At 44.7% G+C, this 71359-nt stretch overlaps 1 protein-coding gene across 3 annotated transcripts; it reads right to left on the bottom strand.

Annotated features, from left to right (window-relative positions):
* Nucleotides 1-33237: 33237 nt before the first annotated feature.
* On the bottom strand, nt 33238-53874 carry LOC101610117 (guanylate-binding protein 6-like). Of its 3 annotated transcripts, XM_045138247.1 has the most exons (12): nt 53710-53874; nt 53108-53288; nt 48572-48785; nt 46768-46895; nt 42929-43038; nt 42226-42422; nt 39754-39999; nt 38356-38636; nt 36934-37146; nt 35145-35247; nt 34634-34827; nt 33238-33799 (listed from the first exon to the last, which is right to left on the bottom strand). In XM_045138247.1, exons 3-12 carry the CDS (start codon nt 48759-48761, stop codon nt 33593-33595), a joined length of 1869 nt encoding a protein of 622 aa, XP_044994182.1. In that variant the 5' UTR covers nt 48762-48785; nt 53108-53288; nt 53710-53874; the 3' UTR covers nt 33238-33592. The 3 variants fall into 3 exon arrangements, with proteins under 3 accessions (XP_044994182.1, XP_044994181.1, XP_044994183.1); XM_045138246.1 differs by lacking the exon at nt 53108-53288 and having other exon boundaries at nt 53710-53873; XM_045138248.1 differs by lacking the exon at nt 53710-53874 and having other exon boundaries at nt 53108-53335.
* Between the last annotated feature and the right edge of the window lie 17485 nt (nt 53875-71359).

Genomic DNA, 71359 nt, shown 5'->3' on the forward strand with positions numbered 1-71359 from the left:
AGAGAATGGGCGCGCCAGGGCTTCCAGCCTCTGCAAACGAACTCCAGACACGTGCGCCCCCTTGTGCATCTGGCTAACGTGGGACCTGGGGAACCGAGCCTCGAACCGGGGTCCTTAGGCTTCACAGGCAAGCGCTTAACCACTAAGCCATCTCTCCAGCCCTGGTCTCACATTTTTAAATGGAACCCACATAAAGCTGTAACCAGCAGTGTCTGTATTGTCATTTCTTCCATGGCAAGGTGGAAGAGGGAGACCAGAGAGTCCCAGGAAGCTCATGAGTCAGTCAACTAGCCTGGCCTGGGCAGGGGTGAATAGCAGGAGTTCCTACTCCACCAAGGTGGAAGGCAGGGGGAACACCCAGAGCTGTTCTCTGATCTTCACGTGCACACCATGACACTCACACCATGGTGACACTCCCTAGCACATTTGTACCCACACTCACACACATGAATACATACACATATCACATGCTCACAAACACAGATTTATAAAGTGTACTCAGAAAGAAACTTGAGAACAATTTTATTGGAGTTTGGGAAAAAATCAACAGGACAGACAGGCTACACATCAAGGAGGAGCATGGGTAAGACAAAGAGGAAGTTTAGCTTTCTCAGAAAGTGAGCAGGTTGAGCAGTGATGGTTTCTAAGCAACTGCATTAGGGGAGGGGCTTCTGAAGTAGATAAGCTCATATCTCATTAAGGGGACAGCTATCCCTCCCAGCTTCATTTTTTTTAAAAAACACTTTTATTTATTTATTGACTGATTTTTTATTTATGTATTAGAAAGTGAGGGAGAGAGGGAAGGAGGAAGAGAGAGAGAGAGAGTATGGGTATGCCAGGGCTTCTAGCCACTACAAATGATCACTAGATGCATCTGCCACCATGGGGAATTGAACCTGGGCCCTTAAACTTCACAGGCAAGTGCCTTAACTGCTAAGCCATCTCCCCAGCCCTGAATTTTTTTTTCTGTTTGCCCCATGTTTTAATTATATTTTCTTGTTTATAAACTTTTAAAATATTTTTATTTATATTCATTTATTTATTTGAGAGAGAGAGAGAGAGAAAGGCAGATAGAGAGAAAGAATGGACGTGCCAGGGCCTCTATCCACTGCAAATGAACTCTAGACACATGTACTACTTCGTGCATTTGGCTTACATAGGTCCTGGGGATTTGAACCTGGGTCCTTTGGCTTTGCAGGCAAGTGCCTTAACTGCTAAGCCATCTCTCCAGCCCCTGGCTGTTTTATTTTTATTTAGGAAAATTTTTTTAGAAAGAGAGAGAGCAAGAGAGTTGGTGCACCAGGGTCTCAGCCACTGCAGTCAAACTCCAGATGCTTGTGCCACCTAGTGGGCATGTACAGCCTTATGCTTAGCTCACTTTGTATGTCTGGCTTGCAAGGGATCTGGACAGTTAAGCATGGGTCCTTAGGCTTCACAAGCAAGTGCGTTAACTGCTAAGCCACCTCTCCAGTTCCCTGAATTTTTGTTTTGTTTTGTTTTTTGTTTTCTGAGGTAGGGTCTCACTCTAGCTCAGGCTGACCTGGAATTCACTAGGTAGTCTCAGGGTGGACTTGAACTCACGGTGATTCTCCTACCTCTGCCTCCCAAGTGCTGGGATTAAAGGCTTGTGCCACCACACTGGCTCAGTTCCCTGAATTTTTTAAGAGTATGCTTCTGGTCAGCCCATCTGTGTTTTCCTAAACTCCTGTACAGACCCTTAAATCCATCACTACATATGTCTTCAGGTGTTTCATATTGTTTAAAAAAAAATTTTAAATGTTTAAAATATTTTTATTTATTTATTTGAGAGAGACAGGCAGAGAAAGAGAATGGACACACCAGGGCCTCTTGCCACTGCAAACAAACTCCAGATGCATGTGGCATATTGAGCTTTATGTAGGAACTGCCTATGTCTCTATCCCCATATTTTTAAACTAAGAAATTTTTGAAGGGTACATTCCTGTCCAGGTAATTGGCAGGCTTATTTAGACTAACCCTTAAGAGTCAATAGTAAACTGGGCATAATGGTACACTTGTTTAATCCCAGCACTTGGGAGGCAGAGGTAGGAGGATCACCATGTGTTCAAGGCTGCTCTGAGACGACATAGTGAATTCTACGTCATCCTAGACTAGAGTGAAACCCTACCTCAAAAAGCCAAAATAAATAAATAAATAATCAATAGTATGTGTCTGTATTGTTATAAAATTCGGGGCACTTTAGGATGTTATGTTTCCACCCAGAGCCAGAGGTGCCTGGCTCCAGTCCCATTTTTTTTTTTTTTTTTTTTTTTTTTTTTTGGTTTTTTGAGGTAGGGTCTCACTCTGGTCCAGGCTGAACTGGAATTAACTCTGTAGTTTCAGGGTGGCCTTGAACTCATGGCGATCCTCCTACCTCTGCCTCCTGAGTGCTGGGATTAAAGGCATGCACCACCACGGCCGGCTCCAGTCCCATTCTTTACACACACACACACACACACACACACACACACACACACTCAAACAATGTACCAGAATAAATTGAGTAGAAAATTTTTAGAGGAAAGAAGTCTACTCTCTAGCTCTTTTTCTCTATAGCTCCTCTCTCCGTCTCTCTGCTTGCAAATAAATAAAGCATTTTTTAAAAGTATTCAAAATGGACTGGAGAGATGACTTAGCAATTAAGGTACTTGCCGGCAAAACCTAAGGACCCATGTTCGACTCTCCAGATCCCACATAAGCCAGATGCACAATGATGCAAGCGTGCAATGTCGCACATGCACACAAGGGGCCACATGTGTCTGGAGTTTAATTGCAGTGGCTGGAGGCCCTGGTGCACCTGTTCTCTCTCTCTCTTGCATTAAAAAAAGGCCAGTCTATTGGGCTTGCCTCAAAAAAAGTCTATAAAATAGCTATATTAGAAATGCCTCTTTTTGAAGAAAAGATCTGTTTAGTGTCTAAATTTTCTTTCCTGCTGATATGCTTTGAATATTTTTTGTTTTGTTTTTTTATAAATATTTTAAGCTAAAATGAAAAGCAATGGGTTTCACTGTAGCGTTTTCACACATAGGTGTTGTTGAACTTTGTTTTAACTCAGCTTCCCTGGCATCCAGGTAAAAGGCTCCCGTGAAGGCTTGGTCCCCTGCTGGTGGCGCTGTTGAGAGGTGTCAGCTTCTTTAGGAAGTGGGGGCCTAATGGAAGTTAGTTGATTGTGGAGCCCAAGATGGAAGCAGATGTTGGGGCTCCAGCCGCTCCCCTTTCTCCTCCTGCTTCCTGGCTGTGACGAGGTGAGCTGCTTTCCTGCCCCTGGCTTCTGCCATGTGTCATCACAGGTTCAAAGCTGCATGGCCAGGTGACTGTTATGCCCAGTTCTCAGTGCCCCCAGTGACCACCAAAGAGAACCAAACACTCATGCAAAGGAGAGCTTTATTTCGGGCTTAAGCTAGGACTCTTGACTTAACCGGCAAAGTGAATCCATGCAAGAGCCTCCAGTATTGGGAGGTTAGGGTTTTTATAGAGATTTGAACAAAGAAGAAGGGGTTTACATGATTGGCTGGTTTGAACAGTAACTGTACTTGTATTTTTCTGATTGGTCTTAAGATGTTGGCCAGCAAGGGCTGGAGAGATGGCTTAGTGGTTAAGCGCTTGCCTGTGAAGCCTAAGGACCCCGGTTCGAGGCTCGGTTCCTCAGGTCCCACGTTAGCCAGATGCACAAGGGGGCGCACGTGTCTGGAGTTCGTTTGCAGTGGCTGGAAGCCCTGGCATGCCCATTCTCTCTCTCTCCCTCTATCTGTCTTTCTCTCTGTGTCTGTCACTCTCAAATAAATTTAAAAAAAAAAAAAAAGATGTTGGCCAGAGAAGTTGGTGAGCAGAGGCTTGGGGAATTCCAGGCAGCATTGTGATAGGCTAAGCAAGCAGCAGAACATTTGTATGCTTTTGATTGGCTGGGGCAGAGGGGTAGAGGTGCAGAAGGGACAAATCTTGGGAAAGTCTCAGGCATGTCCTGGACATGTCTCAGGGCTGCTCAGGCCCTTGGGCAGGTATCTTTCCTGACCATATATCAGGGCAGTTAAGTGGGAACTTGAAACTTAGGCCTTGCCAGGGCAGCGCCCTGCTGAAGTCTGTGATGGCGTCACTTTGGTTCCTGGGTCCTTCGATGACCACGGACTGAAACCTGTGAAATGATAAGCCAAAAGAAATCTACAAATCATTCTTCCATAAGTTGTCCATTTTAAGTTTTAAGTTTGTAAAAAACATAAGGAAACGATGAGGCAAAGTTCCCATCTATGGAAAGATGTCTAGCGTACGGAGGTCTCTGAGAAGTTTTGCTCTGCAGGCTTGCAGTGCGCCCTTCCACAACCTTGTTGTGTCAAGACCCCTGACCAGGAGCCAAGTCCCCCTGTCACCAGGAGTCACCCAGAGAACCACCACAGACGCCGAGACACTCGAATGTAAAAGCAGCAGGTTTCTTTATTGCAAGCCTAGGCCTGGGCTCCGTCCCCACAGTCAGGCACAGCGGTAGTGAGGGAGAGAGCCCCTTTCTTTTGGGGGAAGGGGTTCATACAGGAATTGGAACAAAGAAGTAGGGATAGATACATGATTGGTTGATTTAAACAGTTCTCATTGGCTTGGGGTTTCAGCGGGCAAAGTTGGGGGCAGGAGCTAGGGGCACTCCAGGCAGATGAAGTCATCTCCATTGTCCTTGAAGCAGAGATTCCTCAGTTCTTATCTCAGCAGGTTGTCCGAGGCCGGAGGTGCCCCCCCCCCCCACACAGTGGAGTGTTTCTGCAATGCCCTTGAAGTGGAGAGTCCTCAGAAACTTTAGGGGGAAAGGCAGCAATTAAGCAAGCAAAGTTTACAGTAGCAAAAGGTCAGCACATTGGCCAGCTAGTTCTCTATCTAAGTCAGGCCTGGGCCTTTTTTTTTTTTAATGGTTATATTTGGTCTCTCAACCTAAACTTCATTTATCTGGGTCACTGAGCCTGCACGTGCATGCCCAAGCCCACTACGAGTTCTCAGAGTCTTCCATGGCTTGATGAAAATAATAATAAACACTTCAGCCTGTGAAGGCCAACACATTGTATTGTTATGAGAGCCAACCTCATTTGTGAGGGCCTATAATCTCTGGAGTCCAAATCTATGACTGGTGTCTGGGTCCTCTGTCTCTGGGTTCATGTGCTGATAATTGCTCAACATCTCACCACCTGTCATCCTGCACGGTGTCCTTCTTCAAAATAACCTACCTTCATGAGCCTTTGGTTGTGTATTCTAACCTGAATTCAGTGTCTTGATCATCACACACACATAGCATGTGTGGACACATATACATCATCATCATTCACAGTCACATGGTTACCTTGATTCTTTGTCATTGTAATGGGACAGTCTACTCTCGAGTTCCCTGTTTGCTTGCAAAATATACTATTTCTACTACTATAATCCCTTGACCTGTTCATTAAGCAAAACCAATGAATTATGCAAGCTCTTTTCTTTTATCCAGATCTAGTAGTTATTGGAGCTTGATCCACCATAAAATAGCTAGCCTTTAATATACTAGTCACTATTCTCTGTAAATAGTAGATATTTTTAGTAAATGTTGTGCCACGACCCCTGACCAGGAGCCAAGACCCCCGGTCACCCAGGAGTCACCTAGAGGACTGCCACAGAAGCCGAGACACTCGAATGTAAAAGCAACATGTTTCTTTTAATGTCAAGCTTAAGCAGGGACTCAATCCACACAGACCAATGCAGCGGGAGTGGGAGAGAGCCCCGACCTTCTAAAAGTAGGGGTTTAAAAGGAAAAGAGTGGGAAGGGGAAAAAAGGGTTACATCACATAGCATCTTTTAAAATGATTGGTTCCAAGAAGGAGCGCGCGGGAACATTTCTAGTTGCTTATCTCTGGTCAGCAGACTGCTTGCAGATCCTATCTTTTGCAAGGGGCCGGAGGCCCCCAGAGCTAAGTATTTCTGGAATGTCCTGTTTAGCAAGCGAGCATGAGTTTCAGAAGCAAAGGTCGGCACTTTAATCAGTTAGTTCCTTATCTGAGCCGAGCCCAGGATCCTCCTTTGTTCACAGTGGTTTGTCCTACAATGGCAGTGTCATTGTTTAATTAGTTACGTGTTATTTCTTTCTGGTCTCTCAGTAAATATCCACTAATCAAGTGAATAATTGAATTACAGTGCTGGGGATATTTAGTGTCTCAGCAGATTGATTGCTAAATGAGGTATATTTTTTCAAATAGAAATGATTTTATTTTTTATTGTAAAGTGAACACATTCTCACTGCTAAAATATGCAAATAACCTAGAAAAACAAGTAACATCTAATCCTATTATTCAATAAGTAGAATAGCAGACACAGCATTGTAACCATATTTTTCTTCTTCTATTGTATATTTTTTTTTTGAGAGGGAGGAAGAGGCAGAGGGAGAGACAGACTGGGTGCACCAGGGTCTCTAGGCACTGCAAACAAACTCCAGATAGATGCATGTGCCACCCTGTGCATCTGGCTTACATAGTAAGTATTAGGGAATTGGACTTGGGTCCTTAGGCTTCTCAGGAAAGCACCTTAACCACTAAGTCATCTCTCTAGCCCTTTTGTCATATATATTTTTAGATAGGTGTTATTCACACAGAAGAACATATGAGTGTCCAGCAGCAGCTCTTAGTTTGTCCCTTTCCACCCTCTCTTAGCTCGTGGTACCGTGTCACAATGGGGATCTTAGTATATTCATGCTCTATCCCAAGACCTAAGTTTGTTTGATATTTCTCTATCAAGATTAAGCTTGTGGGCTGGAGGGATGGCTTAGCAATTAAGGCGTTTGCCTGCAAAGCCAAAGGATCCTGGTTCGAGTCTCCAGGACCCATGTAAGCCAGATGCACAAGGGGGCGCATGCATCTGGAGTTCATTTGCAGTGGCTGGAGGCCCTGGCATGCCCATTCTCTCTCTCTCTTCTTCTTCTTTCTTGCTCAAATAAATAAATAAATTTTTTAAAAAAATTTTTATTAACATTTTCCATGATTATAAAATATATCCCATGGTAATTCCCTCCCTCCCCACCCCCACACTTTCCCATTTGAAATTCCATTCTCCATCATATTACCTCCCCATTACAATCATTGTAATTACATATATACAATATCAACCTATTAAGTATCCTCCTCCCTTCCTTTCTCTACCCTTTATGTCTCCTTTTTACCTTACTGGCCTCTGCTACTAAGTATTTTCATTCTCATGCAGAAGCCCAGTCATCTGTAGCTAGGATCCACATATGAGAGAGAACATGTGGCGCTTGGCTTTCTGGGCCTGGGTTACCTCACTTAGTATAATACTTTCCAGGTCCATCCATTTTTCTGCAAATTTCATAACTTCATTTTTCTTTACCGCTGAGTAGAACTCCATTGTATAAATGCGCCACATCTTCATTATTCACTCATCTGTTGAGGGACATCTAGGCTGGTTCCATTTCCCAGCTATTATAAATTGAGCAGCAATAAACATGGTTGAGCATGTACTTCTAAGGAAATGAGATGAGTATTTTGGAAATATGCCTAGGAGTGCTATAGCTAGGTCATATGGTAGATCAATCTTTAGCTGTTTTAGAAACCTCCACACTGTTTTCCACAATGGCTGGACCAGATTGCATTCCCACCAGCAGTGCAGAAGGGTTCCTCTTTTTCCACATCCCCGCCAACATGTATGATCATTCGTTTTCATGATGGTGGCCAATCTGACAGGAGTGAGATGGAATCTCAATGTAGTTTTAATCGCATTTCCCTGATGACTAGTGACGTAGAACATTTTTTTAGATGCTTATATGACATTCATATTTCTTCCTTTGAGAACTCTCTATTTAGCTCCATAGCCCATTTTTTGATTGGCTTGTTTGATTCCTTATTATTTAACTTTTTGAGTTCTTTGCATATCCTAGATATTAATCCTCTATCAGATATATAGCTGGCGAAGATTTTTTCCCATTCTGTAGGTTGCCTCTTTGCTTTTTTCACTGTGTCCTTTGCAGTGCCATTTGCTTGAAACACCGTCTTCCAACCTTTCACCCTAAGGTAATGTCTATCCTTTGTAGAAAGGTGAGTTTCTTGGAGACAACAAATTGTAGGATCCTGCTTTTTAATCCAGTCTGCATATCTATGTCTTTTCGTTGGGGCATTGAGGCCGTTGATATTAAGAGATATTATTGAAAGGTGTGTATTTATGTTTGCCTTTTTTTTTTTTTTGTGGTTCTGGTTCTACCTGTGCTCTCTTCTATTAACTAATATTTGAGTATTGCTTGTTTTTTCTAGGTTCCTTATATGTGTGCTTTTCCTTTTGTTCAGCATGGAGGATTCTATCAAGTATTTTCTGTAGAGCTGGTTTTGTCTTCAAATACTCCTTTAACCTGCTTTTGTCATGGAATGTCCTTATTTCTCCGTCTATTTGAATGGATAACTTTGCAGGATAAAGTAACCTTGGTTGACAGTTGTTATCTTTCAGAACTTGGAATATATCACCCCAAGCCCTTCTGGCTTTAAAAGTTTGTGTTGAATAATCTGCTGTATTCCTGATGGGCTTACTTTTGTAGGTAACTTGATTTTTCTCTCTAACTGCTTTCAATATTTTTTCTTTGGTGTGTGTGTTTGGAAGTTTGATTATAATATGGCGAGGAGAGGTTCTTTCTGGGTTTTGTCTGGCTGGGGTTCTAAAGGCTTCCTGTATCTGCATTGGCACCTCTTTCCCAATTTGGGGGAAATTTTCTTCTATGATTTTGTTGAAGATGCCTACTATGCCTCTGGAGTGGAGTTCTTCTCCTTCTACTATGCCCTGAATTCTTATATTGGATCTTTTCATAGTGTCCCAATATCTTGAAATTCCCACTCATACTTTTCTATAAGTTTGTCTTTCTCTTTGTTGGCCTGTATTAGATCTGCTACCTGGTCTTCTAGCATAGATATTCTGTCCTCTCCTTCATCCATTCTACTGGTGAGATTTTCTACAGAGTTTTTTATTTCATTAACTGTGTTCTTCATTGCTAGTAATTCTGACTGGTTTTTCTTTATTATTTCTATTTCCTTAGTTATGTCTTGTATTGCCTTCTTTATTTCATGAAATTGGTGTCCTGCATCTTCTTTGATTCCTTTGATTTCCTCTTTAAGTTCCTCTTTGACTCCTTTGATTTGTTCTCTGACTTCTTTGAACATATTTGCAATCATTCTTTTGAAATCTTTTTCAGGCATTTCCTCTAACTCGTTCTCACTGGAGGTCATTTCTGATGCATTAATATTTTTACATGGATCTATATCGTCTTGCTTTTTAGTGTTTCTTGTGTTATAATGTATATATTTTTGCATCTTGGATTAAGTTAATGGTTGTATTTTCTAGCTAGCTGGGTATTCTTAGCTGTATCAATTGATTTGATGTTATATATTTTCAGGGTAGGAGCTTAAGGTGTTAGATGTGGCTCTTAAGACTCTGAGAGTATCTACAGAGGTGCTCCTAGGGGTTGAGTTTCCCTGCTATGGGAGTATTCAAGTAGGCTGAGTGGAATAAAACACAGGTAGATTATAAAAGTTAACTAAGCACTGTACACATTCAGTCAAAAACAGCCCCAAGTATGTATGCCAGAGTAGTTATTATAACAACCAGATCCTCTATCAATACAGAGGTTAAGATTTCTGGTCTGTTGAGGGATTCCAGTAAGCTTGTGATCAAGTGAGACCCTTCCCTGGTGCAAACCCAGTTACCTTGGGTGATTTTGGTCTCAGTCAAGTTGCTGCCTGGGCTGTCAGGCTGCTGTTGTGATTTCTGGAGCTGGGCACTGGCTTTTCCTGTGGGGCAAACCAAGCCTGGCAACTGTGGCCCTGCAGATCAGCACCCCCACTGCTGGAACTGCTGCTGCTTCTGGGTCTGCTGTTGTTGCCGCTCCTGGGTCTGCTGCTGCTGGGGCCACTGGTACCGGTTCCGGAGCTGCTGATGTTGCTGCCGAACTCTGCTCCTGCTTGGGTCCCGCTGTCAGCCCAAGTTGGCGTGGCCGGGTCCCCGGCCGCTGCTCTGTTCGCTGGAGCTGGGCTCAAGCGGTGGGGGAGGGGAGGGAGCCGCAGCTGCTCTGGTTCTCTCGCTGCTCCACGTGTGCTTCTACCTCGCGGTCTGCTCCTCCGCTGCTCGCTGCCGCTCTCCCCTCACGTTTCCCGAGTTGCAGAGAGCGCGGTGTGAGGGAAGCGCCCGCACCTGGCTTTTCCTGCGGCTGGATCCGAGTCTGGCGGCTTTCTGGTGCCCCGCTGCCGCCGCGGTTGGCGGAGCTGCCGGGACTGCTTTTCCTGCCTGTGCGGGCTCTGGATGCTCTGGAACTCTCCTACTTCTCTGCTGCCACTTCTGTTTCCTATACACCTCACTTTTTATAAAAGTGTGTATTTTGCTGAGGATTTTTGGTCTTTTTTCCCCCAGGCTGCTTTGGTGTGGTACCTATGCCGCCATCTTAACCGGAAGTCAAATAAAATATTTTTTTAAAATATCTTGTGTCTAACATGGCCCCAGACACAAAATGACCTGGATATCCATGATCTCACAGTGCCTGGTACTACCTACACAAGACTATCATAATAGGAGGAAAAGATCATGATATCAAAATAAGAGAGAGACTGAATGAGAGGGGATGGGGATATGATGGAGAGTGGAGGTTCAAAGCGGAAGGTAGGGGAAGGGCGGGCATTACCATGGGATATTCTTTACGGTCATGGAAGTTGTTAATAAAAAAATTGAAAAGAGGGCTGTAGAGATGGCTTAGCGGTTAAGCGCTTGCCTGTGAAGCCTAAGGACCCCGGTTCGAGGCTTGGTTCCCCAGGTCCCACGTTAGCCAGATGCACAAGGGGGCGCACGCGTCTGGAGTTCGTTTGCAGAGGCTGGAAGCCCTGGCGCGCCCATTCTCTCTTTCTCCCTCTGTCTTTCTCTCTGTGTCTGTCATTCTCAAATAAATAAATAAATAAAAAATTAATAAAAAAATTGAAAAGAAAAAAAATATTTTGGGTCTAGTTAAGTTTAGACAAAAAGACTAAAACCATTAAAAATGTATACAAGCGCCAGGTGTGGTGGTGCACGCCTTTAATCCCAGCACTTGGGAGGCAGAGGTAGGAGGATCGCCGTGAGTTCAAGGCCACCCTGAGACTACAGAGTTAATTCCAGGTCACCCTGGACCAAGTGAGACCCTACCTCAAAAAACAAACAAACAAACAAAAATGTATACAAGCACATAGATATATTTAAAGGTGATGCTAACTTACTAAAGACAGCCTTATAGGCTTTCAACTTTAAAACCAAAAGTGCTTGGTTATACCTGCTACAACAGTAGTCAGATATTTTTAAGTATAAAACTCAAGTTTCAAAATTCAACTACATTTTTAGATTGCCTTACAGATTCAATTAAAAGGTCAAAATTTAGATGGGCTTAATGCTTATCATAATAACATAATTATATGTGTAGCTATAATTATAATTAAATTAATTAAAATTAATTATAACAATTTCTTAGCTTGAACAATGTAAAATGGTGATAGAAATTAAGTTGATAAAAGTTTATCATTAGTGACAAAAGCCATTGTTATTTGTTCCATATTTAAGTTCAGATCCTCCTATGTGAGAGTAACATCTTTCTCTGTGCCTCTGTAGAAGAGGTCTCATAAGGGAGACATGAATTTATGTTAGGGACCCATTGGGGACCCACTCTCTCCTACATGAGATTGAACTTCACCCTGGTTTTCCTTATACCAGGCAACAGACCCTCTAGGAATTTAAAAAACAAAACAAAGCAAACAAACAAACAACAACAAAAAAAAACTGGTGTCCCATGTGGGAACGATACTATTTTAAGCTAGGCCTGTTGTACAAAAAGGGAAAGGAGTAGACTGAGTTGTTCTATGTCCAACCTTTCTAATTTCTTATCCAAAAATGCCCCAGAACTATCTGTTAGACACTCAGGCTTCTCAATTTCCTGGCAGGTAGAGCTGTAAGACCTTAAATTCTAGGCCAGCTATAACTCATCCCAGCAGATGGCATCAATTCTGAGAGCCATAAAGCCCTTTTCAGGTCCCTAAAAGTCTCTCCAAAAGAGCCACAACCGACCTTCAAAATTACAACATAAAATTGAACTTTGGCTTACTTGATCTTAAGCACTCAACAGAAAAATCTAGCCATAAAGTAAGGAATATCTTAAAGAATTTAATCATAACAGCCTAGACTAACCTTATAGAGAGAATAAAGGCCAGAGGAAAAGAAAGTGAGTCCTACTGAAGAAGTACCTGGAACACTTGGGGCCCCTGGCCAGCCCCTCTAGCATGGACCTGGTCATGGTCCTCCTAGCCCTCCTGTTTGGGTCTTGCCTGATAAATCTGCTCACTAGATTCATCTAAAACTGGATAGAGGCCATCAAACTCCAGGTAATTCGTCAGAAAATTATATACATATATTAAATTAGAATTATCAGAAAATACTTCTGGAACAGGACATAAGGGATTATGTATTTGCTTATTTTTATTTATTTATTTGCGAGTGACAGACAGAGGGAGAAAGAGAGAGAAAGAGGCAGATAGATATACAGAATGGGCATGCCAGGGCCTCCAGCCACTGCAAACAAACTCCTGATGCATGTGCCCCCTTGTGCATCTGGCTTACGTGGGTCCTGGGGAACTGAGCTTCAAATCAGGGTCCTTAGGCTTCACAGGAAAGTGCTTAACTGCTAAGCCATCTCTCCAGCCCCAGGATTATGTATTTGAAGAGAAGGGAATGTAGTGGCTGTAGAAATATGCCAAAATGCTTGAACAGTGAAAAGCCCACAAAATGAGGTAAGAAAAGAATGAGAATGAGGAAGGATAAACAGGGAGTCTGTCCTTGCTCCTCTTGTGGTTTATTGCAGACTTAACTTCCAACTACCATGTACACCCTATTGTAATCTTTGCTTGCCAAACTGTTATATTCTTGTAATCTTTTCCAACCCACTTGCTTGACTGCCACACATACACTTTTGTAATCCATTCTTGCTTTGTCTCCATAGTCTATACAATCCCTAACAAACTTGAGCTTGAGGTAGATGCCATTATGGAGATATCCGGGCATCAGTCCACCAGTGTAAACAAACTTCCTCTCCTTCACCTGAGTCAGCTGTTGATCTCTCGACACCCAGAAATTCTCATAACATCTGGAAGGCAGAAACAAACTTTGTACACAGTGGTACTCAGGGAAGAAAGAAAGAAAGAAAGAAAGAAAGAAAGAAAGAAAGAAAGAAAGAAAGAAAGAAGGAAGGAAGGAAGGAAGGAAGGAAGGAAGGAAGGAAGGAAGGAAGGAAGGAAAGAAAGAAAGAAAGAAAGAAAGAAAGAAAGAAAGAAAGAAAGAAAGAAAGACAGGAGGGAGGGAGGGAGGGAAGGGGGAAAAGGAAAGAAAGATGGAAAGAAAGAAATGAAGAGATAAAGAAAGATGAAAGGAAGAAGGAAGGAAGGGAGGAAAAAAGAAAGAAAGCAAGCTCTCTTTCCTCCTCCCACTTCTCTGCTGCTGCCCTACAGAAGTGAAAGCGGGGACTTACACTGTCATCTTCACAAAGGAAATGCAACTTGAGTGAGCCTGAAATCCAAGGAATTTATGTGGTTGGGAGTTTGGTCTGGTCGTTTGGACGACACATTTAGGCACTAGGCAGGGTAAACAGGCAGAGACCACGTGGACAGCTGATTAGAAAGGCTAAGTGAATATTTCATGTAAAGCCAACTTTGCAGAACCTTAGAAACATTCCGTGTGGTGAACAGAGGGAACAAGCTTCTAGGGTGGGTGTGTTATATCTGCCCCCACCCCACACACATCATCTTTTCTTGCTGCCTTTCTGATGCCCACAGGGAAACCCTTGAGAAGCACGGGAAGTTGGGAGAACAGAGAAGAAAGCAGTTCCCCCCACAGCCTATGCCAGGGCTAGATATGGGTACCTCCCAGTGACAAGAAGCTTCCTCTGGCTTCTGTGCAGATGGCAGAGCTGCTGCCTGGGTCTGTGCAGTGTGCTGAAGCCATCCCCAGCGCTCCTCCTCTCCTTGCTTCTGGCTCCTTCAGAAACCCAAGGCTTTTTTTTTTTTTTTAATTTTTATTGTATTGACAACTTCCATAATTGAAAACAATATCCCATGGTAATTCCCTCCCTCCCCCTTTTTTCCCCTTTGAAACTCTGTTCTCCTTCATATCCCCTCCTCCTCTCAATCAGTCTCTCTTTTATTTTGACGTCATCATCTTTTCCTCCTGTTATGATGGTCTTGTGTAGGTAGTTTAGTTTCAGGCACTGTGAAGTCATGGATATCCAGGCCATTTGGTGTCTGGAGGTGCACGTTGTAAGGAGTCCTACCCTTCCTTCGGCTCTTACATTCTTTCTGCTACCTCTTTCACAATGGACCCTGAGCCTAGGAAGGTGTGATAGAGATATTTCAATCACTTCTCAGCACCGTCTTGTCTTCTGAGTCATCCCAAGGTCACTTCCATCTGAAAAGAGAAGCTTCTCTAACCAGCAGTGAAAATAGCATTAATATATGGATATGAACATTAAGAGAAATGTTTACTGGGAAGTTTGGTGAGCATAGTATATGCATTTAGCCAGACACCAGCAGACGTTACACCCCTAGGGCTCATGACTACCCCTGATGTAGGTTTTCAGTATCAGGGATGTATTGTCTCCCATGGAGCGGGCCTCCTGTCCAATTAGAGAGTGGTTGTTTTCCCCCATAACAGACCTGCCACTATTGCACCCATTGGCTCATTCGGCCTGGCTGGCCAAATTTTAGCCTTGCAGTGTCCACTATTGAATATCTCCACTGGTGATTTCTCTCTCTCTCTCCCACTGAGTTGCATGCAGTGTGGCTTTTTCCAACTCTCTGTCAGCTGGTCTACATGGAGGAGATTTTCAGCTCAGCTCCAGCAGGATTTCTCAGTGGCCTTGCAGCCCAGTATGTGGAGTCTTCAGTAGTAGGAAACCCAAGACTCTTTAAAGACGTAAAAACAAACCTTAACCTACAGCCTTGTAGTGCAATAGCTGTCATCCTTTGAGGAAGAGTACCCACCTTTAAGAACTGACCTGAAGATGGAGAGAGAAGCTGAGACCAGGTGGACAGTCTTGTCCTGGGTTCCTTCTGAAGCCCAGGCTCACAGCAAAGCCTCCTCCCTCACAGTTAGCATAGGTGTCCTGGGCCCCTGTCAGAGATCAAGCCTGGCTGGCAGGAATGCAAACAGTTAGGGTAGGCTGAGAGCCTTTCTACATGCTGTCTCTCTCCCTGCACTGAGGGCAGAGGGCTTTGGGCTTGCTTGCTGGCTCTCTCCTTGTGAATCTCTTCCTCTCCCTTCCTCTCTTTCCCTCGCTCCTTGTCTGTCCTAAGGTACTTTCATTTAATATCATTTTCATTAAAACAAAATTAAATCCTCTCATGTTATATTTCTGATATAATTTCCATTTCAAGCATATTCTTCTAATTTTTTTTTTTTCACTAGATTGGATCTATATCCTGGAGACCAATGAAACAACGCCTGGTGAGCAGACCTAAGAAAAACCATCTTAGGCCCCTCAGCCATCTTGACATTCTCAAGGAGCCAGAAGAGATTAAAGATGAGCACAGAGCATTAATTACAAGAATGAGGATGGGTCCCAGTACGGCATCTGGTGTCTGCTCTCACCCTGAGGTCAAGATGTCCTGATATTTGGTATCTGCTTTGTACCTGGTGCTAACTGCAAAAGTTCTGCTTTTGTAATCATGCTTGCTGGTTCTTGCTGAAGACAATTGTGGGGAAGGGAGCAGTGGCTGGGGTTTTTCAGATCATCATAAAGGAATGTGGTTTTTGCCTTTAAAAACTCACTGTGGAAGTAGGATGGGGCTTTTCTCCTCCTTGCCGTGAAGGGACAGAGATGCCAACTGGTTTAATAAAGACTCACCTTTCACATTTTTACTCGGTGGTCTTCTGTTCATTTTTGGTCTGGGACTCTCTACACCTAGACTTTATATGTTTCATGTGTTTGCTGTAAGTAAAATAATACAAAAATGAACCAGCGATTCCTAAACTGGTGGTGTAGCTTAGTAATACACTCATGACCAACTGATCAGTCACGTTAGACTTTTCATCTCTGTAACAGATGCCTGGCAGGCACAATTTAAGAGAGGAAAGACTGAGCTTGGCGCCTGGCTTCAGTTTTTAGTCCATGGTCAGCTGGCTCCATTGACTTAGGATGGTGGGGAGGGGAATGGCAGGGGTGGCGGGAGCTCGTGGAAGAGGTGGCTTCTCCCCTCAGGACAGCTAGGAAGCAGAGAGAGGCTAGAAGGGCTGGGGACAGGGATACTGAGCCGAGGCATGCCCGTCCAACTAGGGCGCACCCTCTGATTCCAATAATCTTCCAGGAGTGCAGTCAATCCGTCAAGACCATGATGCAGGACTGGAGCTCTGTGAGGCATTAGATTTCCATAAAATGCCAGAGACACCAGCGCCCACCCAAGGCTCATGAATCCCAAGGACCCCAGGTCCTTATCCAAGTTATCACAGAACTGAAAACTGTGGATACACAGAGAAGGGTAAGTCTGAGAATTTATTAAGGATAGGGTGAAAACGGGGGAGCAGGAAAGCAGAAGTACTCCCCTCCCAACAATGAAAGGGCTTCTTCCTTCACATAGAGAATAGTTTTGCATGTCTCTGGGAAGGGGGTTATAAGAATCAGGCATCCAACTAGAATGAGCCTCATCACCAGGTTCCGGGGTGTAGGCAGGAACCTGATTGGGCCCAAGAAGCACATTGACTCAGGAAGGGCCCAACCACCAGCTAAGCCTGTGATGTTGAGAAAGAAAGGAAGAACCAGAAGCTGTTGCTGAGGAGTTAAGGGCTTGCTGCTTGCAGCCATTTTGGATGAGACTGAATCAGACATGAGTTCTGCCTGCCAGGGCGGGTAAGGTACCGTTCATGGTTCTGTGGGCCAGTCCCTAACTACCTCCCTATCGGAGAAAGCCGCCTTGCTCCTAACCAGTATGTGCCTAGTCCATTGACGTGTCCAGCCTCTTGGGATCCAATTACAGTTTTTCGTACTAATGCCCTTTCCCATCCTATTTATAAAGTGTTCCAAGAAGGTATTCTAGGCTGACAGGTATCAGAGAGTTCACGAATCCTAAGTCATCAGACTTTAAGAGGGGAGTTCATCATCGAGAGCTATTCCAGAGGAGAAAGTGGAGTGTTAACCTGAACATCAATATGCCATAAGCTGGTGGGATTGGGTGTATGCATTTGTTTTATTAGACAGAAATACAAAATTAACATGTTGTCCAGTGATACAGAGATTCCAGTGGTCATAGTGAATCTCATCTTTGTGAATCCCGTCTATAAAAAGCTTTCCAGAAAAGTGAACAACAGCCCTAGACCCCAACAGACCCATAAGTCTACAGACTAGGCATTTGTTTTCCTTAACGTTTTAGTTTAATACACATTTGTATTATTACTTAGAATATGAAAATGTGGGGCTGGAGAGATGACTTAGCAGTTAAGGGGATTGCCTGCAAAGCCAAAGGACCCAGGTTCAATTCCTCAGGAGTTTGTTCACCACAGCTGCAGGCCCTGGCACACCCATTCTCTCTCTACCTACCTATCTATCTCTACCCATCTATCTTCCTCTTTCTCTCAAAGAAATAAATAAAAATAAAAAGAATGTGAGTATGTGAACTTCATACTCATTTAATTTTTTTTACTTGAATAGAAAACCAAAAAATAAATCCAGAATTTATAGAACTCCTTAATAGCTTCAATATTTCCTTCTCCAAAGCAGCTACTGAGTTTAAAGGCAACACAAACCTTTCTCACAACACAGCTATCAGGGTGCCTCTTCTTATCAGAAAGGCTTCTTTGATTGTGGAATTGTGAGCATTTCAGACTTGAAAACAAGGGGAAAACGAATTAGAAATATTTCTTTGAACCCACATTTCTTTTTATAATTGCTATAAGAAGCATGTTTTCAATATGAAGCTTAGTGAGTATAATTACAGAGGATTAAATTACCATTTTGATATTAGAATGAGGATAAGGGAAGAATTATAATCAGGATTCGTTTTTTCTTTAAGCTGACAGAGGTTGACATGTGTTATGCTAATATGGAATGCTGATCTCTTGTGCCCTGAGAAATTAATGAATCCTCAATCCTAAAATATGGCTGATGAACTGGGAGCTAGCTAGCTTTTCATAGTGCAGTAAGGTGCTATGCAGGCTGCTGGGGAAGAAAAGCCACGAATAGTCTTACCCAGCTGTGAACCCCGTGGGCTCCAGGGCATCCAGGTAGGATGGGCCCACTGGGGCAATAGTGGCATGACTGTTACCGAAGTGTTGTAGTCAGTTCCACATTGCCGGGATGAATATCCAAAGCAGACACAGTTTATGGGAGAAGCTGGCTCCCTTTCATAAATTCAGAGAGAGAGAGAGACCACTATTGCCAGCAAACACCAAAAGCAGCAGCAGGGACCCAGGCAGAGCCTAGACTGATCTCGACACCTCTGGGCTGGAATCAGATCTGCCCCCCAAACACACCTTGGGGTTGGACCCCAGGACCCACCCTCAGTGACACCTCCTCCAGCCAGGTGGCTGGAGTCCTAAGTTACAAGCTTTAATAAAACACCCACGTCTATGGTGTTTTCTTACCTACATTCAAACTATCATAGGAAGTAACTGAAGGACCCGGAAACCAGACTGGCGCTATGACAGGCTTCAGTAAGGCGATGCCCAGGCTTGGCCTAAGTTTCAAACTCCCGCTTAGGCAGAGGACCTGAGTCAGCCCTAGACAGGTCCAGGCGTGCCCAAGACCTGTCCCTTCTGCCTCTCTGCCGCAGCCAATCAGAAAGTGCAGTTACTGTTTAAACCAGCCAATCATGTAACCGCCCCCTGCTTCTTTGTTCAAATCCCTATAAAAGCCCCGCCTCCCGCTACTCGGGGCTCTTGCATGGACCCACTGTGCTGGGGAAGTCAAGAGTCGGAGCTTAAGCCCGAAATAAAGCTCCTTGCCTTTGCAGGCGTGTTTGGTTCTCCTTGGTGGTCACTGGGGGCGCCGAGAACTGGGCATAACAGTAACCAAGAACTTTCTGATTGGATTTGAAGCCGGCTCCAGGGGAGGGAATTCATGCCTGCTAAGGTAAACTTGGTCAAACGGCCCTGACTAGGCAGGACATAGGCTCAGGGCGGAACCTACTGCTGCTGTTATGCTAAATGGACAGCTCATCAAACTGCCTTCTAAATATTTGCGTTTATACCCAAAGTTGAGTGCTGCTTTCAGCCCTGACCACAGATGTTTCTTTCTGAGGTGGGCAGAGGGGCCAGCTGATGAAAGGGCTGAGAACGTGTGATCATTACGTGCTCAGGTCTAAAAGAGGCATCAGGCCCACTCCCTCCACAGCTCGCTAAACACCCAGGAAGAGGGGATGGAAAAAAAATGGGAGTCAGAGGGTGCGGCAGAACGCTGGGTAGGGGTGTCTTCAGAACACAGCCTAGCCACTACTGTCCTGGACTCCAGCACCTGTGGCTTCCTGCTCAAGACCGAGCTGTCAAAATCCCCGCATGGGTGGGAGAGGGACTTACAAGACCCCACTCCTTCAAGGGGAGCTATTGGCAGTGGTGGGTGCTGGGGAGGGGTCTTCTTCTCCAGCAGTGTACCGCCACCAGTAAATTGCTCCTGCTCCAGTAAATAACCCTCCACCCGGGCTCATCAAGCCACTCTAATTCAACTCAGTGAGTTCCAAAAAAAAAAAAAAAAAAAAAAAAAGACACAAATTTGAAGAGGATTAGCTGGGAAGAAAAGGATTTTAAGAGTGGAAGGGGCAATAAGATAAGGGGTGAACACAATCAGCAAACATTCATACATGTATTAAATTGTCAGAAGCATTTTCCCGTGGTTGAGCACTTTCCCTAGAAACAAGCTTGTTATTGGCTCACTCCTGGGGGCCTCAGCTTTGGAAGCCTCCCAGGCTTCCCAGCAGAGTCTCATCCTAACCCCTTGCAATGTCAACAAGTAGAGAAATAAACCCCGAGGTTCCTAGAAATGCAAGTTCTACACACTGAAGTTAGGAAGCTAGCGAGTTTCCTGAGCTGAGACAAATCTTGAAATCAAGAAAGAAATGCTATTTAGAAGCAAGATTTATAAATACTAAGAACACCTGAACAGGAGAGTAGCCACTGTGATATACAAAACAATGGGATAAACACTTCAAAAGTTGCAGATTGGGGCTGGAGAGATGGCTTAGCGGTTAAACGCTTGCCTGTGAAGCCTAAGGACCTCGGTTCGAGGCTCGGTTCCCCAGGTCCCACGTTAGCCAGATGCACAAGGGGGCACACGTGTCTGGAGTTCGTTTGCAGAGGCTGGAAGCCCTGGTGCACCCATTCTCTCTCTCCCTCTATCTGTCTTTCTCTCTGTGTCTGTCGCTCTTAAATAAATAAATAAAAGTTGCAGATTGGGACGGGGATGGAGAATGCTAAGGAAAGCAATAGAATAGATATTTGATACTGTACAAAATGTGTGATAATGAAATATCCTGGTAAACTGGGCATGGTGGCGCACGTCTTTAATCCCAGCACTTGGGAGTCAGAGGTAGGTGGATGGCCGTGAGTTCGAGGCCACCCTGAGATTATATAGTGAGTTCCAGGTCAGCCTGGGCTAGAGTGAGACCCTACCTTGAAGAAAAAAAAAAGAAAGAAAGAAACATCCTGGTGAGTTGTCTGTAACAAATCTGTTTCGGCGATCAAAATCTGAGAATGGGGCTGGAGAGATGGCTTAGCGGTTAAGTGCTTGCCTGTGAAGCCTAAGGACCCGGGTATCTGTCTTTCTCCCTGTGTCTGTTGCTCTCAAATAAATAAATAAAAAATGAACAAAAAATATTTTTTTAAAAAAATCTGAGAATGCAGCAACTGTAGAGGAAACTTTCTCTGGCATCAATTGTCACTGCTCAGCAGAAGGCTTTAGGACAGGCGATATGGAAGTGAGGAAAGCGTCATGTCTTCTGAATGTACATACTTGTGGGAAGAAAGATGTTGCCCTGGGGGCTGGAGAGATGGCCTAGCTGTTAAGGTGCTTGCCTGCAAAGCCTAAGGACCTGGGTTCAATTCTCCCTGCCCTCATCAGGACCCGTGTAAGCCAGATGCAAAAGGTGACACATGCATCTGGAGTTCCTTTGCAGTGGCTGGAGGCCCTGGCATGCTCATTCTCTCTCACTACTTGCCCCTCTCTGTCTTTCTGTCTCTCTAATAAGTAAATAATATATTTTTTAAAATTTTTTTAAAAAGAAAAAAGGAAGCTGCCCCTTAAAACTGTATGCTAGATGCTAGCATTCAATATTTGAGAACTCAATGAAGTGGAAGTATCTTAGACAGTAGAGATGGGGTCAGAGGTTGAGGTGATTGCAAAGTCTGATGGTCTGGGTTAATTTCCCCAGTACCCACATAAAGCCAGATGTGCAAAGTAGAACATACATCTGGAGTTAATTTGCAGTGGCAGGAGGCCCTGAAGTACCATACTTTGCCTCTCTCTGACTGTATCTCTCTCTCTCAAATAATTTTTTTAAATGTGCCTCCAGAAGTATTAATTTCATGCTTGACACAGTATTTCATAAACTTTGTCATTTTATAACTCTGATTTACAACAGGCTGATTTTGTTGGATGATAAACTCTCAAAGTGCAGAAATTTTAAAATGGCAAGAAGATTTCTTTTGTTAAATATAGCAAAGAAATCCCAGCTCTGGGGAGGCAGAGGTAGGGGGATCACCTTGAATTCAAGGCCACCCTGAGACTAGATAGTGAATTCCAGGTCAACCTGACCTGAGCTAGAGTGATACTCAACCTAGGGAAAAAAAAAGAAAAAAAATATAATATATTTATATATATAATATATTATATATATATGTATATATATAATATATATATATATATATGTATATATTATATATATATATATATTATATATATATATTAGCTCCCTGAAGTGAGTTCATTTTCCCAATGAGAGTACAACTGTAATAAGTCTATATTCACTTGGAATAATAAAATATAAATTAAATAAAAGTAGTGTGCTCTTAATTTTAAAAAAAAGTACTCACGATACGCCCTGAGAGACACCAGTAACCCCTGGAGCCCTGCTCCTTATCTCTGACTCATGTAGCTGTGTCTTCTGTCCTCTTCCAGCCTGAGTGATGTTTGCTGGAGTCCCCACACTAGCCACAGGTTTGGGCTGGACCGTTGGTCACGCCGAAGCTTCTCGGACACCCTTCCCCAGAAACAGATCCTGTGGTTTACTAGGGTGGCCCAATAGAAGCAGCCCTTCCAACTTGGTCCCCATTTCTCAACTCTAAAATACAAAGAACTCTGCCAAGTGGCATGTCTTATGCCAGTGTAAAACATAATCCGTGATGATAAAAAGTATTTACTGTAGCTCATTGTTAATTCTACTACTGGCAATGTTCCTGAATACACACACATGTCCAGGTTTTTTCAGAGACAGTTCATTCTAAGTTAAATAATTTGTAATTTTCTGACTGTGGCCTCAGATCACTTAGACACTGGGAGTAAAAACTACAGGTTTACATTTGACCTATTTGTCATTATTTTACCTCCCAAGCCTTCAAAGCCAGCATTTTATGTTAACTGTAAAAATGTCTTCATGCAGGGTGTGGTGGCCTATGCCTTTAATCCCAGCACTTGGGAAGCAGAGGTAGGAGGATTGCCGTGAGTTCGAGGTCAACCTGAACTAGAAACCTCAAAACACCAAAAACAATAAAAACAAAAACTTTAATTAAAAATGTCTTTGCATATATAGCACAATCCAAGAAGGAAAAAAAGCTCATGCCAAAAAATATCCAAGATGCTGAATCCATCAAGTATTTCTGACAGGTGCAAGGTTCGAGGCAGTCCTGAGTGTTGTGTTGGATGGGATCCATGCACCGCCCTCCATCCCCAAACCTGAACTTCAGAGCTGGGTCCCAACTAGTGAGGAAAATTCCAGAACCAAAGAACAACTTCTTGTGTTCAGCACCTTGTGTCTGAAGAGAGAGTTCATTGCCCTCCAAAAATTCACACTTCTGGCTGAGATAACATTCTCATCATATTTCACTAAAAACTGGCAAAATCCACATCTGTCAGTGATCTCTTTTTTTGTTTGTTTGTTTGTTTTGTTTTGTTTTTGGTTTTACAAGGTAGGGTCTCACTCTGTTCCAGGCTGACCTGTAAGTCACTATGGAGTCTCAGGATAACCTCGAACTCACAGCAATCCTCCCACCTCTGCCTCCCCAGTGCTGGGATTAACGGCTGCACCACCACGCCCGGCCCTGTCAGTGACCTTTACCAATCTCATTCTTTCTAAGAAGAGTTTACAGTGCTTTTTCAGCATACTGCTTTGATTGTCTGGAAACTTTTACACAACCCACTGGGGACCTTCGTTGTTGTTTTCCAAGATTGGCTCTTATTTTGAAAGAACTAAGAAGCAAGTAGCTGGTTTCCTAGAAGAAAGCAGCATCTCACTGCTTCGGCTTCCTGTCTGAACTATGCTGCCTTGCAAAATCACTTGACCTCAGAGATTGGTGATTTGTCTAGCCGGAAAACCTTTACACGAGGTGCTAGTTTTTAGATGTGTGCAATTTGGAAGGATGAACAGGAGAAACATTATACTTCACAGCTTTACTCCTTTTCATTTGTTTACCAAGGAAAAGCAAGTAGCATTTGGCTTTTCAACACTTCTCCTCCCAGCTGACTGCTTCGGGAAGCTGCACATGAGTTCTGTTTAGGTGCATGAGCGCCTAAAAATTGAACTCATGGGCTGGAGAGATGGCTTAGCGGTTAAGCGCTTGCCTGTGAAGCCTAAGGACCCCGGTTCAAGGCTCGGTTCCCCAGGTCCCACGTTAGCCAGATGCACAAGGGGGCGCACGCGTCTGGAGTTCGTTTGCAGAGGCTGGAAGCCCTGGCGCGCCCATTCTCTCTCTCTCCCTCTATCTGTCTTTCTTTCTGTCTGTCACTCTCAAATAAATAAACAAATAAAATTTAAAAAAATATATTTAAAAAAAAAAATCGAACTCATTCTTCCTGAGATAGCCACAGTGGGTTTTACAAAAACGCAAATCAAACTACTTTGGTCCTCTAAACTATTTATTTAGGGTTCCTAATACAATTAGGGTGAAATCCATGTCCAGTTCCAGCCAACCCATCTTCTCATCTCATTGTATCTCACTTTTACCGTTGGGATTTTACTCAACATACAAACAAAAACGCTGCAGAAAAACTCCCCTTGTAATTGGAACTCGCTTTCTTTATCTCTTGGGAAAATTTTATCTTAATTTTCATTCACTCAAGAAGAATCCCTGACTGACTAAACCATTCTTATAACTCCTTTCTACATTACTTGTGGCAGCCTGTGTTTTTTTTTTCTATGCTGATGAGAAATTCAAATATTACAATTGTTGGTAAGACTCATTGAATACTATTTCTTAGTTTTGGTGTGGGTGTGTCCCTAAGTGTGAGTGTGGCACTCATGTGCCAGGGTGCGTGTGTGGAGGTCACAGGACGACGTCTGGGTGTTAACATTGCCTTCCCCTTTGTTTGAGGCAGGATCTCTTGTTCTCATTGGTGTTCCTTGCTGCATTTGTCCACTGAGATGCTCTGCGAGCTTCTGGAAACTTCCCGTCTCTGCCTCCCATCCATCCATGTGCTGAGGTTACAGCGGCCCACCACACCTTCAGGCTTTTATGTGGAGTCTGGGGATACAAACTCAGGCGCCCATATTGGCACAGAATCGCTTTAGCCACTAAGCCACCTCCCCCAATTTATTTTTTTAAACATTTTAATTAATTAATTTATTTATTTGAGAGAGAAAATGGATGAACTCCGGGCACATGTGCCACTTTGTGTGCCAGGCTTCACATGGGTACCAGAAAATTGAACCTGGGCAGGCAGGCTTTGCAATGAAACACTTTTTCTGTTTTGTTTTTGTTTTGGGGGGGTTGAGGTAGGGTTTCACTGTAGTCCAGGCTCACCTGGAATTCACTCTGTATTCTCAGGGTGGCCTTGAACCCATGGTGATCCTGCTACCTCCGCCTCCCGAGTAATGGGATTAAAGGCGTGTGCCACCACATCTGGCTAAGAAACACTTTTAACCACCGAATCTCCTCCCTAGTGTCCATGTCTCATTTCTGAACTAGGAAATGCATAAGCTCAGGACCTGTAACTGTGACGTGTGGAGAGGCCCCCAGGGAAGACACACACGCACCAAGGAGTAGGAGAGGAATCCTCGTTCACCGGCCGGTGACCACGCCCAGGACTCGGGAGCCGGAACGCAGCACCAGGATGCGCTTCAGGACTCCTTTTATAGAAGAAACCTATAGGATTTCACATCTTAGTTTTACAGCTCAGAAGTCCAGTAATCATAATCTTACAAAACCAAGAGTTAATTTCAGTTGATTTCAGAAACAAACAAACAAAAAAAAACCCAAAAAAACAGGAACTTTTCTGGAATCTCCCCTCTCTGCATTTTCCTCTCCTGCAACTGCAAGCAAGCAGCAGTTAATACAGAAGCTAAAAATTGCGTTTAGCAACAGCGAGAAAAACATCTTGTCTTGTGGTGACCCATTGTGTTAAAGCAAGCCAAGCATCAAGTTCAAGTGTAGGTGAGACCACATCCTGAGGTGCCAGCTAAGCTGAGCCTCCTTGTGTAAGTTCACACCACGGAGTCACTTGTGTCCTTAGGCCCGTGTCACACTCATGCAGTCCTCGGGACCTTCCCAGTGCTTTCCCATCACCAGCAGCACATGGCCAATGGTCAATGCATCTTTACTAAATGACCGCATGCAAGTATTTTCAAAGTACACTTAGGTCTGCATGTAAGTTTTTTTATTTATTTTTTATTTTATTTATTTTTAAATTTTATTTATTTATTTGAGAGCGATAGAGAGAAAGAGGCAGAGAGAGAATGGGTGCGCCAGGGCCTCCAGGCACTGCATACGAACTCCAGATGCATGCGCCACCTTGCACGTCTGGTTTACGTGGGTCCTGGGGAATCGAGCCTCGAACTAGGGTCTTTAGGATTCACAGGTAAGTGCTTAACCGCTAAGCCATCTCTCCAGCCCTGCATGTATGTTTTGCTTTCTGTGCTGACAAAAGATATAGAGAAAAAACCACCCACAATGTTCAGAACAGGAATTCATGAAACATCCATGCTCAGGCATGCATAATCCCTGAGACATGATGTTTGAGTCGCAGTGAAAGAGAGCTCAGCTGTGATTTCCCTAAAGAACCCGTGTAGCACAAGGCTTTATTACTTGGGCCTCCAAGGACACTTTGTCTTTTAGCTCCTTCTCTGCTCCACAAGCACGTCTCCTGTGATTCAAGATCTTAGGGAGCTAGGGAGATGGCTCAGTGCTTGTCAAGCCTGAAGGCCCAGATTCAGTTCCCCAGTACCCAAGTAAATGTAAACACAGAAAGTGGCACATGGATTTGGAGTCCATTTGCATAAGCAGGAGGCCCTGGCATGCCCACCCTCCCCCTCAAATATATATATATATTTGGTTTTTCAAGGTAGGGTCTCACGCTAGCCCAGGCTGACCTGGAATTCACTATGTAGTCTCAGGGTGGCCTCGAACTCACGGCGATCCTCCTACCTCTGCCTCCCAAGTGCTTGGATTCAAGGCGTGCGTCACCATGCCCAGCTCAAAAAAAATATATTTTTAATAAAGAATTTAAGCCAGACATGGTGGCACACACCTTTAATCCCAGCACTTGGGAGGCACAGGTAGGAGGATTACTGTTGAGTTCGAGGCTACCCTGAGATTACATAGTGAATTCCAGCTCAGCCTGAGATAGAGTGAAACCCTACCTCTAAAAACCAAAAATCAATCAATCAATAAATAAATAAACAAAAAAACTTTAGAAGTCAGGATATTGAATAGCAAAACATTTTTAAACCTACTTATGTTATGCCAACATCTGTCCAACTACACGATGGAAAGAAATACTGCATGTGAGAATTTAGAGAGAGCCCAGACATCTTTTCTCTGGAAACTCTATGGCAAAATGTACCACAGGAGGTTAAAAACCATGTGGCCAAAATTGAATTGCACATTTTGAAAGGTCTCGGGCTCTGATGAATTTCTCAACCAAACAAGTGCATGTGCCATGAACTCTTTATGCCCATGAAGTAGAGTGAGAGAATGTGATGTTTAGAAAGCCTGAGCCGGGTGTGGTGGTGCACACCTTGAATTCCAGCACTCGGGAGGTAGAGGTAGGCGGATTGCCGTGAGTTCGAGACCATCCTGAGACTCCATAGTGAATTCCAGGTCAGCCTGGGCTAGAGTGAGACCCTACCTCAAAAAAACAACAACAACAACAAAAAAGAAAGTCTGAAGAAATAATGTTGGGACATTGCTGTAGTTGCCAGAAAAGTTTTACACAATCTGTTATAGATTTGGATTTTAAAGACTGGGCTCTGTTACTTTGCTGTATTATTTTTAAGTTATGAACTTTACCATAAGGACATTTCGCATATTGGTCGTGTTCCCATCGGTCATACTCTTATGTCCCTTTCTCCTCCTCCCATGCCACTGAGGATCCTCCTCAGTGGAGTTGTCAGTAATCACTGTGGGGTCATGAGTGTACAAGTCAGTCTCTGTGGAAAGTACAATACCTTGAAATACCCCTTCCTGTCCTGTGGCTCTTACATTCTTTCTGCTCTCTCTTCCACACTGATCCCTGAGCCTTGGAGGGCATGTTTTCTCCCTTTTGGTGTTGAGCTCTTGACAACCTCTGATTTTCTGCTTTGTTGAGTTTTGAGTCTCCTCAACGCCTCCTTCCATCTCCCTTGAGGAGGTTGTCAAGCTAGTAGTGAGAGCAGCACTCATGTTTAATGCACCACTTCCTCTGCTATGTTTTCTAGGCCCCGGCAGATGTGATTGAAGTGACTCATCTTGTGCTAGACAGATGACTTTCTTTTCTTGTCATACTGATGTGTCTTGGATCTCCCTATATTAGCCACCATCTAAGACTGAGCTCTTGAGTTGGTAGAAAAGGAAGCCTCAAACAACCTAAGTATTATGGTTTGGATATAAAACAAGGGCTGGAGAGATGGCTTAGTGGTTAAACGCTTGTCTGTGAAGCCTAAGAACCCTGGTTGGAGGCTCGATTCCCCAGGACCCACATTAGCCAGATGCACAAGGTAGCACACGTGTCTGGAGTTTGTTTGCAGTGGCTGGAAGCCCTGGCATGCCCATTCTCTTTCTCTCTCTGCCTTTTTCTCTCTCTGTCACTCAAAATTTTTTTTTAAATAAACAAAAAAAATTTAAACAACAAGCATAGCCTCGGGTATTTGAACATTTGGTTCTCAGCTAGAGACCTGGTTTGGGAGTTGTGGAGCCTTTTGGAGACAGGGCTTAGCTAGAGGAAATGGATCACTGGGGAACAGGCTTTGGGATTTATAGCTGGCCCTACTTCCTGTCCTGTTTGTGCTTCCTGTACCTCTGAGATGTGAGGAGGTGAGGAATCCTACCCACAGCCTTCCACAGCCACAGAGCCACCTGCCACCATGCTTTCCTTGGATGGACAGTGTCCCCTCAAACCATGTTCTCTCAAAACATGAGACATGGTCCTTCCCCTGGGCAGTGCCTCCTGCGAGTTACTCAGTTACAGGAGCAAGTAACCAATAAGGAAGTTAGTAGTGAAAACCGAACTTGCTGTTTTTCTATGTCAAAAAAAAAAAAAAAAAAAAGTCCCTGAGGGTTAAACCTGAATCTGGTCCTGTGGCTAGTTAACTCAGTCCCCGAAACCTGGTCTCAGGGCTGCTCAGCCCCCATCAGAACCTGTAAATGACCCCATCGGGTCTGTAAGTGGGCTTGGCCTTTTCTCATGAGCGTGAGTGAGCATTCTCCCCTGGGAGCTTTAGCCCTCTCCTGCCTCTCGTGGGCCAAGGTTCTTTATACTCTCTCCTCTTTCCTTCTCTTAATCTACTAAAATCTTTACACTTTACCCTCTGGTCTATGAATTTCAGTTCCTTGGATTGAGAGACATTCCAGAATGATTGATGTGCTACAAGATATTGGCAGAGGAGCTTCAATTCCTGCTTCACATTGGTGCATCGGCAGAAAATCCCCAAATTTCTGTTTCACAACCACTGCCTTGTCCTTGAACTATTTACACCATTGAAGTTCACATGGTTTCCAGTGGAAATATGTGATGTTTCGGAAGGTCTGCAGAAGTCATGTAGGGGCCTTGCTCGAGTTCTATCAAAAGTTTTACATAATCTGCTATGGGTTTATATTTGACCGATTAGCGCCAAATTTTGGAAGAGAGAAAACCATCTGGTTTCCTACGAATTGGCCCATTACAGAAGCAGCTCTTCGTTGTTTTTGGTTACGGACTGCCCTATCTGCAGACAGTGCCATGTCCACCATCCTCAGACGACCTAAGGGTCTGTTCTTCCAGCTTGGAATATTCAGTGCTAAGTGCTTTTAGAACCAAGTGACTGAAAGTGGGTGCAGTGCTGAGGAAGTAAACAGAAAAGACATTTAAGAGTTACAGCGCTTCTGCGCTCAAGCACGTGTACGTGACATTATTTTGTAATGTTCGTCAACAGGCTGATCTTTAAGAAGCTGAACTCGTGGGCTTACTTTTGTGACTGGTGACATAGGTGGGAAACATGCGTCACTGTCACAGGTACTTGTTAAAAACACAAATGGAGGGCTGGAGAGATGGCTTAGCGGTTAAGGCGCTTGCCTGTGAAGCCTAAGGACCCAGGTTGCAGTCTCCAGGTCCCATGTAAGCCAGATGCACATGGTGGTGCATGCATCTGGAGTTCATTTGTAGTGGCTGGAGGCCCTGGCGTACCCGTTCTCACTCTGTCTCTCTCTGTCTCTCTCCCCCCAACCTCTCTTTCTGTCTCTAATAAATGAATAAATAAAAATAAATCTTAAAAAAAAATTAAAAAACACAAATTAAGCCTCATCAATATTCTAAATGAAATTCTTTTTTTTTTTTTTTTCCGGGCGTGGTGGCGCACGCCTTTAATCTCAGCACTTGGGAGGCAGAGGTAGGATGATCGCAGTGAATTTAAGGCCACCTTGAGACTACATAGTGAGTTTCAGGTCAGCCTGGCCTAGAGTGAGACCCTACCTCAAAAAAGATTGAAAAACTAATGAAACAACACGTTTTCTTATTTGCTAAGAATGGAGTACAAAGATCATAGACAAGAGGTGTACAGCATAAGCCAGTGGGTTGGATCACGTCGTCACGTAGGTAAGTAAGAATATTTCTGCTCCACAATGCACGACCCATTTTCAATAACAAGGAGGGTCTAATGGGAGGGGGTAGATCACAGATGAGCCTAAATAATGGTACCAAACTGCCTGTATTTACTGAAAAGAAAACTAATAAATTAAATTTTAAAAAAAAAGAATATTTCTGCCCAGGAATTATTTATAATATATCTCCAGAAGCTTATTTTCGTTGTCCCATGGATTGGTTAAAACAACAGTCACTACTGAGATCTGTTAGATGTCACAGATGTTGCTAAATGTCAACAATGCACAGAGCAAACCACACAGCAAAGATTTAGGCAGCCTAGCATGATAATCATGTCAAAGTTAATATTTGGTAGAAAAATTGAAGAGAGAATTGTTACAGCATGGAGCAAGAATGACTCCCAAAAACCCAACATCCAGTCAAATAAAACAGTTAGAAACCAGTATATGAAGTTCAGAAAAGTAAAAAACATTGCTAAATGAGGTAACCCAGGCTTAGGAAATAAAGCCAAACACCACATGTTCTCTATCATATGTGGATCCTAGATTCAGAGGTTTACATTTGCATGTGAGTTGGAATAAAAATCAACAGTAGAGACCAAGAAGCTAGAAAGAGGCTATGAAGAAGAGAGGAGAGGGAGGGACTTAAGGGGAGGGTCCAGTGTATGTATAAATAGAGGTGCAGCCTGACTTTTAAAAACGTCTGGTATCATGTATCCTGTACACAACACAGAGGTAGGAGAGACTGTTGATAGTGGCTTCCCCCTCTGCTCACTTGTGTGCGCATGATTTCAAGAGATCTGTGACCACATAGTTTCACATTTGCCTCTCTCATTGCTCGGCACACATCCTGTGAAGTCTGTCTCCAATACCTCCTGGGACATGTGGACTTACATCCTTGCCCCATCCGAGGATTTTTTTCCTATAATCAGGAAGAGTCCACACGTATTTGGACAGTGGGGTTGAATCAAGTGCATCTCATAAACTCACGTGTCTTGAATACTTGGCCCCAGCAGGTGGCAATTTGGACAGGTTGTAGGCTCTTTGGAAGGTGGAGCCTTACTGCAGGAGACGTGTCATTGGGGCTGGGCTTTGGAAGGATCTAGAGCCATCTCCAAACCTGGTCGTTTGACTACTTCCTTCCTGTTGGTATGAATATGTGACCCAGGCTGCCTGCTCATGGCTGTGGTGCTCATCACACCGAGCTGAAACCTGTGCTCAAAACCATGAGCCGAGGTAAACCCTTTCCTCCCATAGCAGATTCTTGCCGGAAGCGGTGGTGCACGCCTTTAATCTCAGCACTTGGAAGGCAGAGGTAGGAGGATTGCCGTGAGTTCGAGGCCACCTGTGACTACATAGTGAATTCCAGGTCAGCCTCGGCTAGAGCAAGACCCTACCTTGAAAACAAAAACAAAAACAAAACAAAACAAAAAAAACAAAAGAAAAGAAAACAAAACAAAACAAAGAAAAAGCTTATTCTTGTTGGGGGTATTGTTTCAGTAATAAAAGGCAACTGCCACAGAAACGACCTGACAGGTGGGGTCCTGGGGGACCATGTGATCTAGAATCTTTGGGCTTGTCTGTGAGGAAGTTACTAGATTGGGCTGATTACCGTGAAGCAGAGGCTGCTCTAGCTAAGATTTCAAAAGTCACAGGAAAGTTTGCACTTCAGTTCTGAAACATGTGCAGGAACTAAAAACAAGGCCACAAGGAAAACCAAATTCAGGTGGGAAATTTAGTTTTGTCAGTTTCTTGGATGTCAGTGTTAGTGACCTCGTGGAGCCAGCTTCTGCCATTTCTGAGAAACAATGAGAAATTTCATCATGTTATGGTAAATTTTGCCTTAATTATTATGACTATCAATGTTGAGCAAGGGCTGGAGAGGTTACTCATTGGTTAAAGGGCTTTCCTGCAAAGCCTAACAACCTGGGTTCAATTCCCCAGTTTCCATGCAAAACTAGATGCAAAAAGTGGTGCATGCATCTGGAGTTTGTTTGTACTGACTGGAGATCCTGGTGTGCCCATTCTCTCTCTGTCAGTCTCTCTCTGCTTACAGATAAATAAATTAATATTTGAAAAAATTAAACTATTAATATTATTATTATTATTAACTTTTTTTGTTTTTTCAAAGTAGGGTTTCATACCAGCCTCAGGATAGCCTTGAACTCATGGTGAGCCTCCTACCTCTGCCTCCCGAGTGCTGGAATTAAAGGCGTGTGCCACCACGCCTGGCTATAAGTATTATTTTTATTTTATTTTATTTTATTTTGTTTTTTCGAGGTAGGGTCTCACTCTAGCCCAGGCTGACCTGGAATTCACTATGGAGTCTCAGGGTGGCCTTGAACTCATGGCGATCCTCCTACCTCTGCCTCTCGAGTTCTGGGATTAAAGGTGTGCGCCACCACGCCTGGCTTATAAGTATTATTTTTATAAGCATTCCTTATAAAATTTAAAAGGCTGAGTATGTAATGAAAGGTATGTGACACCACAACCTCTGATTACAGTTTGTTTTCCTAGCAGAGAGCCAAGTCATCTGCCCATATGTATATTTCTATACAATGTTGTATTTTTGAAAATGCATTTGTGTGTATGTATGTGTATAAATGTGCATGGTGTGTGTGTACATGGATGCACATGTGTGGAGGCCAGAGAACAATCTCAGGGTGTTTCTCCTCTCCTTCCACTTTCTTTTAGGATGAAGTATCTCATTGGCTTTGTTGTTTGTCGTTTGTTTGTTTTTGTTTGTTTGTTTGCCACTGCTGTTTGCAAGCTACAGATTCTAGCTGTCCCTCCTATTGCCACAGGTACATAGGGATTTACATGGCAGTGGAGGAGGATCAAGCTTGGGTTAGCAGACTTGTTAAAAAGCATCTTTAACCACAAAGCCATCCCCTCCCAAGCTCCAGTAGTTGCGATTGTTAGTAATGACCATATCATGTATGGTATTTAGACTTCTTTTTCACTTTACATCTTTAAATTCACTTTACGCTAGTCTATTGAAAGCTCCAGGACATTTTATTTCCTCATCACATAATACTCCAGCATTAGCACATAGTAAAATTTATATCACCAATCTTACAATGACATTTGAGTAGCTTCCATTTTTTACCATGACAAATAATAATACACAGTCTCTCTTCCACATGAATCGTGTTGCAAAAGTGAACATTGTCTGTGAAAACATACAGGCATTTGTCCTATCTGATGTGGGCCAGGTCCTGAAAGCCTCCAGTCAGAGCTTTCTAAGCTTATAACTTTGCTGAATGAAAATTAAAGATGTACATCTGGAAATCAGGCCAAAGCAATAGATCCATGATCTACATTTCTTCTTAAAAGTAGAGCAGATCCTTCAGAACAGTGAGGCGATGCCCTTTACAGCCTCCACAGCCAGTACCACAGGAGCACAAACAGCCGTAGCAAGGGTTCTCAAGGCCTTGTCAAAGAAGTTACCACTGTCTTTTTGCATAGCCTCTATATTGTTTTTCAGATGGTTTATCTCTTCCTTTATTTTGTCAGACTTCTTCTTAAATCCTTCCTCAAGCAAAGCCCTTTGCTCCTAAAAAGAGCAAAAAAAAAGAGAGAGAGAGAGAGAGAGAGAAAGGGAGGTGAACATGTTAAGTACTCAATTGTTTTACAAGTTAAGCTTTGTTTAAATTTTTTATCAGACAAGATAAAACGTGGGCTGGAGAGATGGCTTAGCGGTTAAGCACTTGCCTGTGAAGCCTAAGGACCCCAGTTCGAGGCTCGGTTCCCGAGGTCCCACGTTAGCCAGATGCACAAGGGGGCGGACGTGTCTGGAGTTCGTTTGCAGAGGCTGGAAGCCCTGACGCGCCCATTCTCTCTCTCTCCCTCTATCTGTCTTTCTCTCTGTGTCTGTCGCTCTCAAATAAATAAATAAATAAATAATTTTAAAAAAAGGAAAAAGAAAACGTGCACTGGGCATGGTGGCATATGCCTTTAATCCCTGCACTTGGGAAATAGAGGTAGGAGGATCATCGTGAGTTCAAGGCCACCCTGAGACTACATAGTGAATTCCAGGTCATCCTGGGCCAGAGTGAGACCTTACCTTGAAAAACTAACTTTATTCATTTGAGAGAAAGAGAGAGAATGGGTGTGTCAGGGCCTCCAGCCACTGCAAATGAACACTAGACACCTGTGCCCCCTTGTGCATCTGGCTAACGTGGGTCCTGGGGAATTGAACCTTGGTCCTTTGACTTTGCAGGCAAACACCTTAACCACTAAGCCATCCCTCCAGCCCAAAAGTTTTAATATTGAAAAAAAAAAAATTGAAGTCGCCATGAGAAAGAGGGAGACTCCGGAATTTGAGTAGACCCAAAGCAATAATAATATGGCAAGAGTGTTTCCTCCCGTGATGTGTCTGGAGACCCACCGCCATTTTATGGTCCATCATCTTCGCCTGGTCTCTCAAGAGCTCCTCTCTCTCCCGGATCAGCTTCGCTTTCAGCTGCTCTATGTTCTCCCGGTGACTCCGCTCCCTGTCCTCCATCAGCTGCTGCTGCTCCTTCTGCTTCTGCCTTAACAGCTCCTGTTCCTGCTCAGCCGCCTCCTTCTGGGCCCGCTCCGCTGCCCGGGGAAGAGAGAAGAAAGCAATGACTCAGGACGCATTTCCACCTTCCTAAACCCACGCTGCAAACCAAGTGCAAGGGCGGCTCATCAGAGCATCCGTGGAGGTCCACTCCAGCCCGAGCATGTCCTGGAGCAGACGGAAAAGGCTCTGCCCATCTGGCTGAAATGCAGCCACCACTGCTTGTCCTTTTGAGACCGAGCAGTCCACAGAAGGACAGAAAGCTCCCAGCTGAGGGAGGCCTCGGCTCGGTTGACCACGGAGAAGGCACTGCGGGAGTCTAAGCGCTGCTGGCAGCCCAGACTTGCTCCCGTACCTGCTAGAGCTTTCTCGCCATCGGTGAGGGCCGTGTCTGCCTGCAGGATGGAGCTCTCCACCGCCGCCTGGGACTGCAGGAACCTCTGTAACGCTTCCTTTGCCTGTAGAACCAGGGAGCAGAGCCCGTGATGGACACGGGGAAGATCAGAGGCGGAAAAGCGCAATGTCCTGATGGCTTACCGGTTAGGGTGCTTGCCTGCGAAGCCCGAGGACCCACGTTCCACTCCTATGCATGTGCACACCAGCTGGCGCATGCATCTGGAGTTCGATGGCAGTGGCTGGGGGCCCTGGTGCGCCTATTCACTCTCTTTCTCTTTCCCTCTCTCTTGCTCTCTCTCATAAAAAAAAAAAAAAAAATCAACTCTGAACTGGGTAGAAAAATATACATTTTTAAAAGTATACATACCTACAGCAATTTTACTTGATGATTCAAATCTACGGTGACTACCTACGCAATAACAAAGCACCTCTGTGGCATCAGAGACCCTTCATGCGCCCAGGTTCCTGGCTTCCTCTAGTCCCTCTCTTAGTACTGTTTCCCTTCTCCTGCCCTCAGGCTCAGACTGTTGAAATTATGCATTGCTACGGGGCGTGGTGGCGCACGCCTTTAATCCCAGCACTCAGGAGGCAGAGGTAGGTGGATCCCCATGAGTTGGAGGCCACCCTGAGACTCCATAGTGAGTTCCAGGTCAGTCTGGACTAGAGTGAGACCCTACCTTGGAAAACCAAAAAAAAATTAAGAAATAAATTATGCATTGCTGTGCCCACTAAAACCTCAGATGCCTCGACTCAACAAAACGTGCTGTCTCAATGGGAGTTCTGGGAGGAAGGACTGCTTCCTTCCACTTTAACCAGACGTAATCTAGTGGAGCCTTGTGGTTCCAATGTGTAAATTGTCCACCATCATGATAGGCATTGCTTAAAGTGATTTAGAGGATGGAACTGAAAGGGCTACAGATAGTACCCATCACTGTTTCTAGCACTAATTGAATGCATTACTTGTATCACTATATGTAAAACCACCATCTGGGCATCCCATTTTGACAGGCTCATCAAATTGTCACCCAGAATGCAATTTAGGTCTAGTCAGCTGACTCTCACTTTAGTCAGTCTTGAGAACTAAGACTCACTTTCCCTTGTAAATTTCTGGCCACATTGCAAGTGATGCTGTTGGATGAAGATGTTGATAATTGTCTGTCTCTTGGATTTCTGCAGCCCCTCATCTTTGTTTGGAAAAGAACATCTCCAGGAATAGATACTAAGAGCAACCATTAAGAGCTAAAAGGAGGGCTGGAGAGATGGCTTACCGGTTAAGTGCTTGCCTGTGTAGCCTAAGGACCCCTGTTCAAGACTCTATTCCCCAGGACCCACGTTAGCCAGATGCACAAGGGGGCACACGCGTCTGGAGTTCATCTGCAGTGGGTGGAGGCCCTGGCGCACCCATTCTCCCTAGCTCTCTGCCCCCCCTCTAATAAATAAATAAACAACAACAAAAAAGAGCTAAAAGGAGTTCTGGGGATGGGGCTTGGGGACCCTCAACTTGTATTGCAAGGTCCTGGCATCATGCCATCCAGACACATGCACCACTTTGAGCATCTGGCTTTACATGAGCACTGGGGAATCAAACCCAGGTCATTAGGCATTGCAAGCAAGCACCTTAACCACTGAGCCATCTCTCCAGCTCTCTCCCGGTTGTTTTCTCTTTCCTCTCGGTGATTCTGTGTGGACAGATGTTAAAACGTGCTTATGCTCTGCTCTGAGCAACCCCGTGCCCTCTCGTTCCTCACCTTTACTCCTTTCCTGGGCACTTGCCAGTAGTCCTGCTCAAGCTTCTCCCTTGTTGCCAGGTAGAGTTTGTGTCCCCCGGGCATGGAGAATCTCCCTGTGGAGATGCCCTCCGTGAGGGACTTGGCAAGTCGAGTCAGTTCTTGCTGGCAGTACTTATTGGATGCCTCTTCATTCCTCACCATGACATCTGCCTTCCTCCTCTCGATTAATTCCTGCAAGGGCAATTTAGAGATGTGACCGCAGAGGTGCCAAAGAATCCTGTGGGAGGGTCAGCTATTTTTCATAAAGACTTGGGAGGAATGAGCAATCTCAGAACTTAGGCATGACCCTAAAAACTCTGCAAAACAGTGGAAAACTCTCCTAGCCTTCCTAGTCCCCAAGACTGCCATCTGCGTGCTGTACCCCACAGTCTCTCGGGGTCCTGGCAGCTGTTACTCCTGTGAATATTTCTAATGGCACAGTGATACAGCGAGAGGGAGGAAGGACAATGGCCGAGAATATGACTCTGGAAGGGAAGCTCTGCTTCCTAGGAACAAGAGAGCCTGCTCAGAAAGAATAAGCAGTTTGGGATGGTCTGGGGGTGTCTGGGGCAGGCTTGCAATTCGTAGACATGTTACTAGAACCCACAGATGTGTTACTATGTCTGACAGGCTCATGAGCTTGAGCCAATAGGCTGCATTAGCTAGAATCCACAGAAACATTAGCTAGAACACATAGGCAGGTTAGCTAGAACCCGTAGATACATTATCTAGAATCCGTAGACATGTTAGCTGGACCCCATAGACATGTTAACCAATCAGAAGAAAATAAGGCTGTAGAGATGGCTCAGCAGTTAAGGTGCTTGCCTGCCAAGCATTAGGACCCTAGTTTGATTTGGCAGTACCCACATAATGCCAGATGTAGAAGCTGGCAACTGCATCTGGAGTTTGCTTGCAGTAGCTAGAGGTCCTGGCATGCCCATTCTCTGTCTGGCTCTGTCTGCCTCTTTCTCTCTCTCTCCCAAAAAAAGAAAATTAAATAAATATTTTTTAAAATGCCAGAAATTTGGGAACTGGGACAAGCAGTCTTTTGTTGTTGTTGTTGTTGAAAGAGATACAGAAATAGGCAGAGAGAGAGAGAGAGAATGGACGTGCCAGGGCCTCCAGCCACTGCAAACGAACTCCAGATGTGTGCGCCCCCTTGTGCATCTGGCTAACATGGGTCCTGGAGAACTGAACCGGGGTCCTTTGGCTTTGCAGGCAAATGCCTTAACTGCTAAGCCATCTCTTCAGCCCAAGTAGTCTTCTGAAAATATTTTCATTATGATAATCTGAAGCACTTTATCCTTAACTGAGACATGCACCCTGGGGCTCATGAAGGCATCTCAAAGCGGCATTCTTCAAGGAGGAAGGTCACGATCATTATTGACCTAACCAAGTTACCATGAGTGTCTTCTGGAATTCCCGGTTTTCATCCTTGAAGGAGCGCTCCATGAAGATGGCAATGGCCTCCTTCTCGCAGGCCGTGTGCACGTCCAGCAGCTCCTGCAGCGTGTCCGTGGGGAGCTCCAGGCGCTGGGCCATCTGCTCGCTGTAGTGATCGGCTGCCTTCTGCACCGCCACCGAGTTCTCCCGCTGGGCCAGGGTGGTCACCGCGTTCTCCAAGCAAGGCACCGTCCCACTGTTGATGGCATCCACGTAGGTTGTCACTAGAGTCCCTAGACCTCCATGAACCAGGAATTTAGGGAGAGAAATACGAAGTTATAAGTCAATATGATCTAAGATTCAGAGACTATATTTCTAATATCTCTCACACACATGCACACACATAATTCCTTTAGATACTAACAGTTTCTTTCTCTTATTGCCCCTTCATTTTCATAGTCTTCCAGCCTATTTAAATATTGACCTTGGAGCTGGGTATGTGGTTCACACCTTTAATCCTAGCACTCAGAAGGCAGAGGTAGGAGGATCGCCAGGAGTTCGAGGCCACCCTGAGACTACATAGTGAATTCCAGGCCAGCCTGGGCTAGAGTGAGACCCTACCTTGAAAAAAAAGAAGAAGAAAGAGAGAAAAAAAAGACCTTGGAGCTAGAGAGGTGGCTCAGCAGATAAAGGTGTTTGCTTTCAAAGCTGGATGGCCTGAGTTCAATTCCCCAGTGCCCGCATAAAGCCAGATGTACAGAGTGGTATATGTATCTGGAGTTCATTTGCAGTGATAAGAGGCCCTGGTTCACCCATTTTCTCTCTTTCTCTTTCTCCTTTCAAATGTCTAAAATAAGTATCAACCTTGGTCTAATAAAATCAGCTGCCTATAAAAAATATAATTTCCAAATGAAAACTTTAAAAGAAAAAAAAAGACTGTAGGTAGATTAATTGATGGGGCAGGGTATATCAAATTATATTTGTTTCTAAATCTAAAGTGTGAATTTCCAAAGGCTTACCCAGTAGTCTTTATGTTGGAGCTGCTTTTAAAAAATTATTTATTTTGAGAGAGTGAGAGGTAGATGGAGAGAAAGAATGGGTTTTCCAGGGCTCCTAGCCATTGCAAATGAACTCCAAAAGCATGTGCCACCTTGTACATCTGGCTTATGTGGGTACTGGGGACTCGAACCTTAGTCCTTAGGCTTTGCAGGTAAACGCCTTACCTGCTGAGCCATCTCTCCAGCCCCCAATAGTGAATTTTGATTCCAAGCTCAGAACAAACTTTGAGGAACCTTAACCATGGGTATTACCATTGTTCACAGAATCAATAAAAATAAGCATACATATTCTAATATAATCAAAATATATTAGTCTATTCAGAAATATATATATAAAGAGAGAGAGAGAGGGACTTACGACTTCCAGTGACCACAATCCTTTCTCTGAGGGTCTTGGTCTTTGCACAGGTAAAGATATAAGAAAGGAAAATACTTGTTTGTTCCTGGAACTTAGGGTCCAGTTGGTCATTTGAGGCATTCTCAATGTTGAGTAAGACACTTCTGTCAGATGTTGGTCGGTCAAAGACAAAACACTTTCGTTTTGGAAAGAAATATCTGATGCACTCCCTGGGCAAATTGGATGCTTGGATTTTGGGATTGTTACCTGAGGGATAGGCAAAACAGAATTAAATGAAACTAGTCTTAGGTCTTAGAGAGCCAAAGATAAGGGTTCTTGTGTATTTGCAATGTTTTGCACTTACAGGGTTTCTTTACCATAAACACGCAAGATTTCTTTGCCCATCCAACACAGACCAAGTTTTTACTTGTTATAACTCGGGCAAGATATTTCAGGAGACACAAGACTACAGTGGGAAAATGTGTGGCTGGTCTCTGAAGATCTAAACATAACATCAAGCATTCTGCAGTTGTGTGGGTTTCCTACTGAATGATAAAAGGCTAAAAGCTGGGGAGATGACTTGTTGGTAAAGTGCTTGCTGTCCAGCTTCCACATGGGTTGCCAACACGCACATAAAATTCTGGGGTGGACATACCTGAAATTCCAACGTTAGTGAGACAGAGACAGGTGGATACCCAAGGGTAGCTGGCTAAATAGTATAGCCAGAGGAGTGAGCAAGAGACCTTGTCTCCAAGAATTACGTGGAGAGTGACCAAAGAACGCCACAGTATGACCCTGAGCTCCAAGTGCACATGCACCCACACAGACACAAGTGCCCACACACATACAAAGCACACACACACACACACACACACACACACACAAATTAGAAAAATAAGATGAAATCAAAGGTTAAGTGCAAATGACTGGTCTAGTCAATCTCCTGTAGAAACTGAGCTGTGGGGCCAACAAGATAACAGATTGTTAGAAACAGCAATGCTAGGAATGCTGAGAATGCCGGGCGGTGGTGCATGACTTTAATCCCAGCACTTGGGAGGCAGAGGTAAGAGGATCACCATGAGCTCAAGGCCACCCTGAGACGACCCAGTGAATTCCAGGTCAGCCTGGTCTAGAGCCCAGAGCAAGACCCTTCCTTGAAGAAGAAAAAAAAAAAAAAAAATGGAGTGTGGGGGGGAATGCTAAAAATAACGAGAAAAGCTACTTTGCGTGTAAGGGTAATCTGCCTGCAACAGCTCACTGACGGCTAGACAGGTCCCCCCTTTATCCCCCGCTGTTCCTATGCATGCATCCCCCCACCCCAGGAAGCTTCACACTTAGGGGGCTCAGTTGAAGAGGGAGACCTTCCCCATGTAGAGGAGAAGGGTATTCCGGTAGCTGTGCTTCCCCGCTGGGCTCTCCAAACACACTCCCAAGAAAAACTACTTTGGGACTGGAGAGACGGCTCAGCAGTTAAGTGCACTTCCAACACTCTTAAGGATAAGAAATGAAGGCTAAAAGCTGGAATCCGGAAGACGGCCAGGGCTCAGACAGCCCATCAGGCGCTGGAAAGCACTACGTGAGCTCCTGGGGGAAAGTGGCTGACCACAGTGTGAGCAAGCAGGGGTCTAAGCCGCTCACAGGCAGCCAGCGTGACAAAGCCCACCCCGCTGCAGTGGTGGTGCACAGCCTCGGTGGGTAACCGGTGACTTTCTGATTGGATAAGAGATCCCTTCAATGGAAAGGAGCCCGTATCTGGAACCGGGAGCCAGGTCTGAATCCTATGGAGACCAAGATTATGTTCTGCAATGTCAGGCTCTGACTAGCTTTTGGTTAAAAGAAGGGCTACACCCATCAAAATTTCTCTAAAGGGCTGGAGAGATGGCTTAGCAGTTAAGCGCTTGCCTATGAAAGCTAAGGACCCCGGTTCGAGGCTCTCTTCCCCAGGACCCACGTTAGCCTGGTGCACAAGGGGGTGCATGCATCTGGAGTTCGTTTGTAGTGGCTGGAGGCCCTGGCGTGCCCATTCTCTCTCTCTCTCTCCCTCTTTCTCACTCTCTCTCTCTCTGCTTCTTTCTCTCTGTCTGTCACTTTCAAATAAAGAATAAAAAATAAATCTCTCTAAATCTCTCTTCTTTTTCAGAAGGTAATGAGACCTGAGGAGATAAACCACCCCCTCGCATCTCAGCCAAAGCCCAGCTGAAACCACAGAGGAATTGGGGAGACGAGCAAGAGTGGCAAACCTTACAATCAGCGCCAGACTGAAGGAGAGAGACGCTGAGGACACTCCACACCTACCAACGCAGAAATCCTGACTCCTAAGAGCTAATGACTGAAGTAGACTTAAAACGCACCCACCAAGGTTCAGGGAATTTTGCAGAAGAGGGGACAGGAAGATTGTAAGAGCCACAGGTTGGGTGATCATGCCCAGTGGCATTGCCTCCCCCCCCCCCAGTATCTGCTGCTCCCCCAACCCCAGGCGAGACTTCTCCTTGCCTGGAACCAGCTTCAATGCATTTTCCAGGTACTCGTCCTCCGTGATGGGCCGGCCCTGCAGCTTCAGCTCCAGCATGAAGTCCCGGATAGTCCAGACAAAGTCGGGAAAGAAGCTCACGAACTCTGCGGAATCCTTGACTCCAGCAGGACTTGAGGAGGTCTTTGTCCTGATGAGCTCTGTGAGCTCCGTCACATAGCTAGGACCTGGCTAAGGAAAAGAAAGTCTCAACCCCGTGATTCCCTTTAAAGGAAACACACATATTTTTTCATATACTGACTGCATGTAAATAGTATAAGATATTACATATTGCATATATGTATATATTAAAAACTCTTTTCTGGGCTGGAGAGATGGCTTAGCGGTTAAGCGCTTGCCTGTGAAGCCTAAGGACCCCGGTTCGAGGCTCGGTTCCCCAGGTCCCACGTTAGCCAGATGCACAAGGGGGCGCACGCGTCTGGAGTTCGTTTGCAGAGGCTGGAAGCCCTGGCGCGCCCATTCTCTCTCTACCTCTATCTGTCTTTCTCTCTGTGTCTGTCACTTTCAAATAAATAAAATAAAAAAATTAAAAAGAAAAAAACTCTTTTCTACCCTAAGTCTCTTCTGTTCAACCAAAAGCAGCCCAGCAACAGGGTGAGAGAACAGGACTCAATAGTTATTCCCAAAGCACTCCCCGGAATGTGGCGCTGGGCTCCGGAAGGATACTGCAGCTGCTCCAGGGCCTGGTGGTTGATGGTGCCCAGACTGTTGTAGACAAAGGTACTGCTCAGAAGCACAGCCAGGGCGAAGATCCACGAGTCATTCTTGGGGTCACCCTGGAAATCATATGACAGCAAGGGACTTAGGAGTCTGTGCCTGAGTAGTAAGGGCTAGAGGAATGGCTTAGTGGTTAAGATGTTTGCCTGTAAAGCCAAAGGACCCAGGTTCGATTCTCCAGGACCCACATTAGCCAGATGCACAAGGAGGCACATGCATCTGGAGGTCGTTTACAATGGCTGGAGGCCCTGGCATGCCCATTCTCTTTCTCTCTCTCTCTCTCTCTCTCTCTTTCTCTGTGTCTCTCTACCTCTTTTTCTCCTCTCTCAAATAAATAAATAAATTAAATATTTTTAAGAAAAAAGAAGGAAAGAAAGAAAGAGAAGCAAGGAAGGAAGGAAAGAAGGAAGACAAAAATGTGTCAGGTACACAAAAATAAAGACTGCTCTGGTATAGTTTTCATGATGTCATGTGGGCATGGTATCTAAAACTGAGTCAAATAAAGAGTCCTCTAAGTCCTGGGGTTTATAAGAGAGAGGATAGAACGTGTGTGTCAGGTTCCGGAGCTTGGGAGAAATGGGGACACAATGGTTAAACGTACAAAGACTGAGTTATGCAGGACAAGTTTTGGAGAGTTATGTGACCATGGCTGGTGATACTATAACTGACTTACATTTTGTTAACAGGCTATCTTATAAGCATTCACATCACACAAAGAAATGAGAAAGAACTCTATGAAGTGATATTTATATTAATTGGTTTGACTGTGATTATGTCACATTGTATATCTAAATGTCAGGTTGCATAGATTAAATACATTCAATTTTTGCTTTTGCTTGTGTGTGTGTGTGTGTGTGTGTGTGTGTGTGTGTGGTGTATATGCATGTTCACATCTGTGTGGGCACAAGTATCTGGGTCTGTGTGCATATATATGTGTGTGTGTGTGCATGTGGAGGCCAGACATTGGCACTTGGTATGTTCTTTGATTGCTCCACAGCTGACTTACTAAGGCAGGATCTCTCCCTCCCTCCCCGGGCTTGTCAATTCAGCTGGTCTAGCTAGCGGGCTTGCTCCGGGAATCCCCTTTCCTGACCTCTGAGTGCTGGGGGTATGGACAGGGTGCCATGCTCATGAGGAGTAGCTGATATGGTTCTGAACTCCAGTCCTCAGGCGTGTTTGGCAAACACCTTATCCACTGAGTCATCTCCCCAGGTCAAATATACACAATTTTTATCCATCAATTATATCCCAACAAAGCAGAAGAAGGTAAATACAAAATTTATAACTCCTCTTTGGATAAAATGGAAATTTAGACATACCTTTCAAATGCCTCAAAGTAAGGAAAAAATTAAAAATCAAAAAGACAACGGCTGGAGAGATGGCTTAGCGGTGAAGGCCCTTGCCTGTGAAGCCTAAGGACCTGTGTTTGACTCTCCAGATCCCACATAAGCCAGATGCACGAAGGTGGGGCAAGCGCGAGGTCACACGTGTCCACTAGGTGGTGCAAGTGCCTGGAGTATAATAGTGGCTGAGGCCCTGGTGCACCAGTTCTCTCCCTCTCTCTCTTCTTGCAAATAAATAAAATATTTTTTTAAACTTTTAAAAACAAAGAAATGAAAGCACATTTTGCCCAACATCTGATTTTATCTAGAAGTGAAATCTAAGCAGACCAGCACTTCCCTCATTTGCTAAAGATCAGTCTGTATAAAATGTCAATCTTACAAAAAAAAATACACATTTAATGCAATCCCCATCAAAATTCCAATGGCATTCGTCACAGAAATAGAAAAAGGAATCCAAAACTTCATTTGGAAGCACAAAAAACCTCGAATATCTAAAACAATTTTAAGCAACAAAAATAAGGCTGGTAGTATCACCATACCTGATTTTAACCTATATTACAGAGCCATAATAACAAAAACAGCATGGTACTGGCACAAAAACAGACATGTAGATCAACAGAACAGAACAGAAGACCCATATGTAAGCCCAGGTAGCTATAGCCACCTGATATTTGACAAAAATGCCAAAAATACTCATTGGAGAAGAGACAGCCTCTTCAGCAAATGGTGCTGGGAAAACTGGATATCTACAATGTAGAAGGATGAAAACAGATCCTTATCTCTTTCCATGCACAAGAATTAAGTCCAAATGGATCAAAGACCTTAATATCATACCTGAAATTCTGAAACTGCTAAAGGAAAACCCCAGTTGTTAAGGAAATATAAACACTAATCAACCACTGGGACCTCATGAAATCACAAAGCTTTTGTACAGCAAAGGACACTGTGAATAGAGCAAAGAGACAACTACAGAATGGGAGAAAAATCTTTGCCAGCTACACATCTGACAGAGGATTAATCTCCAGGATACACAAAGAACTAAATATATAAATATATTAAAAAACTAAATGATAAGAAATCAAACAACCCAATTAAAAATGGGCTATAGAACTAAATAGAGAGTTCTCAAAAGAAATACAGATGGCCTATAAACATCTAAAAAAAAAATGTTCTACATCCTTAACCATCAGGGAAATGCAAATTAAAACTACTTTGAGATTACATCTCCCTCCTATCAGAATGGCTATCAACAAGAAAATAAATGAAGTAAATGCTGGTGAGGATGTAGGGGATAAAAGGAACCCTTCTACACTGTCAGTGGGAATTAAAACTGGTTCTGCCATTGTGGAAATCAGTGTGAAGGTTCTTGAGATAGCTAAAAGTAGGTTTACTGTATGACCCAGCTATAGCACTCCTAGGTATATATCCTAAGGACTCATCACACTACCTTAGAGATACTTGCACATCCATGTTTATTGCCACCAAACTGCCTGGTAAGCACTTCTCATAATGTTCATACCCATGTATTAATGCTACTCTCACTTTTGGTTAGAGAAACTTCTCTTTTCAGATGGCAGTGACCTTGGGATGAACATTAAGAGAAGTGCTTACTGGGCAGTTTGGTGAGCATATTATATACAGTTAGCCAGACACCAGCAGATGTTACACCCCTAGGGTTCATGATCATGACTTTCCCTGTCATAGGTTTTCAGTACCAGGCATGTATTCTCTCCTATGGAGCACACCTCCAGTCAAATTAAAGAGCAGTTGGTTTCCCCCATAACAGACGTGCCACCATTGCACCCATTGGCTCATTTGGCCTGGCTTGCAAAATTTAAGGCTTGCAGTGTCCACTGTTGTTTATCTCCACTGGTGATTTCTCTCTCTCTCCCATGGAACTGCATGCAGTGTAGCTTTTTCCAGCTTTCTGTCAGCTGGTCTACACTGAGGAGGTTTTCAGCTCAGCTCCAACAGGGTTTCTCAGTGATCTTGCAGCCCAAGCATGTGGAGTCTTCAGCAATAGGGTCTTACCATCTATTCCTGGTGGGAAACCAAGGGCCTCAGCAATGGCCTGTAATGTTTTGGGGGTATCAAGGGCCTCCCTGGCCAACAACTCACTGGAAGGTATCCCATCCCTGGCACTGAAAATTTTCTCGTAACAATCTATGGCTTCTGGGTGTGCCCTTGTCCAAAACATTAGGTTTCCATATGGCTTATTCATATCCCTTAGATTTTGATTAGCCCTCCCATCTTTGCTTTACTCAGTCTTTTCCAGGCCTTTCTACCTTCAGTAATCTGCTCTTCTACTTACACATATACGAATTTAAAAAATGATCAGTCTGTAGAGTTCACAAGTAGGTCACAACAGCTAGATTACAAAGAGTCATGCTGAGACAAAGAGAAAACCCAAAATTAAAACAACCAGCCTAGGACTCTGGGTCTCACCTTTTCCACATCGCCCAGGCCCTCGGTGTCCAGAAGGACCAGCGTGTGGTTTGGCTTGGTGGAGTGGGGCACACACCACATCCAGATGCCCTTGGTTTCAGACTGCACCGTGGAGCCCAGGGGGAAGCCTGAAGGGAAGAGGAGAGGTGTTAGAGCTTGAATATGAAATGTCCCCCACAGGCTTGTGTGTTTGGTCCCCAGCTGGCCCTGTTTTGGGAAGTTCTGCAGACTTTAGCTGGAGGAAGCAGGTGACCGAGGAAGTGGCTTTGAAGGTTGTCATCGGCCCCCAGTCGCTTCTTCACTTTCTCTGCTTCCAGCCCAGCATGAAGTGAGCACCCATGTGTTCCTACTGTCATTATCTTCTGCCTTGCCATGGGCCAGGATTAGCAGAGCTGAGGACCACGGAGGGAAACCTCTGAAACTGCCAACCAAAGTAAATGCTCCGTCTTTAAGCTATTCTTCGGGGAGCCGTGGTCACAACCGCCCAAAATAACTAGTATAAAAGGATGGTGTAGACTCGCAGCAGGTCTTCTGAATGGCACAGGGTTGGCAAAATCAGACTCCCTGAATTGTAAGGACCCCAACCTTCCAGTTAGTGCTTTCTCTATTTCCTCAAGGATGTCATACTTTATGTCACCTATTTCAAAGGGTAAGGGATATTTAACATGAGCATGATGCCACACAAGGGCTCAAGATGGAGACAAAGATGGAGTCTGCAAAGACATGGAAATTGCTGGGAGCTGCAGTGAGAGTGCTTTGAGCCAGACACAGTGGCACATACATGTTGAGAATTACCATGAGTTTAGGGCCAGCATGGTCATGCCAACTACCACTGCTCAGTAAGACCTTGCCCTCAAGAAAAGAAAAAAAAAACACAAAAAACTATAATATGAAAGAATTTTGGGGCACCAAGTCAGAGACATAATGGGGGAAAGTGGAAGAAGGAAACACATGTAATATGTTTTGCATTCCAAGAGATTAAGAAGAAAAGCAAAGGGTGCTGGAGAGATGGCTTAGTGGTTAAGTGCTTGCCTGTGAAGCCTAAGGACCCTGGTTCGAGGCTTGATTCCCCAGGACCCATGTTAGCCAGATGCACAAGGTGGCACATGTGTCTGGAGTTCATTTGCAGTGGCTGGAGGCCTGGTGTGCCCTCTCTCTCTTTCTCTCTCTCTCTCTCCCTCTGTCCCTCTTTCTCTGTCTGTCGCTCTCAAATAAATAAAAATAAACAAAAATAAATTTTTTAAAAAAGAAGAAAGGCAAAGGATGTGAAGGGCAGCAAAGGTCTTTAATAAGGTCATAAGTGTTCAAAGATCTTTATATCCTGCTGAAACTATATAGAGAAGAAACTTGCAAAGAGGCCCCCGTGCAAGTAAGAGGGTACAATCCCGAGAGCTTGAAGGAGAGATTTTCCTTAACAGGAATGAAGGAAAGAATGTAGAAAGGTTTACAGTAATGCTGTGGCTTCAGTGACTTAAGTGAGCCCTGCCTGGTGGCTCTACTGAAAGGAGATGGCCTCTCTGTTCATGTGACAGGAAACAAGAATGAAGGCAATAAGGCCTGGCATGGTGGCGCACGCCTTTAATGCCAGCACTTGGGAGGCAGAGGTAGGAGGATCCCTGTGAGTTCAAGGCTACCCTGAGACTGCATAGTGAATTCCAGAAGCCTGAGCTAAAATGAGACCCTACTTTGGAAAAAAAAAAAAAAAAAAAAAAAGAAAAAGAAAGAAAGGAAGGAAGAAAAAGAATGAAGATGAAGCGATAGAGGCAGAGTCAAGCCACTGGCCAGCACCCAGCATGTCACTCACCACGGTTCTGTCCAGCCAGACGGTTCATCAGGTAGGATTTTCCCGTCCGGTACAGTCCAGCAATGGCCACCACCACGACCGGTTGGGAGATCTTGTCCAGGATCTGGATGGCCCGCTGATTCACTGACAGCTGCGCATTGCGATTCTCCACCAAACAAATGGGGGCCGGCATGTTCAGTCCACTGGCCATAGTTGCTCACTAATCTAAAAGGATCTTCCAGTAGAAATAATATTACAAAGTCATTCTGCCTCAAGCACCCAGCAACATAAGACTGATGAGATGTGTACATTTTCTATGGGACAGCATGTAACCTTGCACTAGCTTACAGCTGAGGGTTTCATCCAGCATTCTCCCAGCCTCAGAGGAAGTTTATGACAAGACCACAAGCTGGTCTCTTTCACAAAGTTGTAGCTCTATGTAGGAATAAAACCCAAACGATGATTACCTTAACTGAAGCCTGACCATATGCTAAGCCTTATCAATACCTTAAGGTATATGGTGTCCGTGAAATTTAAGTATGTGTAAGTTAGAGATTGTTATTCCTGAATTAATAATGAGTTTCGCAAAGCTTGAGTGAATAAGTCATAGAAAAGGGATTTAAAAAACTTATCAACCAGCAAAATGGTAAACTAGGGGTAGGTGGTCCTAAGTCCTTGGTCCTTCCATGGACAGGTAGAAATATCTGAAATAATCTTACAGGGACTTTGAGAAAGAGCCAAGCCACAGCAACTACTCAGATGTCCAATTACAATGTCTCACTCATAATATTAGGAAATGACATGATGTCTTTATCTGTCCTTCCTTAAGTACTCCTCCACGTGACACCCATCCATTATCAAGGACCCAGTTCTTCAAGGAGCAGAGCGGTGTTAGTAGCAGTAGACTGAGCTGGGCGAAATTTTCTGGTCTCTGTTTTCCCTTACTTGGACTTCAAGTAGCAATTTCTTGAATATGATACCAAAAGATTGGGAAATAACTGAATAAGTTGATGAATTCCATCTCAACAAAATTATAAACTTGAGCTGGAGAGATGGCTCAGTGGTTAAGCGCTTGCCCATGAAACCTAAGGACCCTGGTTCGAGGCTCCTTTCCCCAGGACCCATGTTAGCCAGATGCACAAGGGGGCACACACATCTGGAGTTCATTTGCAGTGGCTGGAAGACCTTGCGTGCCCATTCTCTCTCTCTCTGTCTGTTGCTGTCAAATAAATAAATGAAAATTTAAAAAAAATTATAAACTTTGGTCCATCAAAAGATTTCATCCAGAGTAAGATGGTGACAAATGCTTGTAATCCCAGCACTTAGGAGGCTGAGGTAGGATCACCATGAGTTCAAAGCTAGCCTGGGATACAGAATGAGTTCCAGGTCAGTGTGGGTGAGAGTGAGACCCTGCCTCAAAAAGAAGCAAAAAGGCAACCCAAAGAATGGGTGAAGGGGCTGGGGAGGTGGCTCAATGGCTTGAAAAACCTTATGGAATGGATTTGAGTCCCCAGTACCCACATAAAGGCAGATGCACAAGGTGGCACATGCTTCTGGAGTTGTCTGCAGTGACTGGAGGCCCTGGTGTGCCCATACTCACTGTCTAGCTCTCTTGCTCTCTGTTTCTCTCTCTTAAATCAATCAATAAAATTATTTTTAAAAAGGGATGGCTGAAGAATATTTATAAATGGTGTATATGATAAAGACATACTATCCTGAATAAACCAAGAACACATCTCATCACAGACAACCCATAGCACAGAAAACAATGGTCAATATAATAATCACCAATGTAAAAGAGAACTTTGAAGCACATGGACATTTTAAAATAGTTTTTGGTTCATTTTTATTTATTTATTTGAGAGTGACAGAGAGAGAGAGAGAGAGAGAGGGAGAGGGAGAGGGAGAGGCAGATAGATAGAGAGAATGGGTGCACCAGGGCTTCCAGCCACTGCAAATGAACTCCAGACTCATACACCCCTTGTGCATCTGGCTAATGTGGGTCCTGGAGAACCAAGCCTTGAACTGGGGTCCTTAACCTTCACAGGCAAGCGCTTAACCACTAAGCCATCTCTCCAGCCTGCACACGGACTTTTTAAAGAGTCCATTTGCAGAAGATGCAATTCACAAATCAGGAAACAGCCAATTCAAACATACAATGACTATGTTCCAGCGACAAAAAAAATCCAAGAGTATTTGTTAGGAAAATATGGAAGCAAAATGAAGCAATTGTTTGCAGTTATAAAATGCCTCTTTTCAGAGAGAGCTTGTTTATAAGCCTTCAGTCACCTAATCACATGCGCTACTTATGAATCCGTTTGCTTAGGTCTGCTTCTAACACAAAGTCACTCAAGTTTAGTTCTGCTTATGTTCACAGTTTAAGCAAGAATGAGGTTCCTTCTTTAGGCCTCGTTGATTTTATTGCTCAAGAGTTTTTCAGACCCAGTCTGCACTGTAATTTTGCTTTAACACATAGAAAGGAAGTTAAGCTTGAAAACACAAGGTATCACTTCATACCCATTAGGATGGTTGCAATAAAAAAAAAAAAAAAGTAAAACAAGCATTAAACAGTATCTGAAAAAAAAAAGAGAAGTTTGGCCAGGGAGATGGCTCAGCTAGTTAGTGCACAGTACATGCATGAGGACTGAAGTTTCATCCTCAGCATCCATGTGAAAAGCTGGATGCAGGGCTGGAGACATGGTTTAGTGGTTAAGGCACTTGTCTGCAAAGTCGAAGGGCCCAGGTTCGATTCCCAGCACTCACATAAAGCTGGATGCACAAGGTGGAGCATGCGAATGGAGTCCATTTGTACTGGTTAGAGGCCCTGGAGCACCATTTCTCTCTCTCTTTCTCTTTCACTAGTAATAAATAAAATATATTTTTTAAAAAGCAGGATGTGTAAGCTGGGCGTGGTGGTGCACTTGGGATGTAGAGGTAGGAAGATCACTGTGAGTTCGAGGCCACCCTGAGACTACATAGTGAATTCCAGGTCAGCCTGAGCTAGAGCAAGACTACCTCAAAAAAAAAAAAAAAAAAAAAAAAAAAAAAAAAAAAAAAGCAGGATGTGAACAAACATGCCTGCAACCTCAGCACTGAGAAAGGTTAAAGGCAGGAAGATGGTGTTGAGGAGATGACTCAGTAGTTAAGGCACTTGCCTGCAAAGCCTAAGGACTCAGAATCAGTATCCCAGAACACACATAAAGTTGGATGCACAAGGTGGTGCATGTGCCTGGAGTTTATTTGCAGAGGCAGAAGGCCCTCGTGAGCCCATAGTCTCTCTCTCTCCTCACAAATAAATGAAATTTTGGGGAAAAAAATAGAGGATAGCCAGGACTCCTGAACCAGCCAGTCTAACAGAAAAACAGCAACAAAAGGATGAGCTCCAGGTTCAATGAGACATTTTGTCTCAGGACAGAGGAGTGATGACACCCACTGAGCCCCCGCTCCACAGGAGTGCACGTGGGGCACAAACATCTGCACACACGCGTGTGTGTATATCTTGCATACACTGAGCGTACTACATCCACACCAAAACGTAGTAAGAAGTCTGTGCGTTTTAACGAAGAACACAAAGTAGCATTACCACTGTGGAAATAGTATTGGCTCCTTCTGAAATTAATCATAATTCATATGGGCCCCAACAATTCCACATTTCAGTACATAGAGCAGACATGACAAAATTGACAACAAGCACTTGGACAGACATTTGTAGCCAACGACGATGGCAGTCACAGCCAACATGTGAAGAAAACAGCCAGGAAAACTTCAGCTGATTCACGGATTAACAGAATGCGATGTTACACACAACAGGACGCTCTGCAGTCACAGACGGGGATGGAATTCTGCTGCATGCTGCAACGTGGATGGACGTGGAGGACACTGTGTGAAGGCACAACATTCAGAACCCTAAGAATTCAGATGCAGGCTGACGTAGCTGGAGAAGAATCACACTCTACGCAATTTACTTCCATAGCCAAGAATAAAGTAAGAATGCGAATAAGCTGGGGGTGGTGGCGCACGCCTTTAATTCCAGCACTCAGGAGGCAGAGGTAGGAGGATCATAGTGAGTTCGAGGCCACCCTGAGACTGCATAGTGAATTTCAGGTCAGCCTGGGCTAGAGTGAGACCCTACCTTGAAAAAAAATGTGAAGGGCTGGAGAGATGGCTTAGTGGTTAAGCGCTTGCCTGTGAAGCCTAAGGACACCGGTTCGAGGCTCGGTTCCCCAGGTCCCACGTTAGCCAGATGCACAAGGGGGCGCACGCGTCTGGAGTTCGTTTGCAGAGGCTGGAAGCCCTGGCGCGCCCATTCTCTCTCTCTCCCTCTATCTGTCTTTCTCTCTGTGTCTGTCGCTCTCAAATAAATAAATTAAAAAAAAAATTTAAGAAAAAAGAAAAAAAAATGTGAAAAAAAAGAACATGAATAAAATGCTCTATGGGCATATATTCATATCGTATATCAAGAGGGACAGAAAATTTTGACTGTGTACTTATGCTTAATAAAGACCGGTGATAGAGAAGGTAAATATATTTCTATAAAGACGTTAGCAGAGCTCTTACTCTGAAGTGACCTGGAGTGACTCACAGGACGATAAAACACTCCATCCAGATCTCAGCTGTCTGTCAGCTCCTTGGCAGAGGAGCTCTTGTTCTGTAATCGTAGCCTTGGCAGCGCCTGGTGACGTAGGCAGGCAGGCAGGCAGGGACCCTGGCGTGTCTGGCTGCCACTTTGCATCTGCCACTGGGGAAAGGAAAAGCTGAGATTCCTCAGGACTCCAGCCAGGCACAGATCCCTGCAGACAGACAACAGCCCAGTGCCCTTTCTGTCCTTCCCTCTGTTGTCACTTGATTTAGAAATCAAGTGACAGCCAAGGCTAAGTGGCCTATAAGAAACAAAGCCAAGAAAACAAAGGAAAGCTGCCACTCTGGGCATCTGGCTGTATGCCGGAAGGGGGAACCCAGGCTGGCAGCTGTGCATGTGCCTTTAACCACTGAGCCAGCTCCCAGCGCCAGGAAAAGAAGAAGAGAAGAGCGGGAAGAGAGGAGAGAAGAGGGGAAGGGAGGAGGGGAAGGGAGGAGAGAGGAGAGGGGAGGGGAGAAGAGAGAAGAGAAGAAAAGAAAGAAAAGAGAGGAAAAGAAAAGAAAAAAGAAACTGAACATACCCGTTGCCACACCACAGATCAAGGGCTGTTCTCAGCTATCTTCCCTCCTCCTTTAATCTCTTTCTACTTTCTGCTTCGATGTGCTTCTTTTATAGAAGCTGACCCGACAAAAACCACATGCCATTGGCTGCAGAAGTGAAATTGAAAGGAAAGTAGTTCCAGGAATTGTAAAACGTTCACGAAGCTCTGCTGAAACACTTGGTGAAGACGCGGCCCTAGCCCCTTCCTTTTCCATGGGAAAGGCTTTCACAGACTCCCTTCTGGACACTTCTCTGGAGCTGGCCCAAATTTTCTTAGCACATAAGGAAAACAAAAAAGTCACTTGCAAATATAAGCAAAGTTATATCACCCGAGTCTATGTCAAACATTTTTTCTTCCTGAGTGCTTCATTAGTGGAAAGCTTTTTTAAAAAAATAATATTATTGATTTATTTGAGAGAGAGAAAATGAGAGAGAGGAAGAGAAAGACAGAAAGAGATAATGGGCGTGCCAGGGCCTCCAGCCACTGCAAAGGAACTCTAGACGTGTGTGCTACCTTGTGCATCTGGCTAATGTGGATCCTGGGGAATCGAACTGGGGTCCTTAGGCTTCGCGGGCAAATGCCTTAACTACTAAGCCATTTGCTCAGCCCTAGTGGAGAGCTTTTAATGTGTAACCATGTTTTCTAATATGAGAAAAAAAAAAGACAAAAACGAATAACCCTTAACTTTCACGTACAGAAACATTCACTCGTGACGTGTTACTATTCCTATGATTCTCCGCCACACAGACCCTCTGCTAAGAAATGGAGCTAGTTGATTCATCTTCCAAGACACAGTCGCCCAGGGGAAAGTGACCGAGCGGGTGTGTTTGTGGGGTAAAGAAATTAATCCAGCATAGCCAGGTGTGGTGGCTCATGCCTTTAATCCCAGCACTCGGAGGCAGAGGTAGGAGGATGGCATGAGTTCGAGGCTACCCTGAGACTCCATAGTGAATTCCAGGTCAGCCTGGGCTAGAGCGAGACCCTGCCTCGAAAAACCAAAACCAAAGAAAAAAAAGAAAGAAAGAAATTAATCCAGCATGCAAGATGGAAAGTGAAGTCCGAGGTGCCCCAGGAAGCTGTGCTGTGTGGCTGAGAAGACGCGTTTCTTCTTCCTCAGCGTCTCCCCTTTCCTAACGTGTGCGTGTGCTGCGTTCATATCACACACCCTGCCACATACACCTCTCTCACACACTTCTTACCTGTGAAGACGTTTTTCATAAAAGGCCCAGTAGTATCATTTTAGGGTCTGTCCTCTAAATATACATCTAGAGAGCATCTTCGGCAGTGTGAAAATGAACGGTTGTGTCTGGTTCTGTAGAACTTTATTTACAAAAGTGAGCAAGCGGTATGGGGCTGGAGAGATGGCTCAGCAGCACAAGGAGCCTGCTTGCAAAGCCTGCCCGCCTTGGGCTCAACTCCCCAGTACCCGCGTAAAACCAGCTGAACAAAGTGGTGCATGTGTCTGGATTTCATATGTGGTGGTAGGAGGCCCTGGCACACACATTCTCTCTCTCTAGTAAATAGACAAATAATATATATATATATTTTTTAAGTGAGCAGTGGAGCAGATTTGGTCTATGGACCAGTTTGCTAATCTTGGTTTATGTAAATATGTTACATACATAGGCAATATTCCAAGAATCATTGTGGGTTAAATGATCAGTGTCTACTTTGAGGGCTATTTGAATAAAAATGTAAAAATCAGACTAGGCTAGGGCAATGGCTCAGCAGTTCTTAGGCACTTACTTGCAAAGCCTATTGGCCCAGTTTTACTTCCCCAGGACGCACGTAAAGGCAGACACACAAAGTGTCACCCACACGGAGAGCTCATCTGCAGCAAGAGGTCTGGCAGGCCCATGGTCTCGCTCTCTCTGTCTCTCTCTATCTCTGTCTCCTCACAAATAAAAATTAAAAACGTAAAAATCCTTTTTTTTTTTCTTAGAGAAGAGTTATCAAAAGTTTTCTTTCAGGCTGGAGAGATGGCTAAGTGGTTAAGCGCTTGCCTGTGAGGCCTGAGGACCCCATTCGAGGTTCAATTCCCCAGGACCCGTTAGCCAGATGCACAAGGGGGCGCACGCGTCTGGAGTTCGTTTGCAGAGGCTGGAGGCCCTGGCGCGCCCATTCTCTCTCTCTCCCTCTATCTGTCTTTCTCTGTGTCTGTCGCTCTCAAATAAATAAAGAAAAATAAAGAAAAAAAATTTTAAAGTTTTCTTTGCTGGGCATAGTCGTGCGCCTTTAATCCCAGCACTTGGGAGGCAGAGGTAGGAGGATCACCATGAGTTCGAGGCCACCCTGAGACAACATAGTGAGTTCCAGGTCAGCCTGGGCTAGAGTGAAACCCTACCTTGAAAAATCAAAAATAAATTCATAAATAAATAAAAATCAAAAAAGTTACCTGCCTCCCCCTGCCGATCATCCATGGGGGCACCTGAGGTGGTCAGCAGTGCATTCTCACGTCTGCACAGGTTACCATTTACCTGTCGGCAACATGGAGCTGCCCGTAGCTTGCGGAAAAGCCAAGGATAGAGAGTGAGGGAACATCGTCAGCCAAACGCAAAAGAGCCTGCTTTTGTTGAAAGACCTTAGCCCAGGTGTGCAGGCCCCTGTGCAAGAGCAAGCAAGCCTCACTTTTGAATGCATGGCATGCGACGCCCACCAGCCTGAGCAGGGCATGCGAAGGTGAGGTCTATACCAGACTGTGAGGACACTTCTGCCAACATCTGCTAGGCGCGGGCCTGTCTGCTCCAAGCACAAGTTAAGGAACAGCAGTTACCACGGGAAGGCAGGGAGGGATTCTTCCAGCCCACACTTAGCAGAGGAAAACCTTGCACGCACTGCCCTCGTGTGGTCATTCAAAATAATCTTTTTTTTTTCATAATGTGATTTTCTTGTGAAATGGTTTAATATCAAGATAGAATTTCCATCCGGGCGTGGTGGCGCACGCCCTTAATCCCAGCACTATGGAGGCAGAGGTAGGAGAATCACCGAGAGTTCGAGGTCACCCTGAGACTACAGAGTGAATTCCAGGTCAACCTGGGCTAGAGTGAGACCGTACCATGAAAAACCAAAACAAAACAAAAGGATATATTTGATAGAAATGCATTGATAGTAAGAACTTATAGAAATGTATAATGAATTACAAGAGTACATACGATCTTTATAATGAAATGTGTATTGTTATAAAGTACAAAAGCCACATTTACAAACGTACCATGTGCACTCAGTGGTTGCATAGGCTCTATGTATGTCCCAGCATGCACGCTGGCCATAGCGTGCGCTCTTTCAGGGTGAATTGAAATGATGAAGGAGGTGGTAAGGCCTTAACCTTCTGTGGGTGCTATGAGTTTTCATCTGCATTTTCCCTTTAAGAAAAAAACCATAATGCTAGTGCCTGGACTTTACTTGGACAGTGGTGACAGCAGACCAGAGGGGAGGGTGATGGATAAACAGAGTAAGGAAGAGAAGATGGACAGTGTGATAGGTTTGTTATTGAGCCTGTAAGCATTACGGTCAACTAAGGCCAATCCCCATGTGGACAGGTTAAAGACTTATGTAGAATTCTTTCAGGATTGCCTTTGTTTTTTGTTGTCTGTTTGTGAAAGGACCACACTCTTTATGTAGCCCAGGGTCTGGATGTGTTTTCACCCTGTAGCCCAGGCTGACCTCAAAGTCCTGTGGATCCTCCTGCCTCAGCTTTGAAAGTGCTGGGATTATGGATATAAGGCACCATGCCAGGCTCAGGATTGCCTCTTTCAAGGGCAAAAGTAAGGCTAGAGAGACTCCTTAGTGGTTAAGGCTCTTGCCTGTGAAGACTAAGGACCCAGGTTCAATTCCCCAGAACCCACATAAGGCAGATGCACATAGTGGTGCATGTGTCTGGAGTTTGTTTGCAGTGGCTGGAGGCCCTGGTGTGTCCATTTTTTCTCTCTCTCTCTCTCTCAAATAAATAAAAATATTCTTTAAAGGATAAAACAGAGTGCTTACTCGATATCACACATTTCCATAGGCTGAGAACTGCTCCAGGGATCTTCAGGGGTCTTTAGGCACCTCTCAGCTTACAAGCTATGCTTGCAAAACTGGGCAGGCCTTCACAGCTTGGGCAGAAACCCGAGCAAGCCGAGGAGGCAGCTGCTATAGGCTGATACCACGTGATACTGGGAGCAGCGATGGAAGGACGGTGACAGTGAGTTTGGGGACAGAGGCAATACACAGGCAGGGGACCTGTGCAGGCAGAATGCATGTGGGCAGTAGACCCAGCTGAGGGCTGGAAAACCACAGGGACCTAATCCAAAAAATCCATTTGACAGAATCATGCTGAATTAAATTTTGAATTCTGAATTAATTTTTTCCCATCTATTTTTGTTGTTGTTGTTTTGTTTTTAGTTTTTCGAGGTAGGGTCTCACTCTAGCCCAGGCTGACCTGGAATTCACTATGGAGTCTCAGGGTGGCCTCGAACTCACGGCAATCCTCCTACCTCTGCCTCCCGAGTGCTGGGATTAAAGGCATGCGCCACCACACCCGGCTTTTTTTTTTTTTTTCCATCTTTTTAAAAGCAATTTTGAGGGCTGAGGAGAGAAGAGCACTCGCCACTTAATCACGAAGACCTGGGAGGGCTTGACAGTGTCCTGGCTGATTCTCTAGCACTCACATAAAAAGCTGGGCATGGGGCTGGAGGGAAGGCTTAGCGGTTAAGGTGTTTGCCTGCAAAGCCAAAGGATCCCGGCTCCATTCTCCAGGTCCCACGTAAGCCAGATGCACAAGGGAGCTCATGCATCTAGAGTTTGTTTGCAGCAGCTGGAGGTTCTGGTGCACCCATTATCTCTGTCTCTCTCTCTCTCAAATATATAAATAAATAAAATATATTTTATAAAGCTAGGCGCAGCCACACACATCTATAGGCCCGGTCCTATGGGTAGCAGAGACCAGAGAATTGCTGGGGCTCACTGGTCAGCCAGTCTGACTGAAAATGGCGTTTCTGGGTTCAGTGAGAGGATCCACCTCAAGGGAGTGCTTTAACAGGCATGCACTTGGAGCACACACATCTACACACGCATGTGCCACACACATATCACACACCCTACCACATATACACTACACACACACACACACACACACACACACACATACAGTTTTGAGAAATTTCAAACATAATGAATGACATTATAAGTCAAGTTCCAAGGAAAAGTAGCCACCCATTGTTAGAGGTGCATCCAAACTTCTTTGCCTGGTGGGACTTGCCAAATCAAATCAGGGCATGTGCCATCTGTTTCTAAAGCATTAGGACGTGATGCACCAGAGGCCAAAGGCCAGAGTTTGCCCAGCGTGAAGAGGCAGCTTGGAGAGTTCCCCCGATGGTGAGAATGTGAGGAACCATCTGGGCATCTTGAAGGATACTCCCCTAAAAAGTTCTGCAGCCACCCCCAGCAACGCTTACTTAATAAGCTCACACGAGTGTCTTTTAAAGTTGTCTCTCTCTCCCCGATTATTCTAATGGCAACAAACAAGAGTGCTCAAGGCAAGTGTGAGCTAGAATCATCAGGGTTAGCAGGGCGGGCCTGGCTGGCAGGAATAACTCGAGGGATCTCTGGGCACAGGGATTGTCTCCTGTCTGTTGTGTGGCATTGGGCTTAGATGGTCTGGTAGTTTGAATTTATGTCCCCCAATAGATGCAAATGTTTTATTAAAACTTTGTCATTTGGGGCTGGCAGGATGGTTTAGTGGTTAATGTGCTTGCCCGCAAAACCAAAGGACCCAGGTTCGATTCCCCGTGACCCACGTAAGCCAGATGCACAAGGTGGTGCATGAGTTGTTTGCAGTGGCTAGAGGCCCTGGTGCAGCCATTTTCTTCCTCTGTTCTCCCTCTTAAATAAACAAAAATAAAAAGTTTTTTTTTTTAAAAAAAAAAAAAAGAGAACAACTTGTAACTTGGATTGCCAGCCACCTGACTGGAAGAGGTGTCACTGTGGGTGGATCCTGGGGTCCAGCCGTAAGGTGCTACTAGGGACGGATCAGAATTCCAGCCCAACGTGGTGCAGAGTGAGTTCTGCCTGGGGCTCTGCTGCTTTTCTCTGTTGGTGTTTGTTGCTCGTGGCTTGTTTGGTGCTGGTGGTGTCTCTCTGTGTGGATCTGTGAAAGGGGGCCAGCTCCTTCCACCAGCATGGAGTTTCACCTACATCTGTAAGCCTGAACCAAATCCCATTCCCTCCATAAACTATGTTTGGGGCTGGAGAGATGGCTTAGTGGTTAAGGCACCTGCCTGCAAAGCCTAAGGACCCAGGTTGGATTCTCCAGGCCTCACGTAATCCAGACCAAAACAAAACTATGTCTGGATTTGAGGTTCTTCCCAGCAGCCTGGAGCTGACTAAGGCAGGTGAGCAGTTGGAGATGCTGCAGAAGCAAAGGGGCTCAGGCTCTGGGCTGGTTCGTTGGCATGAAAGGCACACTTGGCGAGAGCCCCTAACTGCCTCTGTGAACTGAACCTTCGGAGGCTTTGTGTCAGCACAGTCCAGAAGCTAAAGAACACGGCTGCCAGGGTTGATCCTGTGGACCTGATGGGATTTACAGTCACAGTGGAAGCAGTCTCTGGGTATGTCTGTGAGGGATTAAGGTTAATTAAAGACCCGCACTAAATGTAGGCACATGCTGGGCTCCTGGACTGTATAAAAGGGGGAGAGCAAGCGTTCATCTCCGTATTTTCTGACTGTGGACACAATGTGGCCAGCTACTTCATGCTTTTGCAGCCGTGCCTGTGATCTTTGACTGTATGCTGCAATGAACCCTTTCTTCCTTTAGTTGCCTCTGGTCAGGTATTTGTCAGAGGAAGGCATTCATACAGTGGTTATCATGAGGCTTGTCTTGTGCATGGTCTACATAGTTGAGTGAAGATCTTGGCACACAGCATCCAGAAGAGACAAAGTGGCTTGAGAACGAACTTCTTGATTTCAAAATACGCTACAAAGCTACAATACTCAAACAGGTCAGTATTGATGTGAAAGCATAGGCCTAAACCAGTGAAGGAGGATTTAGAGCCCAACAATAAAGCCTGTGTATACAACTAACTTCCCATGAGGCATGTGAAGAATATGCTATAGGACCAGAGAGATGGCTTAGTGCTTAAATTTTGCCTATGAAACCTGAAGACCCAGGTTCGATTTGCCAGCACCCATGTAAGCCAGATGCACAAGGTGGCACATGCATCTAGAGTTTGCTTGCAGTGCATAGAGGTCCTGGTCCATTCTCTCTCTCAAATAAATAAATAATTTTTTAAAAAGCTAATCTTTTTTTTTTTTTTTTAAGAGCATACTGTAGAAATGAAATCCTCTTCAACAATAGTGTTAGGAAAACTGGAGATCTATCCTAAACTATATGCCAACAAGATTCATATTAAAGATTTAACTATCATGCATAAATGTGAGAATGGAATATTTCAATTTGGAGGAAATTGTTACAAAACAATGATGTGATATACCACACTATAGAAAAATGCTTGATATGATCTTGTGTGAAAACAGGGGTACACAGTCACCTCTGTTCTATAACAGGACACAATGTTTCAGGGTGGACTGTGTGCTATCAAGGGTGTGCGCACGCCAAAATCCTCATGTGGCGATGTGTCTCACTATTTGCTCTTTCCTGAAGTACAAATAAACATGCTTCCTTTTAGCATTAAAAAAGCAAGTGGACTGGACAGACAGCTGAGTGGTTAAGGCGCATGCCTGCAAAGCCAAAGGACCCAAGTTCCATTCTCCAGACCCACACATGGTGGCGCGTGCGCCTGGAGTTCATTTGCAGTGGCTAGAAGCCCTGACATGCCCAGCCTCTCTCTCTTTCTCTCTCACTCTCTGCCTCTTTCTCTCTTTCAAATAAATAGATGACTGATAGATGGATAAGAGAGAGAGAGAGAGATAAATAGACATTTTTTTAAAAAAATTATGCTAGCTCTGAGTATAAGGGAAGAAGTAGCCCACAGTAACTCCCCAGGGTCCAAAACAAAGGTCACCCTGGGCACCAGAGAAGGACCATGCTGATGCGACCTGTGACAATCAAACAAGCGGCCAGCCATGTCCAAGCAGTCAGCTCTCCATGGGAAGGAAAGGTCTTGCTTTGTGTCTCGATTCCTGATACGCGAGCATAGGAGGTAACAAGCTGTTTATCCAACTAAAATCAACCCGCTGTGACTGCGGGTCCTATGCCCTGGCTGCCGCAAGAAGTGGGAACACTTCCCGGAACCCACCGGTGGGAAGCAGGTGACGTCACCCATTTTGCAAGCCAGCTTCCGTTCCTTTAGAAGCACGCGGCTTGTCAGCGGTCAGCCACCAGAGGGCAGCAGCAGGTCGTCTTAGTGAGTTGCAGGACTGGAGAACTGAGGGAGGGAAATCAGCTGTATCCACTTTCTGCTCTTCCAGAGGGACACGACTGACTACCCACAAGAAGCAATGCCCTGAACGTTCAGAAGTGAAAATTGTGGACATTCTGTTTTGTTTTGTTTTGTTTTTCCAGGCAGGGTCTCGCTGGAATTCACTATGCAGTCTCAGGGTAGCCTCGAACTCATGGCAATCCTCCTTCCTCTCCCTCCAGAGTGGTGGGATCAAAGGCGTGTGCCACCATGCCTGGCCATTATTACATGGAGGGAAAAAAAAATAGCCTAAAGCTGTGTTCATAGGAAAGGACTCAGGGATGACACACCAAAGGGGGAAGAAGGAAGAGTCAGGACGTCTGAACCCCCCAGAACCTGCATACCACTAAACACAGAGCCAAGCCGAGAAGGTGTCCCCGTGTACAAACCCCAGGCTTTTCCCGAAGGGTGAAGTTAAGTAACTGGAAGGAGATCTTGCTTACCATGTTTTAGGAAGAGGGACAGATGGACAGAGCCAGAGGTTCTGAAGGCAGTGATGTCGCTCTGCACGATACTACTGTGCAGTGGTGGGTGGATACGTGTTACCACGCATTTGCCCTGTAGAAGCCAGGGCATCCACAGCACCAAGAGGAAGTCCCAATGTAAGCTATGGAGTTTGGGTGATAAGGATGTGTGGATGGAGCTGGTCAACGTCACACTCTAGTGAGGATACAGATTATGAGGGAGGCTGCACTGGAGCCAAGCCGTGTATGTGAGAACTCTCATTACCTTCTGCTCAATTGTATTTTGGTTGTTTTCTTTCCTTTCTCCCCCCCCCCTCTCTTTCCCAAGGAAGGGTCTCACTCTAGCCCAGGCTGACCTGTAATTCACTGTGTAGTCTCAGGGTGCCCTTGAACTCATGGTGAACCTCTTACCAATGCCTCCCAATTGCTGGGATTAAAGGTATGTGCCACTATGCCTGGCTCAGTTTTTCTGTGGGCCTAAAACTGTTGTCAAAAATAAAATGTGAGGGCTGTAGGGATTGTTTAGTGGTTAGGGTGTTTGCCTGCAAAGCCAAAGGACCCAGGTTCAATTCCCCAGGACCCACATTAGCCAGTTGCACAAGGGAGTACAAGCATCTGGAGTTTGCTTGCAGTGCCTGGAAGCTTGGGTGTGCCCATTCTTTCTCTCTCTGTCTCTCCTTCTTTCTCTGTCAAATAAATAAATTAATTAAATTAAATATTTTTTAAAAAATAAAATGTGTCACAGCCAGGCATGGTGGTGCACACTTTTAAATCCCAGCACTTGGGAGGCAGAGGTAGGGGGATCACTGTGAGTTTGAGGCCACCCTGAGACTCCATAGTGAATTCCAGGTCAGCCTGAGCTAGAGTGAGACCCTACCTTGAAAAACCAAAATAAAATAAAATAAAATAAAATGTGAGGGGCTGGAGAGATGGCTTAGCAGTTTAGGCATTTGCCTGCAAAGCCTAAGGGCCAATGTTCGACTCTCCAGATCCCACAGAAACCAGATGCACAAAGGTGAGGCAAGCACAAGGTCACACATGCCCACCAGGTGGCAGAAGCATCTGGCAGTCGATTGCAGTGGCTGAGGCCCAGGCGTGCCAATTCTCTCCTGCCCTCCTCTCTCTCTCTAAAACAGAAAAATCAATTAAGGAAATAAATAATATGTGGGACTAGGGAGATTGCTCAGTAGTTAAGAGCACTTGCTGCACAAGCATACGGGCCCAAGAAGGCCCAAGAGACCGCCTGACTTTGATTCCTCGGCACCCACCTAACTAGCTGGTCCTGACCACACACATCTGTAACCCCAGTCTGGAGGTAGGAGTGCTGAGACACTGGAATCACTCACAGTTTCTGAGGGGAAAAAATAATGAAAATGGGACTGGAGAGATGGCTCAGCAGGTAAGACACTTGCCTGCAGATCCTAACAACCTAGGTCTGATTCCCCAGTACCCATGTAAAGCCACATGCCCAAAGTGGCACATGCAGCTGGAGTTCATTGACAGCAGCTGGAAGCCCTGGCACAGTCATTGTGTCTCTCTTCTCTCTATATCTCTCTTTGTTTGAAAATAAATAAATAAATAAACTTTAAAAAAAAACAGTGAAAATGGCAGCTCTGAGTTGAGTGAGAGATTCTGTCTTAAGGAAATAGGTGGATGAGTGGAGAAAACATGCTAGATGATTCCCCTTGTTTGAGATACTTCATTCTGGGCCAAATTCCTAGAGGATGGCAGTCATTAGGGACTGAGGGGAAGGGGGAAGGAGAGTCATGGTTTAATAGGTCTGAAGTTGGGCTGGAGAGATAGCTTAATAGTTAAAGCACTTGCTGGTAAAGACAAGGATCCAGGTTCGATGCCCCAGAACCCATGTAAAGCCAGATGTACAAGGTAGCACATGCATCTGGAGTATGTTTGCAGTGGCTAGAGGCCCTGACATGCCCATTCTCTCTGTCTCTCTCATCTACCTGCCTCTCTCCGTCTCTCTCTCAAATAAATAAATAATAAATAAAATATTTTTTAAAAATGTCTGAAGTTGAGAAGATGAAAAGTTTCTGCACAGGGTTTTCCCCCAGTGCACAGAATGGCAAGCACGGATCGCCCCTGAGCTATTCACTTTAAATAATGAGGATGATACGTTTTGTTATATCTATTTCACCACAGTAGAAAAGCCCATTTTAAGGGAGAAAAGAATCACACGGACAGTCTATAACTTAAAAATAAAATTGGGCTAGAGAGATGGTGTAGCGGTTAAGGCACTTGCCTGCAAAGCCAAAGGACTCAGGTTTGAATCCCCAGGACCCATGTAAGCCAGATGCCCCAGGTGGAGCATGCGTCTACAGTCCGTTTGTGGTGGCTGAAAGGTCCTGGTGCACCCATTCTCCCTCTCTATCTCTCTCTCCCTCCCTCAAATAAATAAATAAAATAAAACCATTTACACCTCAAAGAGGCTAGGATAACCTCAACGAACAAGGAAGATTGCACTCTGGCCACAAGGGGGCGACGCAAGGCACACTTCACCCCAAGACTCTCAGCTCGGTGTCGCCCGGGCTACAGCGTCAGGAGCTTCAGAACCAGGCAACTGCACACATTCCCCATTCTGCGCAAGCTCCTGCCTGGAACCAGGTAAAGTCAGAAAAATGGCCATCAGCAACACGACGTTTCCTGTTTTTTACTCTACTAAGTAAATACACATCTTTCCATTTACTAGGACTACCAATAAAGTATTCTTTTGATTCATGTTGAACATACTACCAAATCAAGCAATCCATGTGGATAGATTAGAGACTAGAACAAACTTCTTTCTCCTACCCTCAGTTATTCCAGTGAACTAATTCCTACGGGAACAATGTAGGGCAACAGAACTGTTCTAGAACATTCCGGCCTTTTACAGTACTTGCAGGTTCTGTATACTTACTGGATGGAGACCATCCTGCCATGCATCTGTGAAGAAAAAAAGTCAAATTCAAATTGTACTTGGCCAGGTTCTATCATAATTATGCACCTCTCTCGAAGAAGTACCACCATACTGCTGGTACATGTTTGTAATCATTTTTATTTGTGGACTTCATATCATTATATATCTTCTTTTTAAGATTCATAAATTTTCTTCAATGTGGAGCTGAGCTGACAGCCTCTTCCCTGCTGCCCACCATAGTGCTAAAAATACGATGCAGGGCTGGAGGGATGGCTTACAGTTAAGGTGTTTGCCTGCAAAGCCAAAGGACCCAGGTTCAAATTCCCCAGGACCCATGTTAGCCAGATGCACAAGAGGGCGCACGCACCTGGAGTTTGTTTGCAGTGGCTGGAGGCCCTGTTGTGCCTATTCTCCTTACCCCTCCTTTCTCTGTCAAATAAATAAATAAATATAAAATATTTTTTAAAAATACGATGCAGTCTGCTGCGGGAGAAACATCAATGGGCTTGATTAGCAGTGGTGGATTCTGCAAGGTATGAGGCTGGGCAGCCAGGCAAAATGTGCCAACTGCAGCTGAGGAGATGGCTCAGTGGTTAAAGGTGCTTGCTTGCAAAGCCTAACAGCCTAGGTTCAGTTCCCCAGTGCCAACTTAAAGCCAGGTGCATAATCTGACACATGCGTCTGGAGTTCTCTTGCAGCATTAAGATGACCTGGCATGCCCATTCATCATAATTTTCTCTCTCTATCATCTCTTTCCCTGCAAATAAATAATAATTAATTTTTTTAAGATTTATGATTATGGCTATATATTAATGGTACTCTCCCTATTCTCACTTTTTTTTCCTTGGTTTTTCAAGGTAGGGTCTCACTCTAGCCCAGGCTGACCTGGAATTCATTATGTAGTCTCAGGGTGGCCTCGAACTCACGGCGATCCTCCTACCTCTGCCTCCCGAGTGCTGGGATTAAAGGCGTGTGCCACCACGCCCAGCTATTCTCACCTTTGTGCATCTGGCTTATGTGGGTCCTGGGGAATCTAACCTAGAGCCTTTGGCTTTGCAGGCAAGCCCCTTAACTGCTAAGCCATGTTTCCAGCCCCCCCACCCCCACCACTCACTTATGGTGTAGAGACGCTTCTCTTTTCAGATAGCAGATGCCCACTGGGGTGACTCAAATTCGCCAGGGTGCTGAGAAGCAGTGACAATGGACTTTTCAGCACTGAGAGACATCTCTGTCGCACCCTCCAAGGCTAAGAGAGCACTGAAGAAGAGGCGATGGAATGTGAAAGTCAAAGAATGGGGAAGGGCTGGAGAGATGGCTCAGCGGTTAAGCACTTGCCTGTGAAGCCTAAGGACCCCGGTTCGAGGCTCGACTCCCCAGGATCCACGTTAGCCAGATGCACAAGGGGGCGCACGCGTCTGGAGTTCGTTTGCAGTGGCTGGAGGTCCTGGTGTGCCCATTCTCTATCTATCTGCCTCTTTCTCTCTCTCTCTGTCACTCATAAATAAATAAATAAATAAAAGAATGGGGAAGAGTGCTCTGGGGTGCTGTCCTCCTCTGGATGTGGAGTAACACTTCCCTAGTGGTCTCACTGTGGCTGTTGCTCACTGCACAATATAAGCGCAAAGCAAAGAGGATTCCGGGAGCGGATTGTAATGAGGGCACACTGTGTGTGGATGGAGGTTGCCGATACAAAGTTAAAAATAAATAAATAAAAAATCCTTAAATTTTCTCAGTAAAAGTTAGCTTGGAATGCATTGACCACCGAAAGTGAACGGAAGTCAACCAACAGGAAGTATTTATACTGACAAGGTAGATGATGAAAATCTTTTGACCACATATGATTTAACCACAATCTGCAGATGCCACAAACTTAACCACCAGTTAGGAGATGTCTGTTCTCGCCGTTAATACACAGATGTGCACGCTGGTGTCAATGCTTTGTGACTTACCCGCCGATGCATGATTCCTTTCTTTCTTTTTTTTTTTTCGAGGTAGGGTGTCACTGTAGTCCAGGCTGACCTGGGGTTCACTATGTAGTCTCAGGGTGGCCTCGAACTCATAAGGACCCTCCTACCCCTGTCTCCCGAGTGCTGGGATTAAAGGTGTATGCCATCACACCCGGCCTTTCTGCTTGCCTAGGCCACTTCATGAAATTTAATGACCACTTTCTTCAAGGCCTCCATGGAGTTTATACCACCTAACCCTTCAATTTGTGAGGAGTAAAGTTATTTTAAGATAATATGTTTAGAGTTGGAGAGATGGCTTAGCGGTTGAGGTGCTTGCCTGCAAAGCCTAAGGACCCAGTTTGATTCCCCAGGTCCCACATAAGCCAGTTGCACAAAGGGGTACATGCGTCAGGAATTCACTTGCAGTGGCTGGAGGCCCTGGTGTGCCCATTTTCTCTTTCTCTCTCCCTGTCTCAAATAAAAATAAAACTAAAAAAAAAAATTAAGAAAGATAATATGTCTATAACAATATTTAAATAACTTCAAGTCACACAACTGGAAGATAATCTGTTTTTCTCAGGCAGCATGCTGCCTGTGGTAATTTTGAATGAATATCCCCAAATTCTTTGCCTTTGCTCCCTTCAGAAAGAAAAGCCTGATTACCTACCTTGTGACTATAAGATTGTAATAAGTAATTTTTTTTTTTTAGTTTTTTGAGGCAGGTCTCACTTTAGCTCAGGCTGACCTGGAATTCACTATGTATTCTCAGGCTGGCCTTGAACTCATGGTGATCCTCTTACCTCTGTCGCCCGAGTGCTGGGATTAAAGAAGTGTGCCACCATGCCCAGCTTAATAAGTAATTTCTAATGATTTAAATGAGCTAGAAGCAAGAGAATTCATTTCTCAGGTGACAATGTGGGATTGGAGCTCTGAAAGGGAGGGATGAGATCTCTGCGTGATGTAGAAGGACCCCTCGGCTCATGGCCTCCGAGCCCCGTCCTTGTCAGCAAAGAAATTCACACCAACGGAGAATGAGAGACAGAAGGATAATTATGAGATTTGTCTTAGGGAGAGTTTAGGAAAGAGGGGAGAATAATAGCAGGAAAGTCCCCAAGCTCTCTCACTTGCCAGTCTAGCTGGGAAGGACAGGAAAACAGGAAAAATCCCACGTAGAGACTTGGATCAAGTTCTTGTATAAATCAGACATCCAATTGGGATAAGGCTCGTGGCCAAGTTAAAATGAATAGGAAGAATGTTTTTGTTTGTTTGTTTTGTTTTTGTTTTTTCAGGTAGGGTCTCACTCTGGTTCAGGCTGACCTGGAATTCACTATGTAGCCTCAGTGTGGCCTCCAATTCATAGTGATCCTCCTACCTCTGCCTCCCAAGTGCTGGGATTAAAGGTGTGCACCACCACGCCCTGCTAAATGTATTAGAAGAATCTTAATCAATTGCTGGGCCCAGAAAGGATGCTGCCTCAGGAAAAGGCAGCCCACAGGTGCTAAGTCCAGGGAAACTTCAAGAAGAATCTAGAAGCGGAAAATGCCATTGCTGCTTATAGCCATCTTGGATGAGACAAAGAGAGAGAGAGAGAGAGAGAGAGAGAGAGAGAGAGAGAGAGAGAGAGAGAATGGGTGCACCATGGCCTCTGGCCACTGCAAAGGAATTCCAGATGCATGCGCCATGTTGTGCATTTGGCTTACGCCAGCTCTGGGGAATCGAACCCAGGTCCTTAGGCCTTGCAGGCAAACAATTAACTACTGAATCATCCATCCTTCTCACCTGATTTGATTCAGGTGTCCCCCATAAACATAGGTATTCTGAATGCCAGGTTCCCAGCTGATGGAGATTTGGGAATTAACGCCTCCTACAGGTGGTGTATTGTTGGGGCGGGCTTATGGGTGATATAACCAGTTTCCCATGCCGGTGTTTGGTACATCCTCCTGTTCCTGTGGTCTACCTTATGTTGGCCAGGGGGTGATGTCCACCCTTTGCTCATGCCATCGTTTTCCCCTGCCATCATGGAACTTCCCCCTCGAGTCTGTAAGACAAAATAAACCTCTTTTTCCCTCAAGCTGCTCTTGGTTGGGTGATTTCCACCAGCAATGTGAATCTGACTAATAGTAAAGTTTGTAGTTACTAAAAAAAAAAAAAAAAATTAATTTTAAAAATTGAAAAAAGAAAGTTTCTTTAGTTTAACATTTTACTTTTGTTGTCTTATTGAGAAAATAAAGGCCCACTACATGTCCCAAGCTGGCTGTGGACTTGGGATCGTCATGCCTCTGCCTCCCAAGTTCTGGGGTTAAACACATGTCCTGTCATGCCTGGAAACACCAATGTAAAAAGCGAGGCCTGACCATGCACCCCAGCACCTACGTAGCAATATGACCGGTGCTGTGCATGGAAAATGTCATTAACTTTCCTCTTACGATCAGGGGATCCTAAAGGAAGTCATGCCCTGAGCAGCCTTGTGTAAGGCTGGTCTAAGAAGGAAGTGAAGCCCCCATCTGGTTTGAAATTTCTTTCAGTCATCATTGTTGTTTTTTTGTTTTTTTGAGGTAAGGTCTTGCTCTAGCCCAGGCTGATCTGGAATTAGTCTCAGACTAACCTCAAACTTATGGCAGTCCTCCTACCTCAGCCTCCCAAGTGCTGGGATTAAAGGCAGGCGCCACCACACTCTGCTGAGCTGAAATTTCTTATTCTAAATAACAATAATGATAATAATAATAGTAATGGTGGTGGTGATGGTGGTAAGAATTAGTATATAAGTAATTAAGAGTTCATTGGGACACAAAGTCAATAGGAAGAAAAAAATGACTTTTTTTTTCTCGAGGTAGGCTCTCACTGCAGCCCAGTCTGAACTGGAAATCACCATGTAGTCTCAGGTGGCCTTGAACTAATACTCACTTATGGGAACCTACTTTGTTGATGCTTGTGGTAGTTTGAATAGATGGCCCCCAATATATTCATTGTTTTATTAGTTTATAGTTTGCATCTGCAGCCACCTGGCTGGAGGCAGTGTCACTGGGCGGATCTCAAGGTGTGGTGGTAGATTTCGGATTTCAATCAAAAGATATGCAAAATGTGCCTAGCTGGAGTTCCTGAAGTGTGCTGTGCTGTGTGGCTTTAGGCTCATGTTTCTCTCTGTGTGTCTGGCCCTGTGAAGGCAGGCCAGCTTCTTCTGCCATTATGAGACTTCCCCTGGATCTGTAGCTTCAATAGATCCCTTCCTCCATAACTGTGTCTGGTCTGGAAGTTCATCTCAGTGAACCTGAAGCTGTCTGCTACAATGCTGTTTGTTGTATGACAGGCTATCAAATGTTCATGCTATGCATCAAGATAAATAGATATTTAACTCCAGAGGGAAATATCAGATTGTATGTACTTATGAAAATCAGTTGGGGAAATTTAGGACCCTCACCTACTTTGATGGTTGAGTGCCCTTAGAAGATGGAAATTTAAAAAAAAAAAATTACCAGGCTGGAGAGATGGCTCAGTGGTTAAAGGTGTTTGCTTGCAAAGATGATGGCCTGGGTTCAACTCCCCAGTACCCAAAACCAGATGCACAAAGTGGTGCATGCATCTGGAGTTGGTTTGCAGCGGCAGGAATCCATAGATCCTGCCCACTTTCATTCTCTCTTTCTCCAAATAAATATTAAAAAAAAAAAAACTTAACCTATTCACATGATGTATTGAAAAGAGTATTGCCCTTCGGGTGTGGTGGGGAGGTCTCGGAGATGGATACTGGAGACATAACAGACGCTCTCTTCCCTCATAGGGCATGGCTGGCTGCTGTAGGGACGCGTCTGAGGTGGTTGGGCAAGGCTCACGTCAGAACCCAGAAGATTCCCTGAAGCTGCTGGCCCGCCCACAGAGAATGAGGGAGATGCTCTGCCTGGAAAGATTTGAATCGAG

Source organism: Jaculus jaculus, chromosome 19 (genome assembly GCF_020740685.1).
Source record: "Jaculus jaculus isolate mJacJac1 chromosome 19, mJacJac1.mat.Y.cur, whole genome shotgun sequence".
Classification (NCBI taxonomy): Eukaryota; Metazoa; Chordata; class Mammalia; order Rodentia; family Dipodidae; genus Jaculus; species Jaculus jaculus.

What these genes read in the sequence shown, in the direction of transcription:
- LOC101610117 (XM_045138247.1), bottom strand. Translation starts at nt 48,761, where the DNA reads ATGGCCAGTGGACTGAACATGCCGGCCCCCATTTGTTTGGTGGAGAAT. An exon ending in TCTGGCTGGACAGAACCGTG is followed by an intron (nt 46,896 to 48,571) that starts GTGAGTGACATG and finishes TCTTCCCTTCAG; the next exon opens with GCTTCCCCCTGGGCTCCACG. An exon ending in TGATGGACCATAAAATGGCG is followed by an intron (nt 33,800 to 34,633) that starts GTGGGTCTCCAG and finishes TGCTCTTTTTAG; the next exon opens with GAGCAAAGGGCTTTGCTTGA.